General features: G+C 34.1%; 2 protein-coding genes and 1 non-coding gene across 3 annotated transcripts in view; 2 read left to right on the forward strand and 1 right to left on the reverse strand.

Moving 5' to 3' along the window:
* The window catches only part of LOC113771489 (cysteine-rich receptor-like protein kinase 10), a 2,498-nt gene extending 2,193 nt beyond the window's left edge, over positions 1–305 (forward strand). Inside the window, exon 6 of the mRNA XM_027316067.1 lies at positions 1–305. This exon is cut by the window's left edge and continues 141 nt beyond it. Coding sequence (XP_027171868.1) covers positions 1–192 — 192 coding nt within the window. The 3' untranslated portion in view covers positions 193–305.
* A 30,810-nt stretch (positions 306–31,115) lies between these two features.
* On the forward strand, positions 31,116–42,990 carry LOC113771490 (cysteine-rich receptor-like protein kinase 25). Its single transcript, XM_027316068.1, has 9 exons — positions 31,116–31,911; positions 38,332–38,546; positions 39,361–39,460; positions 40,489–40,548; positions 40,633–40,757; positions 40,845–41,055; positions 41,247–41,484; positions 41,610–41,760; positions 42,658–42,990. The coding sequence occupies exons 1-9, from the start codon at positions 31,116–31,118 to the stop codon at positions 42,988–42,990; spliced, it is 2,229 nt and encodes a 742-aa protein (XP_027171869.1).
* A 5,048-nt stretch (positions 42,991–48,038) lies between these two features.
* Positions 48,039–48,190, reverse strand: LOC113772720. The gene has a single exon (XR_003468677.1). It is a non-coding gene; the product is annotated as a U4 spliceosomal RNA (small nuclear RNA).
* Positions 48,191–72,089: the final 23,899 nt, after the last annotated feature.

Below are 72,089 nucleotides of genomic sequence, written 5' to 3' on the forward strand. Positions count from 1 at the left end.
ATGGCTTCCGTGGTCTGCATGCTCAATCCTGGTTCTGTTTCCCTCCCAACTCCACATCGTCCGGCAGTTTTCCGGAGCAATGGATCGGAGAGCAGGGTAGACGAGCTGGAAGTTGATCAATCCAACACTCAAAGAATTTCAGCTCCAAGCTCTGTCAATGATGCATCAATTACTGAACCCTATCCCAGATGAAGGAAGAAATAGGCCAATTCTGGAAGAAAATATCAAGTTCATCATCAGCATTATGTTGTAGATTTTGAAGCATGATTCATTAACCAGGAAGGTATCTAAATTTGCCCACTATTGTTGGAAATTAGGGGATCGCTTCAATGTTTGCTTCTTCACACTAATTGACTTCTTCCACCTTAGGGGTATAAGGATGTGCTTGAAAGAAAATGCAAGTTGTTGTCGCTCTTTAGATATTTTTTAAAAATAGAAGAGCAATTTTATTTATGAACATTAATCCCCAGCTGATCGAACAAACAGTATGTCTTGAACTTTTACCATTTGTACATAGCAAAGTTGGCTTCCAAACTGAGTCTATCAATTATATCATTGTATACGTTTGGTAACAAAACCAATATAAAGGCTGTCTTGGTTCACAATTCTTGGAGTGTGTTATTAGTTAAAAAGAGTTTAAATTATATCAGATTCATCCTGATTTGGAACTTTTTCAGCATTCAATGATTTATTATCACCTAAGCTTTCTTAAGTATTCTATTGTAATAACATTGTACTTGCATTCATACAATCTTCGTATTTGTTATTCCTTCTTTTTTTTTTTTGGTTCAAAGTATTTACCCAATTTTGTCATTTAATTTTCTCTTTTCTTTATTCTTTTCCTTATTCATTTAATGTAACTTAGCCAATCTTTTTCCCTTTTCTTCAAGCAAAGAAAAAACCATTCATATAATTGTGTAAATATGATGGCTATCCCAACTATCAATGATTACGCAAAAAAGAAAAGGATAGTTGATGCATTTATACAATCTTCACATTTAGCATATGAACATTTTCAAGTGAATAACTACATCTGTGAATTATTCTGCTACATAAATAATCACAAATAACCTAGAAATCTTGAGAATTTAAAGGTATATAAAATTCTATGAAATCCCCAAATGCATAGATGAAATTTAGAGTATGGAAATTGATATTAAAAATTACAAAATTATCAACCCAAAATTATACAAGTGAATATCTTAGCAAGTGTATGAGAGATAATGGCAGATCAACAAAATATTTCTTATTCTTCATCTTGGATTTTTCTTTCCTTCATTTCATTCTTTCTTTTTCCGGGTAAGGAAAAGCCAGGGAATTGTGATCTGTGATGCTGTGATTGACAGGAAAAACTATTGGCACTTTAAGGAGGACTCTGTATTTCATCATTTTTTTAAAACTTTTTAACTCAAATTGGTGTCCAGCTATCAAAGGTGATGGTGTATTAGTGTAACAGTAGAACACTTAAAAGGAAGTTTAGGTCGCAATACATAATTGGGTGCCTAAAAAGTCTCAAATCATGATGATCCTGATGTGCACCCCTAGTTAAGATATGTAAATGTTTTATCCGTATCAAATTAGACATCATCTAATAAAATTAGATTAGATTAGTTACTGACTTAAATGTTGTCTTATCTTTTGGGTTTATATTTTGTGCCCTTAAAGCACCATAAGGAGTGGGTCTCTCTTTTTTTTTTTCAAAAGGGTAATTTGTTTGCTAATGTGCTGTATTTCAGGGTGGTAATTTTAAAGGTTTAATGGTGGGCCAATTTCCTTTTTCTATATGCTTATTTGGTGCTTTAAGCATCAAATAAAAAAAATCTTGATGTAAAGATAAATGAAACAAAAATAATAAATATTTCCCCTGTTTTTTGTCTTCCTTGTCATAGAGCAAGTGTTCTAGGGTCTTTATTTTGGGCAAAAAATCGCGGTGGTCCTTAAACTTTTAACTTTGTGTGATAGGGTGTTAATTGTTAGCAATTTTATTGTTAATTTCCCCTGTTATCCTTGCCAAATATTGTTTTAATTATTAATATTTACTTATATTTGGTATTGGACCCAATTTCAGGGATTGAAGCAGAAAATTACCAAAAAGGAGGGACTTGTATGGAAAAATGCAGACTTCTAAGGGCTTCAACCTTTGGATCCTTGAATTGGTGGGGACCACAAGTTAGTGCAAGGCATTTAGTCATTTGGGCATTTCAAAGAAAGCAACGTAGAGAGACTTGGAACAACAAGTACTTTGGAAGCTTTGTCCACATGTGCGGGGACCACGGATAAGAAGCATGAGTCATTTGGACTCTAGGAAAAGAAACGTACAAGACTTTGAATTTGGTGTGGGGACCACTAGAGATAGCATTACACTTCCTTTTGGCTTTAAAAAAAGGGAAAAACGTACGAGAGGTTTATGAATCAGGAGTTGTAGTTTAGGTTTTTAGCATAGTTTTAGTTTTCTTTTCGGAGCTCTTCCGCATGGTTGTTCTCCATTAATGGAGGACTAACCTCGTAATTCTAGTCAAGGGGACAACTGAAGATTTGGTTCAACAATTACTGTGAGATCTAATTTATTTTAATTGCTTCCTTAATTTATTGGTATTTATATGTTACCTGCTTTTAATTGCTATAGCTCGTGTGAGTGATTGAATAGATGCGCAATATTTAATTATTCACATAGGCTATTTTGCTAAATAGGGATAATTGAATCCGTAATTGTTCGTTATCTTTATCTCAGTAGCAACTGGCGTAATTGGGTTTATGTCAGGGGAACATACGATCTAACTTAAACAAACCCTTGTAGCGTGTTTGTTAGTTAGGATTGGGCCTTTCTATTTATTAATGCAATTTAGAAATTAAATCCTACGGTCGTACCTAGGGTTGTTTTTTGGTTAGAGAAATAGTTAACGGTCATACCTTAACTATCAAAAAATTAAGGAAAGGTTGGTTGTTTATCGCGTGCATGACAACTATAACTGGTCTATTAATAAATATGGGATTATCTGTGAATCAATGATCAGTTGCATGAACCATTTCTGAAGTGTACCCTTGGCTAGAGTTTCCCCTTAATTATTTCTTTGAATTAATTATTTCCTGCAGTTAACTTATTTAGTTAGCATTTAATCCAAAACCCTCCATACTCTGGACTCTAGAAGGAACGAGTTATCCCCAGTCCCTGTGGATTCGACCCTACTCACCGCTATATACAAAATCTGTATTTTTCTCGAGTAGGTATTTATTATTGTACAGGTTCGGCACCTGTCAATTTTTGGCGCCGCTGCCGGGGACTGGTGCCAGATTAATTTGTTTCTTTTTTTAGTTTATCTTGTTTTCATTTCTTTTTTTTTATTTTTTTTATTTTTTTATTTTTTTATGGCTGCTAACATTCCATATTTTGATGATAGACTGGACTTTGTTCCTGAATGGGGTTATGAGACTCATGTTTTTCCTAATGATCAATGGGCTGTTGCAAATTGTGGAACTTATTTTGACTCAGGTTATTCAACTGACACATGCCCCGCATTTCAAGATAATCTAAGTGCTCCAATTGATACTTTTGGAGATTTTCCACCCCAATATCAAACGCAGTATGACCCTTATTCCAACGGGTATGATCAAGGATGGTGGGATAATTCCAATTTTGATTATGCGACCAGGCCAATGGATTTTCAACAGCAAGAGTCTCAACAACCATCGTCCCTGTCAGGTATGTCTTTTCAGGAATTGGGTGAATTATTTATTAATACATACGAATCCCAACAGGAGGCACAAATGAGGAATGAGATGCTAATTGATACTTTTGGAGATTTTTCACCCCAATATCAAATGCAGTATGACCCTTATTCAAACGGGTATGATCAAGGATGGTGGGATAATTCCAATTTTGATTATGCGACCGGGTCAATGGATTTTCAACAGCAAGAGTCTCAACAACCATCGTCCTTGTCAGGTATGTCTTTTCAGGAATTGGGTGAATTATTTATTAATACATACCGATTCCAACAGGAGACACAAATGAGGAATGAGATGATGAAGGATCCAATGAGTTATCTGGCAGATCAACTATGTCTATTGACATCCAGAATGAATCGATTGGCTTCTCAAATGGAAGAATTGTCCTCGGAAACCATTGTTGATCTAGAAGAAAATGAGGGTGCAATTGGCTTGACTAGTGATGAGGAGATGCAAGAGTGTCAAAATGAGAAATCTACAGATGCAGTTGAAAAAGAAGCTGAAAAGGAAGAAATGGAACCCCAATCGCAACCCGTTCAAGTGAATGAATCCAGTGAACAATCTCCAAATGCGGTGACATCCCCTCCACTCCTTCATCACTATTCTCCTAACTCTTACTCTTCAATTCCTGTTAATGAAATTGACTTTATTATACCAGACAATTTTGAATTTCATGACAGGAATAAATTAAGAGTGGCAATGGCAAGATATCTTGTGCCAATAAATGCAAGTGATGGAGGAGTGAATGGAGAATGCAAATTATCATCGACTCGTTTGGCGCCATTTACTAGTCCATGGAAGCCCGTAACTCGTATGCCCAAAGATTATTCTATCTACGAGGGCTATCAGGACTATGTAGAGGATGAAGCAATGAGACGAGCCACAAGATTTTATCCTCCATGAAAAAAACATAATAATGTCTAGCCAAAGACATTAAAGAAAGGCGCTCATTGGGAGGCAACCCAATTGTTTCTTTTAGTTGTTTGTTGGTTTTGTGTCATAGTTTAAATCTGTTTTCCTTGAATTTGACTGATTTTGGGTGTTAGTTTTCGTTTTTGCTGCTTTAGAGGTGCCATTCAGTCATGACGCGCCCGCGTGGTGACGAGCAGGAAGCTCACGATCAGAAACTTCAAACTTCTGGGAGCTCTCTCGCCCTCATGACGTGCCCGCGTGGCGATATGCAGGAATCTCACGACCTGAACTTCTGGGAGCTCTCTTGCCCTCATGACGTGCCCGCGTGGTGATGTGCAGGAAGCTCACGATCTGAACTTCTGGGAGCTCTCTCGCCCTCATGACGTGCCCACGTGGTGACGTGCAGAGAGCTCACGATCAGAAACTTCTGGGAGCTCTCTTGCTCTCTTGACGTGCCCGCGTCACGTTCGCGGGAAAGGTAAGGATTCAAAAAAAAAAGAGAAAAAAAAAAGAAGAAAAATTTTTATTTAAAAAAGTCGAAATCAATTTTTCGAAAAAAAAAGGGGAAATATTTCCGTGGCTCAAAGAGCCTCATAATTGGAAGAAAAGAAAAGAAACATTTTTGCCAAAAAAAAACAAAAACAAAAACAAAAACAAAAACAAAAAAAAAACTATTTTTTTTTCTTTTTCTTTCTTTCTTTCTTCTTTTTCTTTCTTCCTTTCTTTTCTTTCTTTTCTTTCCTTTTCTTCTTCTTCTCTGCCGTTCCCCTGTTTTTCCCTTTTCCTTCCTGTCCTTCATTCGTCCGCCGCCGTCGCTAGCTCCTCCTCCAAGCCCGCGAGCCGCGTCTCTGTCCCTCCACCAGACGCCGCCGCCACCTGCAGCCCACAGTGACGCGCGCCGTCCATCCCGCAGCTCCGCCTCTCGTCCAACCCAACCTCCCTGGTTCCAGAATGATGTCGAGAGTCCATGGTGAAGCCACGAATGGCACCAGCTCCAGATGTGAGTTGGCCCACAACTTCCACCTGAACCGCCCCTATTTTGATGACTTCAGGGAAGTACCGTTGCCCCTCTCATTCCTTCTGCTTTTACATTATCACATTGAGGGCAATGTGTCATTTAGGTGTGGGGGGGAGATCAGTTGGGGTGCTAGTATTTTTGTTTTTAGTTTCTAAAGGCTTTTCCTTTGTTTTAGTTTCTAAAGGCTTTTCCTTTGTTTTAGTTTGATATTTATCTCCTTTTTCGTTTATTTTCTTTTCTTTTTTCTTTCTAGTGGTCAGTCTTCATATGAATACCAAGTTTGATGCTGGATTGTTGTCTCTAATTCTGTTATTGCCAAGTTTATTAATAAAAAGGTATCAAGTTGATGTGGTTGAATTCAGGAACATCTCTTTGGTGAATATCAATAATTGCTTAACTTTTCCAATTTTTGGTTAATTTTTCTAGGCATAGGGAATGATTGTTGGCATTTTTCATGTGAATTGGTCCAGTTATTAATTTTAGTTCTCCATGTCTGGAAATTTGAGGCTGGCTGCTGTTATTCTTGTGTTGCTTTTAGATATCGTGTTATATGATGTAAATAAGAATTGACTGTACTCCACTAGTAGTTACTACTGAGTAACCGGGGATCTTCACCTAAAGTGTCGATTCTCGCGTCAAAAGGTAGTAGTTACTATGAGTGCGTGGTCCCGTAGCGATTGGAGCTGAGTAACCGGGCTCCTCCATCTGTCAAATGTTGGAGTTCGCGTCAAAAGGTTCTAAGGGCTATAGACTAAGTCTTTTGTTATTCAAAAAAAAAAAAAAGAGAAAAGGAAAAGAAACAAAAACAAAACAAAAAGAAAAAAATAAAATAACGATTGTGTTAGTATGTGTATAAGTCAGCTTGCCTATTTGTGATCTTAATGTCAAGATTTTGGTTAATAGATGGACCATTTACTGATAAATATGAGCAACCATTCCTTTTTCTTAGATTAGTTTGCTTTAAAATTGGAGGAGTTGGTAGTTTAGATGCTAACCGGGGTGATTTTTCTTGGATCTTGACCTGTGTCGCTTGATATATGATTTTCTTGGTGTCTTGGCAATACGGTAGTTGGAGTAACCGCCATGGTCAAATTTGGGTGTTCAATTGTTGTTCCCATGCTTGAGGGCAAGCATGATTTAGGTGTGGGGGGAATTGATAGGGTGTTAATTGTTAGCAATTTTATTGTTAATTTCCCATGTTATCCTTGCCAAATATTGTTTTAATTATTAATATTTACTTATATTTGGTATTGGACCCAATTTCAGGGATTGAAGCAGAAAATTACCAAAAAGGAGAGACTTGTATGGAAAAATGCAGACTTCTAAGGGCTTCAACCTTTGGATCCTTGAATTGGTGGGGACCACAAGTTAGTGCAAGGCATTTAGTCATTTGGGCATTTCAAAGAAAGCAACGTAGAGAGACTTGGAACAACAAGTACTTTGGAATCTTTGTCCACATGTGCGGGGACCACGGATAAGAAGCATGAGTCATTTGGACTCTAGGAAAAGAAACGTACAAGACTTTGAATTTGGTGTGGGGACCACTAGAGATAGCATTACACTTCCTTTTGGCTTTAAAAAAAGGGAAAAACGTACGAGAGGTTTAGGAATCAGTAGTTGTAGTTTAGGTTTTTAGCATAGTTTTAGTTTTCTTTTCGGAGCTCTTCCGCATGGTTGTTCTCCATTAATGGAGGACTAACCTCGTAATTCTAGTCAAGGGGACAACTGAAGATTTGGTTCAACAATTACTGTGAGATCTAATTTATTTTAATTGCTTCCTTAATTTATTGGTATTTATATGTTACCTGCTTTTAATTGCTATAGCTCGTGTGAGTGATTGAATAGATGCGCAATATTTAATTATTCACATAGGCTATTTTGCTAAATAGGGATAATTGAATCCGTAATTGTTCGTTATCTTTATCTCAGTAGCAACTGGCGTAATTGGGTTTATGTCAGGGGAACATACGATCTAACTTAAACAAACCCTTGTAGCGTGTTTGTTAGTTAGGATTGGGCCTTTCTATTTATTAATGCAATTTAGAAATTAAATCCTACGGTCGTACCTAGGGTTGTTTTTTGGTTAGAGAAATAGTTAACGGTCGTACCTTAACTATCAAAAAATTAAGGAAAGGTTGGTTGTTTATCGCGTGCATGACAACTATAACTGGTCTATTAATAAATATGGGATTATCTGTGAATCAATGATCAGTTGCATGAACCATTTCTGAAGTGTACCCTTGGCTAGAGTTTCCCCTTAATTATTTCTTTGAATTAATTATTTCCTGCAGTTAACTTATTTAGTTAGCATTTAATCCAAAACCCTCCATACTCTGGACTCTAGAAGGAACGAGTTATCCCCAGTCCCTGTGGATTCGACCCTACTCACCGCTATATACAAAATCTGTATTTTTCTCGAGTAGGTATTTATTATTGTACAGGTTCGGCACCTGTCAATTTTTGTTTTTCTATATGCTTATTTGGTGCTTTAAGCATCAAATAAAAAAAATCTTGATGTAAAGATAAATGAAACAAAAATAATAAATATTTCCCCTGTTTTTTGTCTTCCTTGTCATAGAGCAAGTGTTCTAGGGTCTTTATTTTGGGCAAAAAATCGCGGTGGTCCTTAAACTTTTAACTTTGTGTACTTTTAGTCCTCCAACTAATAAGTACGTAAATGTAGTCCTTCAATTAATAAAAATATGTAGTTGTAATCCTTCCGTCTAATTTAGCCGTTAAGATGGACGGGATGATACAAAAAATAAAGGGATAATTTCAGAAACCTCCCTTGAGGTTTTTAACAATTTCATTTAGCTCCCTTGAGATTTTAAAAATTATACATACCTCCTTATCATTTAAAATGACAATAGTACCCTTAAATATTTTAATGAAATTTCCTTGTTTGGTATGTTTATACTTAGAATGAATTTTAAAATTAGTTTTTCATTCTTTTCCGTCTTATTCCTTTTTTTAAAAAATTTTTTGCCAATAAAGTGGTAGAACTAGCACTATTACCTCTAGTTTCTATTGTAACCAAATGTCCGACAAGTAATTTTTTTTTTTATGAGTTAACTTTATATACAATACAATATTTTTGCTAATCTTTGTTTTCTATTTTTTGGTATTAAAATTAACAATAAATCAAAAGAAAATGGTCCAAAATCACTATTAAATTATGATAATCCAACTATTCAAAAAATTCATAAATTCTAAATAAATTATTTCAACATTTTCTTTTTTATCTTATAAATTTAAATCCATAATAAAATATGATAAGTGACTTATTTACGTAATAATTGTATGATATTTTATATTATTTTTAGTCACTTTAGTTATATTATTGGAAGAAAATGAATCATTTTGGCTATAATTGGTGAAAAATGCTTTTAAGTAATTAAATGAGGTTTTTATCACTTTTTAGTGGGATTTTGTGTATTTTGACAGTTTTGACACATTTTCGTATTTCGGGTATAACTTGAGTTACAGTGATCGGATTGAGATGATTCTTGAACCAATTTGAAGATAAGAGATAGATCTACAACTTTGGTGAAAACATCTAAATCCAGTTTGAAGGTTTTCAAAGTTAAAAAGCTGAATTACAGTAGCAAATTTCTACTGGTCAAAGCTGAAACAGGGCAATGAGCAGGCAAGGGTATTTTGGTCATTTCTCAGCCTACACAGATCCAAATAAGGTGATGCTTGATGCATTGGAAAGCTAACTCAAGGGGCTACAAGTTTCATGTTTTGGTCAAGAGCTAAATCACCTTTTATCATCAAGAAAAGTTCAGTGGAAGTTGATGCAAAATCGGAGCAGAGCTGGAAATTGAACTAGAAGTGACCAAATGGTCACTGTAGAAATTCGACTGGAATTTGGCTGGATTTCTGGCCGGATTGTGGTCAGAAAAGGCTACTTTGTACGCGTAAAACTCAATTTCACCTCCACCAACTCACATGTGATGCTAGACATGTGAGAAACATTCCCAGCTGTAAAAGGGAAGTGTAGACCTCAAGTTTTGACCAATCTTTCATCTTTATATAGTCAAATTCATTGCAAAACAAAAGGAGATGGAGAGACATACGGGAGAAGCTTGAAGTTGCAGAAATGTAGCTCTTTCATCTTCCTAGTGTTAGTTTAGCTTAGTATAGAGTAGGATAGTTCATCCATTCTTGTTATTAGCTAGATAAAGAAGAAGATAGAGGATAAAGAAGGCAAGGAAGAAAGCTCATGTGACAAGGGTTGTATTCCTTCCAAACTCTTTATCTTTTGTACTTGATTCAAAGTTTGGTTAATATACAAGTTCTGGATTTTTTGTTCATTATGTGTCTTTAAAGTTTATACCTTGGGTTTGGTTGAACTTTCTATGATTGTTAGTGTTTATTATTTGGTTATTTGATTGCTATGATTTGAGCAAATTATTTAACACTTTGGCTCTTTAAATCATGATTAATCTAGTACCATTGATTGTGATTCTCTAAGGTGTTGTTTCTGCAATGAAAATTGAGATTCAACACTAGTTCAAGAAGTGCTAAACATAGGGAGTACACTCACGAAAGTAGAGGTGCGCCTATGTGGTTTTTAGTGATTCATTTCATGTAATTTCATTGAAGAAATGAACTTGTAGCTAATTTCATAACCATGAAAATAGGTATGGATTAGTTATGAGTATAGTTGATTCACTACGAAAGTAGGTTTCACATGTTTAAGGAAATTACACCAGAATTAGCCCAGATATTAGTGCTCAATGATCCAAAAATGGCAATTGCATGAGTAGTTGGGGATACCACAACCTAAGGAGTTTTTATTTGTCATTTTGTATAATTTCAGTAGGTTAAATTTGTTATAATTCATTGATAGTCTAAATAATAGAGAAGTTTTAGTAATACAGGTAATTGTTCACTCTTCCCTGTGGAATCGACCCGATATATACCCTAAACTACTAGTTGACATGTATACTTGCAGTGAACGGGTGTAATTCGGTTTTTTAACTTGTGTGTATGTAAAATACCCGTCAAGTTTTTGGCGCCGTTGCCGGGGAATGATTTGCCAATATCGGTGTGAAGAGCAACTTTATTAGTTTAGACATATCATTAGTTATAGTGTGAATGTTATTTTCTGTTATTTTTGTGTTTTATGTGTGTATGTGTTTCATTATTTATTTTTCTTACTAATTTTGCTTTTGAGGTTGTTTAAAAACAATTTTAGGTGATGAAAAGGATAGGTCAATTTGGAGAACAATGCTTGAGAAATGGAAGTTTGGCAATGGATGGTTACCAAGTACAAAACTCCTTCAATAGAGGTAACCAAGAATTTACTGAATGTATGTCTTTTGAAGATGGTTTAAGGTGCTTAAAGGCTAAATTTGATGTTATAATGCTACAAGTTCAATTGGACACAATTATGCATAAAATTGAGCAAGGGAGGAATGTTAATGCTTTTAATTCTTATCATGTGATTTGCGACTTGTGTGAAGGTTATCATGCTACTAATACATGTATGCAAGTACAAAATGTGGATTATTATGATGAATTAGAGCATTACAATCCCTGTTTTGATCGATATAGTACTAATTGGAGCAATTCTCCTGCTTATGGTTGGAATAATCAATGTACTTATAGTGATAATTCATATTTTTATGATTACCAACCTGAAAGTGTCCAATATGAATCAAAACCATCTTGGGAGTTGGCAATAGAGAAGTTAGCTAATACACCTCTACCTTGGGAGTTAGAAAGTGAACCGTTAGCAATGATTCTAATGCATCTTGGGAGCTAGCTGTAGAAAATTTTTCTAATCAATTTGATTTAGCAATAGAAAAGCTAGCAAATGCAACTTCCGATCGTTTTGATAGGATTTAGGAAACAATAGATGAATTAGCTTCTCACTTTGGTCGAATACATGAGTAATTGAGTGCATTGTGTGAAGTTATTTCCTCTAATAATGTGCAAAATGATCCTAGCATGAATGGTGGGAATGTTATATGTGAAAATGGGTTGTATTTTGATCAAAATGATGATTCTAACTTGTGTTTCAATGAGGAAATGTCCATTTCACATAATAATATCTTTGGAACTAACTTTGAATCTCAAGAGATGAGTTTTAATGACTCATTTTTCACCCCTCTTGAGGAGTGCATTGAAAGTATAGGTTCTAAGGGTATTGCTGCCCAGTATACTCTCATGGCATTTCATTTGGTGAATTCTCAAGTGGTACATATTCAAGGTAATATCTATGAAACACTTAGGATAGGTAAGTCAATTCCATTTCTCACATCATTAGATTATGTGACTTTTGCTATAAAGTCAGCATTTAATGATCCACCACGACCAAAAATGGTGAATTATTCGCTAACAAAGCCTCGAAAAAAATGAGGTGAAATAGTCAAGCTATTGACTTTAAAGAAGCGCTTATTGGGAGGCAACCCAATGTTTTTTTAAGTTCATGTTACTTTGGAGTGATTTTATGTTTAAAGTATGAGTTTGAGTTATTTTGTTATTTTTCATTTGTAGGTTTTGGAAAAAGATGCAAAAGTGACCAAATGAGGTGAAAAAGGCGAAATTTGATCAAAGATCTCAACACCTCAAATTCAGTAATTGTGGTTTTTGATGTATTAAAGAGGTTTAGAATGCATGTTTATATCATTTTACATGTGCATGAACGATTTATTTTGACATAGAAATGATCTAGGGTGTATTTTGGAGAATTGGGGTCAAACTGAAAATTGCAAAAATTCTGCAATAAGTGCAAATTCAATGGATCCGAGACCTCAGATCCACTTCTGCAATCAGAATTTTATTTTTCAACTCACTGGCCAGAATCCGGCCGACAATCTGGCCAGATATCCGGCCAAAATGTGGCCGGATTCTGGCGATATTTCAGCTTCAAGAGTGAACGGATTCCTCACAATTCCCCTTCCTTTCTCCTTCAACCTACACACACTACTCACTAAAACACCACTTTTCACCATTTAATCTTCAAATAACCTTTTACCAAATCACTTCCTCCCATCCTCTAGAGTGAATTTCATAGTTCATATTTTTTCAAAAACAACTCTAAAGTTGTAAGGCCCAAAAACAATCTAAGAGGGGGGTGAATTAGGTTGATTAAAAATACGTTATTGAGTTTATGCACTTTTCTTTAATAAAAATTTACCTTCTTTTCTAGTAGTGATCAGCCAAGTAAATTTAAAGACGAGAGCAATGTTGATCAGAAATAAGAGTGTATATAAGCAATGAGAATTTTATTAAACAAAAGAAATAAGATAGAGTATCAAACCGATTGTCTACCAAACTTTCCTCAAACTTGAAAACCAATCACAAAGATGAGCACCTTCTCTTTGATGAACAATAATCAACTCAATGTACAATGGAGGGATCACTTCTTCCTTGCCCAAAGCCTCACTTAGTCAAGTTAGGAAGTTTTACTATCACTCAGATAACGCTCAACAAAGCTACACTATTGAAAATTTCAAACACAAGAGAAGTGCTTACAAGAATTTCACACTACTTGGAGAACAAATCTTGCTTAGGAGGCTATTTTCTAGCTAAAATATCTCTTGAGATCTTATAAACGAAGTGTGCAAAAGTTCCTCCCTGGTTCAGAATCGTTTGTATTTAAAGGAGATAAAAAATGGACTTCATTAATGCTTCCAACGGATAAAAGGCAGATACAGAGTCAGCTAACCGTTGGAGCTGTCAGACGTCCGATAGCTTAATCATCGTCCGATCCCATCGTCCGAAAATCAGCCAAGTTGTCGTTCGGACGTCCGATGGGATTTTATCGTCCGACAGCTTCTACGTCCGAACGTCATCAGAGAGTCATCAAAATTTTGCGAAATTTTTCGGACGTCCGACGCTATCGATGTGCTTCCGAAGCGTGCGTCCGATCCTCCCCGACGTCCGATGCTTCCTCACGAGCGTCCGACAGAGTTTCTTTCTTGATGTTATTCATCCTTTCGGACATCCGACAGCTTCCTTTCGGACGTCCGACATGAGTGCCCTGTTTTTGCTTCTTCTTTTGGTTGATTTTCTTTCCTTGACACCTTTGTACTTGATTCTCTAAAAAGTAAAACACTTATATTTGAAGAGAATTAGATAAACATTTCAAAGTGCTTTGTGATCATCAAAATCAAGAATAACATTCTCCCCCTTTTTGATGATGACAAAACAATGGTTTGAAATGAAATTTGATGATTACAAATAGGCTCCCCCTTTCTCATTTGACAAAAGCTCCCCCTTACTTAGTCAATCGTAGAACAAAAATTGAAAAACTCCCCCTCACTTGGCTACTCCACAGATTTATTTAAAATAGTTTATCCCCGACATTTTACCAACTGTCCAGTCAATTCAACTGTCCAACTGTCCAGACATTTTACCAACTGTCCAGCCATATCCATTCTCCCCTTTTTTGTCATCACAAAAGTCAAAAGACAGTAACATGAACAAGAACTGATCGTTCATAACAAAGTTTTTGAACTAAACATTCATAACAAGAACTAAACATTCATAACATTACATCCACATATCCAGTTTTGAACATTACAAGCACCAGAATTAAAGAAACAACAAAAAAAATTCGAGGCAGCCATATAATATCCAGCAAATAGAAAACAGTCAAACAGAATGCAAATGATCCTAATAGGACTAGTGATCCTAAATGGTAAACTAAGTGGACCCAGGCGTCCTTCGAGTGAGCAGATACTGAGAGAGATCCTCCTCCTCAGTGTCTTCATCATCTTCAGCATCTTCACCAACTGGTTTCTTGCCTTTGTCAGATGTGGAAGGATCATGAGGTGCCACGGGAGTAGAGGTGAGGTCGATGGGAGCAGGACTCATAGAGCGAATAGGAGCTGATGAACTGGGATCAGTAGAGCGTGGCTCTTTGCCATGAGGAACTTCCTCAACCACAGGTGGGGGAAAGAGAAGATTCTTTTTATCCAGGAAGTCTGCTTGTTGCTCGGATGACATGGTGAGCATGAGACCATGTTCAAGAAGTAGAACATGTTGTTTAAGATCTCGAAGGAGGTCAACCACTTCAGAATTTGAAGAAGAAGATGCCTTAGTGGCAGTCTTCCTAGGATGAATAGAAGTCAGTGCATGGAGTGTGAAGGGGATCATGTGCAGCCTTAGATCTAGGTTCATTAGACATAGCCCCCTTATAAGCCCACAAATTATCCCTAAAGACAAGATTCTTACGCTCAAAATAAGCCTTAGTAAAGGCAGAAGAAAATGTTTCTTTGGGACAAACACCAAGGATGGGTACTTTGAAAAAATCAAAAATCTTCTGAAGAAATTTTCCATAAGACAATTTTCTACTAGAATCAGTGGTAAAGCGAAGTAAAAACTTGTACATGACAAAGCCAAAGTCAATGCGAATTTTTTCTCGAAAACAATAAAAAAGATACAGCTCCATTTTATTGGCATCTGTCCTATAACCATCGGTAGGCACAAGCAAATTTGAAATGATTGAGAAAGCAATGAGATTCACAGGAGCAAGGTCATTTAGTTTTGCATCAGCAGGGGCAGAAAATTTATTTTGAAAATAGGACAACATCTTAGGACTGGCAAAGTGATTATCAACAGTGGGATGCTCTTCATAAGAAAAGAAATTGGCAATTTTACTTTTGCATCCTGGTTCAATCACAGTATTTAAAACAGTATTCACAATCTCAGGATCAAACACTAAATCTACCCCATTTACCCTGGACATAATTTCAGTGTGGTCAGTGCTTTTCCTAAAATTGGCAAAGAATTGATATAGCATTTCAGGGTAATAAACTTTAGGCATGGAAATGATATGTGACCATTTCTGGAATTCAAAGAGACGCAGAATGGACTCTAAACCTATCTTGCGAAATTCAGAGGGATTTATAGTGCGTTGAGGAATGAAACCTTTTTGGATTATTCAGGAGTGTTTTTCTTTGGCAGCTTCATCAAAGAATGGGGAGACAGTGGTTGATTGGGAGGGCGGTTGAGATGTAGTCCCTTGTCCGGATTCAGGCTGAGCAGAAGGCTGTGAAGTTTGAGCATTTATTGATCCCTTTTTGAAACGTTTGGAGGATCTTTTGGCCCTAGGAGAATCAGCATCCTCATCCCTGAGTGTGTGTTTGCGTCCGGCAGGCACTTTTCCTCCTCTTAGATTCACCATTGTATGAAATGTGTAAGATGTATGATGCTAATGATGCACACAATAGTATGGGAGCGAATCTCACAAGAATTTTGGAGTAAACGAGCCTTTAAGATGATTGATCAGAGTGGTTATGGGAAAATAGGGTTTTGTGGAAAATTTGGGAACTGTCGAAATGTGATGATTTTTGGTGGAAAAATCAGGAAGATGAACTCGCAATGATCAGGAAAATTTTTTGTTGAGTCAATTTTGGACTAGGTGCTTCAGAAAAGTATGAATTGATAGTGAAAGGTGAGTCAGTTTTCGTCTGAAAGAGAAGAGAAGAAGAAAGGTCTGAAGCAAATGAGGAGGGAAGTTACTTTAAAAAGTGTACCGTTGCACTGTCGGACGGCCGAACGAAGTCGTGCGTCCGACAGTTTCGTCCGAACAGGTGCTTTCTGGGAAAATAGCTGAAGAACATTATCGGACGTCCGCTCATATGCTTTCAGACGTCCGAAGGCTTTGAAAAATTTTTAAGATGATTTTTCGATTATTCCTAATTTTGATTTTAGATGAATGAATTGATCCAATGGCAAAGTTTTTGTAAAAATATCAGCAATCTGATCTTTAGAACAAACATAATTCACACAAACTTTACCTTTTTGAACAAGATCGCGAATAAAGTGGTGTTTTATATCTATATGTTTTGTCCTAGAATGCTGAATTGGATTTTTGGTCAAATTGATAGCACTAGTATTATCACAGAATATAGGCATGCAGTCATATAACAATCCAAGTCATATAACAATCCAAAATCATTCAAGGTATGCTTCATCCATAAAAGTTGAGCACAACATGCACTAGCGGCAATATATTCCGCTTCGGTTGTAGACAAAGAGATTGCATTTTATTTTTTGCTAAACCAAGAAACTAAGCAATTACCAAGAAAGTGACAAGTTCCACTAGTACTTTTTCTGTCCACACGACAACCACCAAAATCCGCATCCGAATATCCATATAGAGCAAATTCACAAGATCTAGCATACCAAAGACCATAGTCTAATGTACCTTTCAAATACCTAAAAATCCTTTTAACAGCGTTCAAATGTGATTCTTTTGGACAAGATTGAAATCTAGCACACAAGCAAACAGCAAACATAATATCGGGTCTACTTGCGGTTAAATAGAGTAGGCTTCCAATCATACCTCTATAGTGCTTTTCATCCACATGTTTACCTTCTTCATCTTTGTCAAGTTTTGTAGAAGTGCACATTGGAGTTCCAACTTGCTTTGAGTCCTCCATGCCAAATCTTTTCAGCAATTTCTTGGTGTATTTTGCTTGATTTATAAAAATTCCCTCTAGGGCTTGATGTATTTGAAGTCCAAGGAAGAAATTTAATTCTCCCATCATACTCATTTCAAATTCACTTTGCATAATGGTGGAAAAATCCTTGCATAGATACTCATTAGTAGCACCAAAAATAATATCATCTACATATATTTGCACAATAAGAAGATCATTTAACACTTGCTTAGTAAAAAGTGTGGTGTCCACAATACCTCTTTTGAAACCATTTTCAATCAAGAAACCACTCAATCTTTCATACCAAGCTCTTGGAGCTTGTTTTAGTCCATATAATGCTTTTGAGAGTTTAAACACATGACTTGAAAATTTTGTATTTTCAAAACCGGGGGGTTGATCCACATATACTTCTTGATCAATAAAACCATTTAAGAAGGCACTTTTAACATCCATTTGAAACAATTTGAAACCTTTGAAGCAAGCAAAAGCAAGAAGCATTCTAATCGATTCTAATCTAGCTACGGGAGCAAATGTTTCATCAAAATCAATTCCTTCTTCTTGTGCATATCCTTTAGCAACTAATCTAGCTTTATTTCTTACAATTACACCTTTATCATCCAACTTATTTCTAAATACCCACTTCGTGCCAATGATAGGTTGATTTTGAGGTCTATCAACTAGTGTCCAAACCTTATTTCTCTCAAATTGATTAGGTTTCTCTTGCATTGCCAAAATCCAGTTTTCATCCTTTAAGGCATCATTGATATTTTTAGATTCAAAAAGAGAGACTAAAGCAAAATTGTCTATCAATTTCTTAGATGAGGAACGAGTCTTTACCTTCTCGGATGGATCACCAATTATAAGCTCTCTTGGATGATTTTGGCTAAATTTTCAAGTTTTGGAAAGGTCTTTGAATGAATCATCATTCTTGTCTTCATCTTCCTTTTCTTGATCTTCATGAGATTCATCCTCCATTTCCTTTGCTTCCGGTTTAAAGTTTCCTTCATCTCCAATTGTTAGCTTTTTCATTCCTTCATGAACACCTACATCATCATCCTCACACGAACTTTTGGAATTATCATCATTAGTTTCATCAAATGTTATGTGTATAGTTTCTTCTATCACAAGAGTTCTTCTATTAAAGACTCTATATCCTCTTTTGTTCTCACAATACCCCAAAAATATTCTTTCATCAGATTTTTTTTCAAACTTACCAAGATGTTCCTTTAAATTCAAAATAAAATATTTACAACCAAAAACTTTGAAATATCCAACCGTAGGTTTCTTATCAAAAATCAGTTCATAAGATGTTTTATTCAAAATAGGTCTCAAGAGAATTCTATTTATCACATAACATGCGGTGTTTACCGCTTTAACCCAAAGATATTTTGGTAAACTATATTCACTCAACATAGTTCTAGCAGCCTCTTGGAGTGTCCTATTTTTCCTTTCTACAACACCATTTTGCTGTGGAGTCCTTGCAATAGAAAACTCATGTGTTATGCCATTATGATCACAAAATTCTGGAAAACCACAAAACTTGAATTTCGTCCCATTATCACTTCTAATCCTAACAATTTTTAAATCAAGCAGATTTTACACTTTAGCAAACAATGAAATAAAATTCTTGAAGGCATCATCTTTATGAGCAAGGAATATCATCCAAATATATCTAGAATAATCATCAACAATCACAAAATAATATCTCTTACCTCCCAAACTCGTAATTTGAGTAGGACCAAATAAATCAAGATGCAAGAGTTCCAAAGGTTTAGAAGTTGATACACACTTCTTTGGTTTAAAGAAATTTTTTGTTTGCTTCCCAAGTTGACATGCATCACAAATTTTGTTCTTTTCAAAACTGATTTTTGGCAAGTCTCTAACCAACTCTTTTTTTGAAATTTCCTTTAGTAATTCCATGTTAAAATGACAAAGTCTCCTATGCCACAACCAAGGATCTTCATTTGAAGTTTTAAGACATTGGAAGTTAGATGAATCAAGTTTATCAAGAACAACAATATAAATATCGTTAAATCTCTTACCTTTGAACACAACATTATATTTAGAGTCAAACACAATGCATTCATGCTTTTTGAACAACACATTCAAGTCTTTATCACATAATTGACTAACACTAAGCAAGTTATAACCTAAGTTATCAACTAAGAGCACATTATGAATAAAAGTTTCACCATCCTTACCAACATCACCTGTTCCAATTGTCTTAGCTTTCACATCATCACCAAATGTCACCTTTCCACTTGATTTTGATTTTAGTTTTATGAACAACGAAGGATCACCGGTCATATGCCTTGAACAGCCACTGTCAATGAACCATTTGGACTTGTTTGAGCCTTTTCCCTAAAGAGAGAGTGTTTGGTACCCTTTAACTTTTTGGTCCACAATAGTTAGCATTGTGTCTAACTAACCACATGCATCTCATTCCTTTGTTCAGATTTCTTTTCACATAACAATCTCCTTTCAAATGCCCTCATTGACAACAAAAACTACACATAATGGAAGAGTCTTTAACATGTAATTATTTGATAAATCTCAATCCACTCCTTCTATATGTTGTGAAATCATGTGCATTTTTTTGTGTGCTAATGTTCTTTCATGAGCAGTAAGAAAGGTGATTGACATGTTCTTTTTGAGATAATCTTGTTTTCTAGCTTTTAAGATCTCATCCAAATTGTTCATCCTTTTATTCAAATCACCATGTCTTTCCTTTAGTATTTCACAAACACTTGTCTTTTTATCAAGTTCATTTTGAACATCAAATTCGGCTCTTACAAGGCACTCATTGTCAGCCTTTAGTTGTTTATTTTGTTGAAGAAGACTTGCATTTTTTTGAATGAGAAAAATAATTTTCTGTTTTAGTTGCTTGTTTTTATCATAAGATTCCTTCAAGGCATTATGCAATTTTTTAACAAATGATTCAAGATCATCATCATCTTCGTCATCACTTTCAGATTGAGAGTGTATGGAAATTACCTCATTATCTCCAATAGCCATGAAGGCCATTTGAGCTGATTCTTCTTCTTCTTCAACTTCGCTTTCGGAGTTACATTTATTCCATGTAATCTGGAAGTTGTTGAACATTGGCTTTCGATCAGCTTTTCCATCTTTCTTTTTCTTTAGGGAGCATTCGTTTGCGTAGTGTCCAGGCTGTCCACATTCGTAGCATTTGTCCAATTGTTTCTTGTTGAATTCTTGTTTTCCTTTGTTCCTTGCGTTTGAAGACTGAATCTGGAATTGATTGCTAGGTCCTCCCCTTCTAAACTTTCTTTTATTCAAGATTCTCTTGAAACTTTTTGTGATGAGAGTAAGATCGTTGTCATCACCATCCGAGTCTTCATCATCCAATTGAGCTGGATCATCTTCACCTTGAGCTGCCTTTAGAGCTATGTTTCTCTTTGCTCTCGCGTCCTCTTCCTCCTGCACTTTAGTTTTCAACTTCAACTCATAGGAGGTTAGTGAGTTAATGAGAGATTCAATAGACACAGAATTCAAATTCTTAGCCTCCTTTATTGCAGTCACTTTACTTTCCTATTCTTTGCCCAACGCATTGAGAATTTTCCTGTTTTTCTCTCCCAAGGTGTACTCTTTGCCCAACACCTTGAGATCTTTGATCAAGTCATTGAACCTGCAATACATTTTGTCAATATTCTCAAGGGGTTCTATTTTAAATGATTCATACTTTGTGACCAAGATAGACTTTTTCTGTTCTCTCACGTTGTCACTACCCTCATGAATTTCTCTTAACTTATCACACATTTCTTTGACAGATTTACATCCTTTTACTCTAATTGATTCATTTGATTCTAAGGCACTATAAAGAACATTCATGGCTTTGGCATTTAATGTGAGATTGGCTCTATCTTGAGCATTCAACTCAGCTCTTATTTTTGGTTGAAACAAACTTGTATCTGCATCAAGAACATTAGCATCATGCGGTCCTTTATTTTACAATAAATCATAACTCAATATCAATGGATTGCAAAAAGATAATCATTCTTTCTTTCCAACTAACATAATTGGAACCAATAAACATGGGAGGCCTAGTGACAGATTGCCCCTCAACAAACATGGCATGATTGGTTGTCATCTTTACTCCAAATCGCTAGAGCTTAATCTCAAGGAGACTAAACTCTGATATCAATTGTAAGGCCCAAAGACAACCTAAGAGGGGGGTGAATTAGGTTGATTAAAAATACTTTATTGAGTTTATGCACTTTTTCTTTAATAAAAATTTACCTTCTTTTCTAGTAGTGATCAACCAAGTAAATTTAAAGACGAGAGCAATGTTGATCATAAATGAGAGTGTATATAAGCAATGAGAATTTTATTAAACAAAAGGAATAAGATAGAGTATCAAACCGATTGTCTACCAAGTTTTCCTCAAACTTGAAGACCAATCACAAAGATGAGCACCTTCTCTTTGATGAACAATAATCAACTCAATGTACAATGGAGGGATCACTTCCTCCTTGCCCCAAGCCTCACTTAGTCAAGTTAGGAAGTTTTACTATCACTCAGATAACGCTCAACAAAGCTACACTATTGAAATTTTCAAACACAAGAGAAGTGCTTACAAGAACTTCACACTACTTGGAGAACAAATCTTGCTTAGGAGACTATTTTCTAGCTAAAATATCTCTTGAGATCTTGTAAACGAAGTGTGCAAAAGTTCCTCCCTGGTTCAGAATCGTTTGTATTTAAAGGGGACAAAAAATGGATTTCATTAATGCTTCCAACGGATAGAAGGCAGATGAAGAGTCAGCTAGCCGTTGGGGCTGTCGGACGTCCGATAGCTTAATCATCGTCCGATTCCATCGTCCGAAAATCAGCCAAGTTGTCTTTCGGACTTCCGATGGGATTTTATCGTCTGACCGCTTCTGCGTCCGAACGTCGTCAGAGAGTCATCAAAACTTTGCGAAATTTTTCGGACGTCCAACGCGATCGATGTGCGTCTGAAGCGTGCGTCCGATCCTCCCGGACGTCCGATGCTTCCTCACGAGCGTCCGACAGAGTTTCCTTCTTGATGTTCTTCATTCTTTCGGACGTCCGACAACTTCCTTTCGGACGTCCGACATGAGTGCCCTGTTTTTGCTTCTTCTTTTGGTTGATTTTCTTTCCTTGACACCTTTGTACCTGATTCTCTGAAAAGCAAAACACTTATATTTGAAGAGAATTAGATAAACATTTCAAAGTGCTTTGTGATCATCAAAATCAAGAATAACAAAAGTGGTTTCAAGCTTACCAATAGTTAAGGTTGTACTTTCTTGAATCACTCAATTGAGGCCAAATTGGAGTAAGTTTCTTGAGGGTTTTCACATCATATTCATCACCTAACATCACCGAACCACGTTGAGGTAACAAATCTTCACCTAACTTTATTATTTGAATTTTGCCATGATTAAATATTTTCTATTTTTAGGCAATTTTTAATATGTGACGTTAGGTGCATTTATTTGAGCTTATTGATGCTATTGGTGATTGTTAGTGATGAATAAATTTTGTGATTTGCATTTATTATATTTATTTGGTGAATTCTTGCTAGTTTTATTCTTAATTTGGCTTGGTGACAAAGCTACATATTAGGTGGCCAATGTAGCATTTTAATTAGTTTAGTGGGAGTTTTTGATATTCATGTGAGTAATTTAGATTACCTAATGAATAAAAATGTGCTTGATTGAATGATTTCTTGAATTCTTAGGTAATTCTAAAAGAAGAGGTGAATTGAAGATGGCCTTAATTGATGAAATTCATAAATGCACTTACAATTTTTGTGGTTCAATAGTTTTTAGTATTTCATGAATTTTCACAATGGTCATTTATATTTTGGTTTGGTGTGTTTGCCTCCATTTTGAGATTACTTTTGTACTTAAGGGGATTTGATCATTGATGACAAAATGTATAAATAGAACCTACTTTGCTCGTGATGGTGCATTTATTGTGTGAAATTAGCTTCCCTTTGGTTTGGATACTAATGCATATATTTGATTAGCAAAGATTAGCTTATTTCATGTTTTTATCCCATGAACATCGTATGGTTCCACATGCTTGATCATTTTTCCTTTTTCCTTGTATTGCATGTTTTCTTCTTGTTGATTGCAACTTTTTATTTTTAAGAAATTTATTTGTTTTGATTTTGTCTTTTTCAGGGTGCAATAAGTGAACTCTCCATTCTTTCTCAAATACGGTTGGAAATTCATTACATTGCCATAAGGGGAGTATTTTCTTTTACTCTTTATTTATTTTCCTTTTCTCACATTGAGGACAATGTGAAGTTTAAGTGTGGGGGAGGAAAATATTGAACTTACATTTACTTGCTAGGTGATGATATTTTGTGGATTTAAATATTTAGAAATGTTGGAATTATGTTTGAATTATTTGTCATGTGGATAATTTGCTTGAAATTGGATTTGTTGGCAGGGAGTTTCGTCCATTTATAAGGGGAAACTCTGTCAAAATTTTTCTAAAATCTTTTTCAATATTTCACTATGGCCCAAAAAAAATCTTTGCATTTTTATTTTAAAAAAGGGCTAAATTGTTCAACCTTAAGTGTTTAATTCTTCTAATTGTTGAAACTTTATGTGTATTTTGAAAGGTTTAGTCCTCATTTAACTTGGAAATGGTTATTACGCAATTAGGATGTTTGCATTTGAGAAAATATATTTGGTAAAGTAAGGAAAATTATGCCTATAATTTTACATGTTTAATGAGATTTCTTCTCTTTACTTAATTTTGCAAGTAAGTGATTGATATAGTCGATAAAGGTTATATTCCTCCTTTGATTATTCTTATATATTTTCTAAGCGGGAATACCTATTTATTGTCCTTTATTTCTTAAAAAGAAAAAAAAAAGTAGAAAGAAAAGAAAAAAAAGAGAAAAGAAAAGAAAGTAAATAAAAATTGTTCTACTCCAATGATTCACATACCGAGTAATCGAGGGTTGGCATCTACAAATGTCGACACTCGCGTAAAAATGTACTTGAATTAAAAGTATGTATTAGCAACTTGAATAAGTGAAATGTTGAGTAACCGGAGATCTTCACCTAAAAGTGTCGATTTTCGTGTAAAAAGGCTATTTAAGTAAAATTTGTGTGAATAAATCCCTATTAATTATAGAATTTTGAGAAAAGATGATTATAAGGAGGAGGAAGGCTATAAATTGACTATGTAATTTGCTTATTTGTAAAATTAAATTAGGGTAAGAGATTCAGTTTAACTTGTTGAATTTAGGGTATAATTATCTTTCCTTTACTGAATATTATGAGTATTTAGTGTAATTTGAATAATGATTTAATGATTATTTTCCAAGTCTTGAGGAATTAAATTGGACAAAGTGCATATATTGTTTCACCTCTTGAATCATTGTAGTTGATTATGTGTGAATTGCTTGAGGACAAGCAATGATTCAAGTGTGGGGGAGTTTGATAAGTGACTAATTTACGTAATAATTGTATGATATTTTATATTATTTTTAGTCACTTTAGTTATATTATTGGAAGAAAATGAATCATTTTGGTTATAATTGGTGAAAAATGCTTTTAAGTAATTAAATGAGGTTTTTATCACTTTTTAGTGGGATTTTGTGTATTTTGACAGTTTTGACATATTTTCGTGTTTCGGCTATAACTTGAGTTACAGTGATCGGATTGAAATGATTCTTGAACCAATTTGAAAATAAGAGATAGATCTACAACTTTGGTGAAGACATCTAAATCCAGTTTGAAGGTTTTCAAAGTCAAAAAGCTGAATTACAGTAGCAAATTTCTACTGGTCGAAGCTGAAACAGGGCAATGAGCAGGCAAGAATATTTCAGTCATTTCTCTGCCTACACAGATCCAAATGAGGTGATTCTTGATGCATTGGAAAGCTAACTCAAGGGGCTACAAGTTTCATGTTTTGGTCAAGAGCTAAATCAGCTTTATCATCAAGAAATGTTCAGTGGAAGTTGATGCAAAATCGGAGCAGAGCTGGAAATTGAACCAGAAGTGACCAAATGGTCACCGTAGCAATCCGGCCGGAATTTGGCCGGATTTGTGGCCGGATTATGGTCAGAAAAGGCTGCTTTGTACGCGTAAGACTCAATTTCACCTCCACCAACTCACATGTGATGCTAGACATGTGAGAAACATTCCCAGCTGTAAAAGGGAAGTGTAGACCTCAAGTTTTGACCAATCTTTCATCTTTATATAGTCAAATTCATTGCAAAACAAAGGGAGATAGAGAGACATACGGGAGAAGCTTGAAGTTGCAGAAATGTAGCTCTTTCATCTTCCTAGTGTTAGTTTAGCTTAGTGTAGAGTATGATAGTTCATCCATTCTTGTTATTAGCTAGATAAAGAAGAAGATAGAGGATGAAGAAGGCAAGGAAGAAAGCTCATGTGACAAGGGTTGTATTCCTTCCAAACTCTTTATCTTTTGTACTTGATTCAAAGTTTGGTTAATATACAAGTTCTGGATTTTGTGTTCATTATGTGTCTTTAAAGTTTATACCTTGGGTTTGGTTGAACTTTCTATGATTGTTAGTGTTTATTATTCGGTTATTTGATTGCTATAATCTGAGCAAGTTATTTAGCAACTTTGGCTCTTTAAATCATGATTAATCTGGTACCATTGATTGTGATTATCTAAGGTGTTGTTTTTGCAATGAAAATTGAGATTTAACACTAGTTCAAAAAGTGCTAAACATAGGGAGTACACTCACGAAAGTAGAGTGCGCTATGTGGTTTTTAGTGATTCATTTCATGTAATTTCATTGAAGAAATGAACTTGTAACTAATTTCATAACCATGAAAATAGGTATGGATTAGTTATGAGTATAGTTGATTCACTACGAAAGTAGGTCTCACATGTTTAAGGAAATTACACCAGAATTAGCCCAGATATTAGTGCTCAATGATCCAAAAATGGCAATTGCATGAGTAGTTAGGGATACCACAACCTAAGGAGCTTTTATTTGTCATTTTGTATAATTTCAGTAGGTTAAATTTGTTATAATTCATTGATAGTCTAAATAATAGAGAAGTTTTAGTAATACCGGTAATTGTTCACTCTTCCCTGTGGGATCGACCCGATATATACCCTAAACTACTAGTTGACCTGTATACTTGCAGTGAACGGGTGTAATTCGGTTTTTTAACTTGCATGTATGTAAAATACCCGTCAAAATACCATCAAAAGTATCCTATCATAGTCATAAAAATATTATTATAGTTGTTTATCAAATAATAGGTATGGACATGAAAATTTTGGCACATTTTTCTTATAATTATACTAGATAATCTTATAATTGTATAGGGAAGTAAATTAAAACTCATTACACAAGGGTATTTTTGGTTATTCATTTAAAAATTTGACCAAGTCAATATTATTTTAAGGTTTTGTTACTAAAACTATCAAATCAAGGGAAGTAGGTGTAATTTTTCAAATCTCAAGGGAGCTCAATGAAATTGTTAGAAACCTCTAGGGAGGTTTTTGTAATTATTCCAAAAATAAATGTCATGTGAGCAATCCATTATATGTTTTCCATCCATCTTAACAGCCAAATTGGACGGAAGGACTATAACTGCACATTTTTATTAATTGGAGGATTATATTTATGTACTTATTAGTTGGAGGACTAAAAATGCGTAAAGTTAAAAATTTAAGGACCACCGCAGTTTTTTGCCCTTATTTAAAATTAGTCTATCTAACAAATAATGATTATTAGTGTATGTTTATATATGATAGATTGGATGAAATATAGGTTCATTAATAAGTGGCCTTTTGACATCAGTTGAAATAATACTTTGATCTAAATTTAAATTAGAAACCATGGCACAATCATCTGAAATAGAATGGCGTAGTAGAGGTCTTGACTCCAACAATCAATGCTTCCTTCTCGGTACTAACACTGTGAATTGAACCCTCCTCAGAACCACAAAGCATATGCCTTTTTTTTCAATTATAAATTATTCTTTTTTTTTTAATTTTACTCACAAATTATTCTTAAAGTTTTTTTTTAAAAAAAAAGAAGTCTCCACCCCTAACATTCATGCATATGTCTCGTACTAATAAATAAATAAAAAAAAGTCCAACTCTGATTCCCGTCCAAAACCAAATTCCGCCATGTCAACTACTTCCATAAAAAATAAGAATGCCCAAATACCAATTTAGTTATCCAATCCTATAACAGAAAGCCCAAGTCAAAACAATTGAAAAACCCACCATTCCACCGTTACCTATTGACCTTTTGTTTTAAATTAATTATGCTTTTTCCCTTAAAAGGATAACCAAGCAAATTCCATATCCTATCCTGTGTAACTTCTTGATTTTCGTCTAGTAAATTTCTATATAAAATTTTGTCCTAAGATAATTTTATTTGCAATGTTTCATTAATTCATCTACCCAAGCCTCCAGCATTCAGTTTAGCTATTGGGCAAATCTTTTGTTTTTCTATGTTTCGTTTTGATGGAAGACAAAAATTGACTTTTAGATTTTCTTGGTTACAACTTTCTTTATATATTCATTCAAAGATGAAATTTTTATTTTGTGCGTTTAATATATATAAATTAAATGAATTTGGATCTTGGGTGTCATTAGATTACATTTATAATAACAATAATTTTCTTGCCTCTGTTGGTTTAAAATTTAGTTATCCTTTCCTCATTAGTCCGATAAATTGTCATTTTAGATTAAATAAAATTGATAATTACTTCTTCTATTTTTCAATTAGATAAACTTCAATGTTTCTGTTTTGTGTTAATGAATATAGTGAATTTAACTAGTTCTGCTGCAATGATTAGGAGAACTAAAAGAATGGTTTTAGACAAGGTTATAGTTATTGATAATATAAAAAAAAAACTTGTCAATAGAATAAACTTTTGAAAATCATTATGAAACATTTGCGGTTGCTTTAGATGAAAAAGCAAAAGCTTTAGAACTTCTAAAACATAAAGCTTGCACTTAATTATACTAGTGATTTTTCAGGTTAATTAGTAACTTATTGAGATTTGAGTATTTTGTGACTATCGGGAGCAAGAAAATTGAATAAAAGGACACTTGAAACAAGTGTTGAACCTGGAAGCTTTGAAGCTTTTTATTTTATTTTTTAACTTTTTATGGATTTTTTAGTGTAAGTTCCGCTATACCACCTAATTCATCCCTTCCCCAACTTTAATGCTTCTACATCTAAGAATGTCCACATTTTTATGGGTACTTCAAATGGTCAACATTAATCAAATATTACGACTCTTCCGAAATTCAACTAAGAAAAAAATTCCTAGAGCTAAAAATCAATCAAAATATAACCACTAAAATTTATTTCAACGTTTTAATTTTTTTTGCTCATTTAATCTCGATTTATTCCTTTTTTTAAAATAAAGTTATACTCAACCTTAGCTTCCCCCGTCTCCCCCTATAACAAATTCCTGGCACCGCCACTGCTCCATCCCATCTTGATTTCAAATGCAATGTGCTACTTCATGAGTTTTTTAAAGAACTATTTACAATTAGTTAAGAGGGACCATTGATGCACATACAAAACAAAGTCCACTTAATTTCTCAGGACAAATACAGCAAAGGGTTTGAAGCCGTTCCCTATTGGTATCTATTGATAGTTTATTGTGACGCATGTCAAGAAAGGATAGGTTGCTGTTTAGAGCTCGAAGGAATTTCAAATATTGAGATTAGTGATGAGATTAGTGACGGTGACGGGGGTTGGTGTGGGCCGAAATGTAATCGAATCGGGCTGAGCCTTATTTTTAACGTGCTCAATGATGTTGCAAACTCGGGTTCGAAATGAACATTGAGCTATATATGAGTTTCAATTTTAAGCTTGATTTTCCACTCGATGCAATATTTTGACTTTCGTTATGCTCGAAAATTTGATTGACTATTTCTTAAAGGTTCGGTCCTTTTATTACGTGCACTTAGGAGATTGGATAAGTTACAAGATCTTATATGTTTAATAGGCTCTCCAATTTTCTAGTTTGATGACGATCTTGAAAGTGCAAAATCATGAAAATGTCAAACCTTCATCATTTAAACCGAATCTTCAGCCATGAATTCTTCTTGTTTTCATCATTAAATTTTCAGGATTATATGCTTTAGAACATCATCATAAGGTACCACAGAGTATTCTTAAAGATTCTAATGTAAAACAATAACAAAGATTTCCTTCTCTTTCTTTTCCTCCTCCAATTCTCTCTCTCTCACCCACAGCAAGAAAGCATATATTATGGCCTAGTACTTAGTAGTGTAGTGGGTGGGTCCCTCTTTAGATTACTTTCGGACCGATTTAACTGTTAACTCTCGTGCTTAGTCTAATTAAGTATGTGTGAGTTTATTTCAGTTTCTGAAGAAAACTTAGTGGTGTAGTGGGGATTTTTAGGTTGGTCATCACTTAAGTTCGAATATGGGGAAAGAGAATATTAGTTCCTTTTCATTCTTGATAAACCCTTTTTCTTTAAGTTCTTTTTTAATTTATAAAATCTATTCTTCTTTTCCCTTTTTTGGGCCTCATAATTGTAATTAATATATAAAAATAAAAATTATTTCCATTTGATAATTTGAGCATTTATGAAATTAAAACACTAATAGGCCCTAGAAGAACGCAGCATATTATAATTACTAAACAGAATAAATATCTAAACTAGATGCAAGAATTTTAAGAACAACATGAACGTGTATGCCGCAAATATACATATGTTGTAAATTTGGGTGATTTCGATAAGGAAAATACTGAATGAGATATGAATCCTATACCATAATTTCTTAACACGAATGAAAAATAATATAAATAAAAAAGCAATGCTAAAAATTAATTTTAACATTAAAATTGCAATGAAATGCTAACAAGCACATGGTTCACAAAAACTGATAGCATAAACGACGATTTACAGGAGTAGCTCTATTGTGACCGGTTTCTTGCAAAAACAAAGATCAACAACCATCATAATGGTCGCTTCTTACTGATGCTGCAGGCACCCTTGTAAATATGTTCAAAAAGTGGCCCTTAAACTTGATGAATTTTTTAAAACAAAGCAACGCGGAATTGGTCATTAATAAATGGGTAGACGTTGCTTTCCTTGAGGGTTCCTTTGAATTAATCAAAAGAAGATTAAGAAATGTATTGCAAACACAAGTAGTTGGACAGTTTATTGGCATTTTTTACAACGAAAATTATTGGAAAGTTCCAATCCAATTAAAATGTGACAGACTTTACGGGATTTTATGATAAATTACATCTAATCCCCCTGGATTTTTATATTACTATATGATCTCCTTTACATTTCAAAATATTCACATAAACCCCTATTGTTTAATGTAATATGAAAAATAGACGGAAAGAGCCAATGGTTACAGTGATTGAACCAGGTGTGCTCCAAGAAATGCGTGTGGTGAATTAATAATATCCACTTAATGCCCTTACAATTTATATGAATATCCACTTTAACCCTCTATAGATTTTGTATTTATCCACATAATTCTTCTATAAACTTTGTACAAGTTGGTCTAACCGTTGTTCGATTTAATATCTAAGTAAGGGCAATAATAGTAGTTCAACTAATAGTGTAACATAAGATTTTTTTTTTTGTAAAATTTCTATTTTATATGAAATCATAGAGGGTTTATATGAATATTGAAAACATTAGGGGTGTTATATGACAATCAATGAATCTATAGGGATTCAGTTTGGGTCCACTTTACTCAATAGAGCATTAGTCAAATTCCAATTTCCTCCACGATGACGTTGTCTGATATTTGTTAGCACCCTGAAATTTGCAACCCGGTCAAATTCCATTACTTTTTTTTTTTCAACGGTCAAAATCTATTACTGACGTTAGAATTTTGGTTGGAGACTTGGTTGACCGACTTGCTAAAGTAAAGTCATCCTATAGGCTAATCATTTTCGGGGCGTGTACAACTTTCATGATCCCTCAACCAAAATTTTGGCTCCTATTTTACAGCTGTAATTTGTGGATTTTTAGCCTTTTAGTCTTTTGGCGCCTGCCTTTGAAATGATCTCCAGAAATTCGTTGCTCCACTTCCATTATTACATGCTTTGTTTGCTTATTAGCTTCCATACCAAATTCACTAGCCCCGTTAATTTTATTGCGCCTTACTGTGAAAATACTACATACAACCCTAACAGTGCGACCGGCAGCATTTACAGAACCAATCTAAATTTCATGCTTGACACCCTTTCTTCAAATGCATCTCGGACGGACACCAATGGCTTCTATAATTTCAGTACTGGCAATGACCCTTCAAACACGGTCTATGGCCTCTTTCTCTGTCGAGGCGATCTCAGCGCTGATGTTTGCAAAGGATGTGTAGCAAGTGCCAGCACAAGAGTACTTCAAGAGTGCCCGAATCAAAAGGCTGCTATTGTTTGGTATGAGGAGTGCTTGTTACGTTTTTCTGACCAGACAATCTTCTCCAAGGTTGATTCCACAGCTGGTGCGTTAATGTTCGACGTACAAAATGTCACTGGTCCAGGATGGTATACCTTTACAAGGGTAGATTTGTATAACGCCGCGTATCAGGCTGTAGGTGATGCCTCGGGCAAAAAGTTTGCTGTTCGAGAAAACAACCTTACCACTTTTCAGAGATTGTATACCCTTACACAGTGCACACCAGATCTATCTGCAGATGACTGTGAAAGCTGTCTCTCAGAGGCTATAGGACGGCTGCCCACTTGTTGTACCATCAGAGTGGGAGGCAGAGTATTCCTTCCAAGCTGCAATATTAGGTATGAGCTCTACCGCTTCTACAATAGTGCATCCCCTGCACCACCGCCTTTGTCAAACTTACATTCCTTCACTGGTGTTCCTCCTCCTAGTTCCACTAAAGGTATGTTCTGGAGTCTTGCTCTGACCATTTTTTTTCCCCTAGTGTTAAAAACAGACTTAATTCTTACAAAAAAATTTTTTTTGCTTGCATTGAATTATGGATCGAAAATGAAAATGAAAGGGCTATATTCGCATAACTTTAGTTTAAATCCACACCTTTGATACATTTATAATTGGTGTGAATGATAGTAGAATTTGTACGAGGCGTAAATTTCACCATTGAGATAAGCACATCATACTGATCATAGCACTCATGATTTGTCATTTCTGGTGGAATTTTAAGTGAACTTATACTTCCTAAGACAGTAATTATCTACATATTTAGCCTTTTTGCAAACATTAGAATTGTAATTAACTATAGAATATATATTGAAATAATAGCGTGGTCGCCATCGTAGAATCCCTTAGGTATGATAGCTTGACTTGCGAAACTGGGTTGGGCTTCTCTCCAATACGTTTCCTTTAGTTTCCATTCAATATTTATCCAATTGACGAGGTCTCGCCTTACACCAAATTTAATAATCTAATTACCTTGAATTCTGCAAGTATATAGTTTGTTTAATGAGTATAGGAGGTATTACTATTTTCGATCCCACGAGGGGCAAATTTACAATTACGAAGACTTTTTCACTTGCTTTATTATCTAAATAGCCTCAAATATAGAAAATATAAATTGAACGTAAGAAAAATAAGTAAACTAAGGAAAATCACAAGAATGGAAGAATCAACTAAACACAAGTTATAGGGAATAGAATCCACTATTTGCTCTAAGCCCCGGTGAATCAGGTAAAATATCACTTTTAACTCTTGTCTTGTGAGTTCATTTTCTAATGCACTTGAAACTCACTCTCGCTAATGAATCAAGTTATTACCAAAACTAGACTCTCCAACTTTGTGGTGAAGTTATTAGATTTAGTTCATGAAGATCCATGGCAAAAGTTAAGAAAATCCACCTAGATGTACCACCGCCTATGCCAAACTTAAATTTTATTATTGGCCCTGCTCCTTGTCCCTCTAAAGGCGTGTTCTGGAACCTTGCTCTGGCCCTTTTTTTTTTCCTGGTGGATTAAAAACAGAGTTAATTCTTACAATTTTTTTTTGTTTGTATTGAATTTTGGATCGAAAATGAAAATGAAAGAGCTGTATTCACATAACTTTATTTTAGATCCACACCTTTAATGCATTTGTAATTGAGATTAACAATATTAGATCTATATATCATGAGTGTGGAATAATTGTCATGAGTGTGGATTTTGTAGAATTTTAAGTGGACTTATAATTCTTAGGACAGTAATTATGTACATATTTAGCTTTTTTGCAAGCATTAGGACATTAATTGACTATAGAGTATATATTGATTTAATAGTATGGTGGCCATCGTAGAATCCTTTAGGTATGATGGCTTGATTGGGCTGCTCTCCATTTCGTTTCCCTTTAGTTATTCATCCATTTATCTAATATACGGTTTTTAAAACTCATATTATTATGTTATTATTTTATTTTGATTGGTTCATCAGCATAAATAAAGATAAAGTCCATTTGACAACGTTTTTGCATTCAATTTGCAAGAAACAATTAAACCAGGACAAAAGAGTTTAAGATCATGGAAAATTTTGTAATGATTAATCGAACATCAATAATTTGTTAATTCAAATTTAACTTTTGTGTATAACTGAAATAGTTTATGAGGTATATTATGTATGGTGTTGATTTGCAAAATTAACTTCAAAATGAAATTATCATGGCGTAATGCTAAGAAGAACTCACTTTTGTTTCTCCAAATTTAGACAAGGACATTGAAGAAGATCAAGGATTTGTGCTATGCATGTAAAAGATTCTCCATTATAGTGGAATACATTTTTTCCACTAGTTTGAAAATATTAAAATAGGTAAATTAATTTTACTCCTTTGTGGTTTAATGTTTTGCCATGCAACCCCTTGTCGTTCCGAAATTGCAATATTACCTTGTGCTTTTGTGAGAGGAGCCATTGAGTTTTTCTTTGTTTTGTGACAAAACTAGTTGTCAAGATACAGAATAATTATTAAGTGCTAAAGCAGGATAAATTTCATACTTTAGGGAGTAAAGCATCCAAAATTAAAATTTAAGGATTAGAGTTGTAGAGAGTCCATAATTTAAGGGTCCAAATTGAAAATTAGCCAAGAAAAAAAGTACAAAATTTATATTAGCAATGAAATCAACCAAATACCATATTTACCCTCTTTAAATTTGATTTAACAAAAAAAATCAGTTATCTACAATGGCTTGGGTTAAGATGATAATTTCAAAAGCATAAGGAGATTATAAGGTGAAACATTAAATCATTATGGTAAAAGGTATTATTACAATTCACATTAATCAAACAATTAATTACATTTGTCTCACAATGGATCTGCTCTCTCTACTCCTTGTGCCACCTCTTGTCCTAACCTTCTATAGTATGTCTGCATGAACATCCTTTTTTAACCTTGTTTTTGTCCTTGAGTTTCTACTATGACTAACAGGGTTAAAAAAAAGATCAAAATACAACAAATAAAACCAATATATGATGAAGAAATGAAAAATATATATCTACTAAAAAACTCGTAAAAATTTGATTTTTTTAATTAAGATTTGGCATTTTAGTCTATTATCATTTTTTTTACATAGTTAGTGGTTCTTGGAATTCTAAAGAAGAAAAACAGGAGTTAAAATAGGTTGTTTATGAAGGAGATATTACAATATAATACAAGATGGGACCCAGAGTAAGTTAGGAAGTGATACGTAAAACTTAAGTGTATTCATCTCCCTTGAAATTTGGCCAAATTATAAGTCAGACCTATTGTGCATGTATTTCCATGAAATTTGACCAAATTACCAATCAGACTTTAAAGTTTGATCACAGTACTAAGTAATCCTAAGTATTGATAATGGGGTGAGAGACAGGATTGCAGGTTGATCGCGCCAAGCTTCTCATTGCCCAGACCAGGACAAGTAAGCTTGGCCTCATCTGAGCTTCAAAAAGGCCCTCTATGGTGGCACTTATAACCTATATATGTTTTCAAAACTCAAACCGGCAAGCTACTCAGCTGAGCTCAGGGGTCAATCGAATTGGATCGGTATTAAAAACCAAATGATGCCATAAATATATATTAATTTTTTAAAATAAAAAATATATAGAAAAATACTATTAATATATTAATTATGTTAATTTTTACCTCATAGTCCTTGCATCACATCAAATTCTTAAAACATAATTGAGTTACAAATTGAACAAAATGACAAATCACTATCAAATACTTAACACAAATTTTAAATAAAAATTCAACAATCATATTTTAAATTAACTTGTTAACGTTTATAAAGTTCAAATGCACATGCATGATAAGTCTTAAACAAAATTGAGACTAATTTGTACAAAGTGCAAAAGCTAAAGCTGCACACAGGAATTATAAAAGAAATTTGCAAGCATAATTGTAATTGTTCAAAGCATAAAGGGTCAAAACACAAACTTTAAAAAAATTTAGACTTGGAAGGCAGTTGCCACCTGGCCTTTATCTTTTGTCTTCCTGCTCTTCATTCGGTCCAAACACCTATCGCCTATACTTTGACCCCATTTCCGCCTCTTTCTTCTCCTCCTCCTCTTCAACCTTCAACCAGTGTTTTCCCTTTTTCTTTTTTTTTTTTCTCTTTTTCCGGTCAACTTCAACCAATGCTATTAGAAAACAGAAACTCACCAAATTAAAAAGGTAAAAGAAAAAAAACGACATCATCAAATCACTAGCATCATGCATCATCACCAAATTACCGGTGGGTTTCATTCTCTGCATTCTTTTTTTTTTCCTTTCATTTTGTGATTTCCTTTTTTGTTTCTTTTCTTCAAAAAGGCAAGATTCCTTCTCTCTTCCTTTATTTTCATTCTTTCGTTAAATTCTTTCTTTCTTCTTTTCATTTAGATCCAGACTTTAGAAGTTGATAATGAAGATATATTCATAGATCTATTTTCTCTTAGAACTTTTTGCTTGTGATTTCCAATACATATTACCAAATTGTTGGAGGGATCAATTAAGGCTTTAAAGATGAAGAAAATTTTGGGAAAAAGAAAAAGAAATCAGCAGCAGGAAAAAATACAGCAAAAATGGAAGTACAAAACCGGGTTTTACTGGTTTTGGTTTTACTAGTTTTTCAGTCAAATCCAATTTTTCACAAGCAATTTCTAAAGATGACTCGAACTGAATAACTGGTCGATTTTCGATTTGATCGGTCGGTCTGGTCCAAATTTAAAAACGGTGCTTATAACCATGGAGGTACCGGGTCCCTGATAATGCTACGACCAAAAGGGATATGAGCTCCTTTGCATTGGTTAACCTCGAGTCTTAAAAAAAAAACAAAAAAAAAAAAACCTCGAGTCTCGACTGACACCTTATACTTTGACTGGTCAACAAAAAGACAAGCTAAATGTTCCAAAATGCCCACCAACGTATGTCATTGTCCTAGACTCCCAGTTAATGTTTCAAACTAAGTGGGCAGCGGTAACCTCTTCTTTTCCTCATTCCTTTATAGCAAACATTTGCCTTTAACCTTTACCTCACTAGTCACAATAGGGCTCCTGCATCCAACCTCCATTAAGCAGCCAACTTTACTTTACACAACCAATCTGCGCATTGATTGGGCTCTAGTCGTTTAGAGCACAATTTTAGACTGTTAAACTCTGCCGTACATTAAGTTTTCAAAAATAGAGTCATTTAAAATGATTATTATATTTTATCAAATGAATTTTTTCATCATTTACGTTTAAAATCTTAATTTTGTGTAGTACAATTTGGTTTTAACCTCAATTTTTGAGCATTTTTTAGCTTGAAATCACTCCATGACTAACATGCAATAATTTTTTTATGCACAAAAGGGTCAAATTTTATTATTTTAATGGCAAAACAAATACAAATTGGGTCAAATCTCATTTTTTAGAAAAAAAATGAATATAGTTTGAATCAAATCCTATATTTTTAAAGACAAAAATGGATATATATCGAGTCGATTATTTAATTACAGATGGGTCTCACTTTTTTGCCCAAAAAAATGATCATGTGTGGATCATGTAATTGATTCAGAATAAGAAACTATCAAAAAATTTAAGTTGGGACCAAATTTTTACCGATTTGATTTTGTAAAGGATGTAAAGTTATAATTTTAAAAGTGAATAACAAAAAAATTCATTAAACAAAATGTGAAAAATATTTTGAACAATTTTCCTTTCAAAAGCTGCATTACCTTTCCTTCTAAGGAAACAAAAAAGCCCAAATCGCATCTACCAGCATTACCATTACATACGTTCAAATTCCACAACTGTAACACCATATATGTATGTATGTACGCGTGATGCGTGTATGTATGTATGTCTGCATGGCTTATGAAGCCAAGGAAAAAGTTAGAAAGGAGAAAATGACTGGTTATACCAGTCTCGAGGGAATTGAATAGGAGTAGGTACGTTAAAATGAGGAGGTGTTAGATGATTGCGGTGGCAGCTTGTAATGATCTGAAATGGAATAAATAAGGTTTGAGACGAAGAGGGTGCTTTCTTCTTCTTCTTCATTTTTTACGTCATTTTATTTAACCTTTCCACACTGTTGGTTTGGTTATCTTGTATTTCTTTCTTCTTAGTATTGGTGCATCTTCCTTTACCTTATCTTTATTGTTTCTTCTCCACTTCTTTGTCTTTTATCTCGTTCTATTCTGATACGTACTTTCTTGTGCTTCCCGGGGAAGCACCTATTTGCTCTCTTTTTTTTTTTTTACGGAAACATTAGGAATTGTATTGATATCAAAACAAGCTATACAACTTGAGCAACAGCCCATAAGGAGTTTTACAATAGTGTTGTTTGACACTGAGGATTTAGATATTCCTCATCTTGCAATAATGTAGTAGCATATTCGCTTAACCTTCTACCTATCTGATTACACTGGTTGCCTACCAAGCTAAAAGAGCAGTTCACAAACAAAGCTTTTAGCATGTGAATGTCTTCCAGCTGAGCAAAAAGTCTTATATCTTGTGTCTTGTTCGTCCTCAAAACTCGCAGCATCTGAGTAGATGAAATTAACAATTTAACAACTGGCCATGGCTTTTCTCTAATTTTGCACAGTGTTAATTTGATCGCTGCAACATAGTCCAGTAATCTATCCCCTGTGCTTCTATCCTTTATGGCCCATGCAGCATGCATGTTGTTGCCTTGTTTAGCCACTATGCCAATGCCTAAAGGTTTCCCTTCCTTTTGCTGGCTGACCTCCACTACAATGATCATCATGTTGCTGTCTTCATTGTCATATTGTTCCTCTTCAGCCTTTGATGTTGTTTCCTGACTGCTCTCTCGCTTATTTCTACTGTGTACTTCAGTGTACTCTAGCCATTCTAGATGAGCTTTCTATACAATGTCAAAAGGATGACAGTATCTGTTGTTGAAAACCTTCTCATTCCTGGCTTTCCAAACTTGCCAGAGAATGTTAACAGTAAAAGCTTGGTGCTGATGTCCTTCAGTTCTGCTTGTTGCTTCCATCAGTCCACTCCACCATTTGTTGAAGTTCCCTCTATTGTCAGCAATTCCATCCCACTGCACTGGAGCCAGTCTCCATACTTCCTTTGCTTGATTGCAGAAAAAAAACAGGTATTCTATTGTCTCCTCTCCTTCGCCACATACTTGGCATATTGGCTCACCCATTCTAGTTCTGCAATATATTAGCTCATTCACTGGTAGAGCCTTGTTCAGACATTTCCACATAAAATTCTTCAGTTTGCCTTTGATGTCCATTTTCCACATCTTCTTCTAGTCCTTTTCTTTTTGTCCATTGATACTTGTTTCCCCTTGCCCTCTCATTTCTTGCTGCTAACTATTCTCCCCCTTGCTCAACAACTTGTAGGCTGACTTGATAGAGTAGTAGCCATTATTGCTTGCTATCCAATAGCTGCAATCAGCCCTTCCTGCTAAACTAATTGGAATTTTGAGGATTTTTCCATTGAAAGTTTTGAAGATCAGGTGTCTATTCCACCTGAAGTTTGTTATCAGCTCTTCCACTTTATGTAAGTTGCAGTTTTGGGGCTTAACAGTAGTTGGTTTCCCTTCTTTGTTGTTTGGGATCCAACTGTCTTCCCAAATGTTGGTACTCTTGCCATCCCCAATTTTCTTCCAGATGCTCCTGCCCACTTCTTCTCTAACACTGGTCATACTTTTCCAAATCCATGAAGCTGTTTGGCTCACCTTGCATTGGAATATTGACCTGTCTGGATAATACTTAGCCTTCATGATCTTGCTTATCAGTAGATTTGGGCATGTCACAAGTCTCCAAATTTGCTTCCCAAGTAGAGCTTTATTGAAATCCTGCAAGTCCCTGAACCCCAGTCCCCCTCTACTTTTGTCCTTTGTAAGTTTAGTCCAGGTGCACCAATGCATCTTCCTTCTTCCACATTCTTCTCCCCACCAGAATCTAGCCATCATAGCACTAATATCTTTACAAAGTCTTCCTGGTAGTTTGAAGCAGGACATGGCATATGCAGGTAGAGCCATTGTGATGGCTTTCAGAAGTATTTCCTTCCCTGCAGTGCTTAGTAGTTTGTTCTTCCAGCTTTCCATTCTTCTCTAGTAGTTATTTCTGATGAAACCAAATAGTTGTTCCTTTGACCTTGTGATGACTATGGGTAAGCCAAGATATTTTCCTTGGCTTACCATTTGAATGCTTCCCAACTTCCTGCACACTTCTACTTTCTCCACCTCAGGTACATTCTTACTGAAGAAAACAGAAGATTTGTCATAGTTTACCATCTGACCTGAGCTTTTTTCATATTTTGCCAAAATCTTCATAAGCTCCTCAGCTTGAGCTGGAATTGCTTTACAGAAAACTAATGTATCATCAGCAAAAAACAGATGGGATATTGAGGGACCCCTTCTACTGATACTAATTCCTGAAAGCAGCTTCATCTCCTCAGCTCCCTATTTGCTTATTTGCCACCCCGCTTTTCTAAATTTAGTAATTAATTATCTTCGGCTTTTTTTGCTAGCAATTCTTGTGCCTAAAAATGCTATCCCATTTGTTTTGGTTTACATTTTCCAAGTCTTTTTAAAGTAGGGCATTGTTGTCATTTGATTATATCCAACGGTTGGGTCTGGACAGCCTCATTTGCAAGCGTAGTTGTAATTTGGTACAAACACAGAGCTAAGTTTGTAAATTACTGAAGCCACAGGGGAGTTTAATTCTATTAATCCACAACTAGAACAATTAGTATGCTAGGATTGAGAATTGATTGTCAATTTTTTTTATTTACCGTCAACATGGAGTATGTGAGATGAAAAGGTGGTGAAAAACTTTTAAAGGATACTGAAAGAATAGTTTTTCAAATAATAATGTGTTCTTGCATAGCTATCCGTCTATGTAATGGGCTGTCTCGGAGTTACACTAACCCAAAATTCAGCAAACTTGATCTCCTATGAGCTGACTTTTGAAGTAAATTAAACTTCCTTTAATCCAGGCAAAGGCCGAAGACCCCTACGAGTAGCTTTTCCAATTGCTGTCCCACTAATGGGGGTTGCTTTTGTGCTATTTATCATGACTTAGTCTTCCTGAAAAGAAGATCAGGGAAGAGATATGCTGCTATGGCACAGCAGGGGGCAACTGGTAAAGTTTATTGATTGCAATTACAGGAACCTTCAGAGATTTTTGAACATATAAATCAAGTGCATTTGCTTATCCCTGGTGTAGATGGAGTTGCTGAAATCTTAACAGCCGAATCCTTACAGTATAGCTTAACTGAAATTCAAATTGCCACAAATAACTTCTCTGTGGATAACAAAATTGGCGAAGGTGGATTTGGTCGTGTATACAAGGTCCCTATATGAAATATAAGTGATTCTGAATTTTAATATCTAAACTTTCAAATTTTCAATCACATCTTACTATGCATATATCTTCAGGGTGTACTTGCTAATGGACAAGAGGTAGCAGTAAAGAGGCTGTCAAGAAGCTCAGGGCAAGGTGCAGAAGAATTTAAAAATGAAATTGTAGTAGTCGCAAAGCTTCAACACAGAAATCTAGTTCGACTATTGGGATTTTGCTTGGAAGGAGAAGAAAAGATACTCATATATGAATTTGTTCCCAATAGAAGCCTTGACTACTTCCTCTTTGGTGAGTTTTAGTCTAGAATTGCTCGTTCTAGCGTTTGGTTTTTTGTTTGACCTTCTTCTATGTTACTTAAGTCCGCCATCTTAGCAAATGACAGGTAACAAATTGGCTCTTGACAGGTGTTTGATTGTGAGAAACCATTGATTTAGTATTTTTCAGTTCTAACAAAGAATATTGTGTTTAAGATAGTAAAGATTCAGAAAAGAAACGATCACTGAACTGGTCAAAACGTTACAAGATCATTGGAGGTATAGCAAGAGGACTCCTCTATCTGCATGAGGATTCTCGTCTTAGAATTATTCATCGCGATCTCAAAGCAAGCAATATATTGTTGGATGGAAATATGAGTCCAAAGATAGCAGATTTTGGCATGGCAAAGATTTGTGGAGTTGATCAATCTGTAGGAAACACAAATAGAATTGCCGGGACATTGTAAGTTTTGCTCCCATGCCATCGTTTCTCACATAATATGACTTTGTATCTTTCATGGAAAACACATTTCATTGCCTCATTAGTGATGCCTTAATACCAATTATAACAATCTTCGTGGCTTGTAGTGGTTACATGGCTCCCGAATACACAAGGTGTGGCCAGTTCTCGGTAAAGTCAGATGTATTCAGTTTCGGGGTTGTAATTTTGGAAATTATCACAGGCAAGAAGAACAGTAGCTTCTACGTATCTGAAGATTCTGAAGGCCTTCTAAGCTATGTAAGTACAGATTACAAAATCTCTGCTGAGTTTTACTTGTTTTCTGTGGTTTTGCACAATTGGGGGATTTGACCTTGGCACGCCTAAATTTCAACTTCTTTGTTTGTTTGTTACTCTAAAGATTACCTAAAGCTGCAACTGCTTTTCTGCATGCACGAGACCAAATTGGAACAGTAGTTCATGAGCTACCTGCCCTAAGTAAATACATATATATCTGTTTGTGTTCCATGTAGATCTCTAGATCTCCATTGGGACTTGTCATATTTGCCACTCGTTGTGTCATTTGTATGTTGCACTCGCGATGTATCTCTCTAACGTATACCTAATTCTTAGGTTATCTCCTAACCTGAATATCAGTTAACCTCCCTATCAAACAAAACTATACTCTTATTATGTTGATTTTTTTCTTCTCTTTTGTTTTTTCTGTTAACTTCACTTTCTTTTTTCAAATTCTTATTTTTGAGAAAAGTCAAGAATTCCTCCGTAAAAAAAATTTTGTATTTGTCAAAAAGTAGAATCGTAATTGAATATATGTTTTATTATGACTTTAATTGAGAAAAGAAAAAAAAATTAAACCTAAATGCAATAGAGTGACACAAAAATTACATTAGGAGGTAACGTAAGAATTGGTTTGTATCTTAGGGGGATTAATTCTAATTAACCCTTCAAATAAAGACCATTTATTTCTTTAATAAGGTACACTAGACGAAAAATGAGAGTCCATAGAAAAGGATGGGAACTAAATTTAGAGTATTGACTAATGCCTATTGGAAAGGTGACATTATTCATATGACAAACTAATATGTAAAGTTGGATATCACTTGTAAAACTAGCTATGCTCGAGCAAATTGCAGTTTTTAAGTCTGAACTCCTTATGCGTGGGATTATTTTAAAAAGGCTTGGAAGCATTGGAGAAGCGGCGATCCTTTAGCTCTTTTGGATTCAAGTATTGGAGATTCTTATATCAAAAATGAAGTCATTCAATGTGTCCAAGTAGGTTTAGTATGTGTTGAAGAAGATGTCAGCAAAAGACCTACAATGGCTTCCGTGGTCCAAATGCTCAATAATAGTTCTGTTACCCTACCTACCCCACATCGTCCGGCAGTTTTCCGGAGCCATGGGTCGGAGAGCAGGGTGGACGAGCTGAACGTTGATCGATCTAATTCCGAAAGAATTTCAGCTCCAAGCTCTGTAAATGGGGCATCAATTACTGAACCATATCCCAGATGAAGGAAGAAATAGGGCTAATTCTGGAAGGAAATATCAAGGAATTGTGTTTCGCATTTCCAAATCTTCCTAAGAATGAAAAATCTGCTTGTGCCGCAGTGTGTCCTAGTTGACAAGATAGCCCCCATGTACAAGTGGACATTCTTGTTAATCGCTAGCGATTTTGAATTGAGCTGCACAAATATTTTTTTTTTTGAAAGTTGAACATATGCATAAACTCATTCATTACATAACCTTTGCAAGATATATTCAGTCAGGACAAGACATCTTTGCTTGGTTTACCACTATCTATTATCTCTATGACACCTTTTGCGTGATTAAACTACAACAATTCCACAATCATACTTCTTCTATTACATTTGGAGATTTATTCATGGAATTTCTTATTAGTATAGTTTATTCACTCTTCCTCACCATAAACACCTAATTGTCTCCAATTATACATTTGGCAACTCAATTTGGATCAGACATGGCATGAACGGTTATGCAATGTTATAAGCCTCAAAACACCGCAGAATCCGTCTGGCCAAATTTGAGCCAACAACTTGAGTAGCCAAGTTGGATACCATGGCTTGCTTCGGGTGATGTAGTGAAGAGTCATATTTTGGAGGGTTTTGAAAAGTCAGAAGGTTTCAACCTTGTAATACTAATATGAAATTGGTAAGTTATTCTTCTTGAAAGTTGCGAAAATTATCCATTTCATCAAGGTACTTTTTTTTTTTTTTAATTTTGTTTGTAGTTTCTAACTTAATATATATTATCATTCTTATTCATTGTCCCTTTTCCACGGATAAATAATACTTAAAAGGTACTATGTCTCATTTCTCAGAATTGTAGTGTCCAAGATCATGAACCATTAACCATTGAGATTTATTCATGATGTTTCTGATCTTTAAACTTGGAGTCTTGTCTTGTTACAGTAAGTACATAAATGTATATAGAATCCATGTTAAACACTGATTCTTAATCAGCATTGAAACCAATTATAAACTGAAGCATGTAGCCTGGCCCCTATACATATAATCGCAGTTCGTTCCAATTCTGCTTCTTGATTGTCACAACATGGATTTTATTAGGCCAGATAAAAGGTATCGAATTCACAACCTGGAGATGATCAACACTTTAAATTATATACCTACAGATGTATTAACAAAGATTCTGCTAAGATTTTCTCTGAAAATATTGATGCAATTCAGAAGTGTTAACGAATCCTGGTGTGCCCCGAATTCAACACCTTCACTGGGTATAGCCCCACGATCTGGAGGTACCGAATCTAAGTGATCCACTGATTCAAGTAACTGGTCCTATCAACGGCATCCTTTGCATCATGGATGGTTCTGATATTCATGTTTGTAATCCTGTGTCTCACAAATCAGGAGGCTTCCAGCTTCCCCCTTCTGGTTCCTCAAGAATATAGGACAAGAATATAGCGCTCACGGGAATTTGCATCATTCCTCATGGGGGTATGAATTTAGCATTATTGCCTACAATGTTTTTAGGCTTGTGAGGAGTCTGCCATAGGATAGATAAAGCTTTGTTTGTGGTTTAATAAGAGCTGACAAATAATGACATTCGAGTTTGTCTAAAGTTCTTAAATTAATATGAAATTTTCATATTGTTATATGCCTTGGTAAAGTTGATCTTTATGGTTGATTTTGACAGGTTTAGTTTTCCTTTGGTCTTTGCCAGTATAGATAAGATGCCTTCCTTACAATGGTCTGTTGAAACCTATACCAATGAACCCAAATTTGTAGTGATATGCTCCTCTTACAATTTAAAGTAACATTCGTTCTTCAATTCAGAAAAAACCTGAAGTAGTTGCCGAACAACAGAAGTAAAATGTATCACTTCGAATATTTCTTGTTTAAAGCACATCTTAATTTGTTTCGTGTTAGAATTTTTTTTCCTATCAAATGGATATAGTTGGATTACATGGATTATCCACGTAAAACCGCCATTTTAACGAGTTAAACTGGATAATCATTTAATACTGATGATTAAATTTTTCTCATTCAAATCCATCTAAAGTGTTGGCTTTGATTCATAGCGTCGAATGGAAATCAATAGTTTAACTTAATCTTTTTATTTTCCATTTTATTTCTTTCTCATAACTATTGTAGATCTCCAACATATATGCTAATCAGTAAATGATTATTCTCTGCATTTCATATTAATCTTTGTAGAAAGCGGGAAGTATACATTATATTAGCTACAAAGATCATTGTTGTGGGTAGTAGTAGAGCCAAGATAATTTTTCAGCAGAAGCACAAATAAAAAAAAAATTAGGTTTTGCAAGTAGAAGGGGGCAATAATAATATTCAAATAACAAGTAATTGTATCATATAATATCAGTCAAAAGTCAAACTTATTGTTGAATATTGCATACTAACCTTAAGAGAATGAGGCCAAGGGTTCTCATACTCAGCCCGCTATTTTAATACATATCATTATTACGGTGCAAACCTGTGAAGCTGAATATGCACGCGTTTTAAATGAGCCCATTAAGGCCCACCTTTAATTCCTAACATGAACCAAGTGATTGATGCACATTAAAAAATGTTTCTAAAGAAATTTGTATACAAAACTTAATTTTATTTTTTGCAATAAATAAAAATTCAAGAAATATTTATGTCGAATTAGTTCTAGTTTTTTTGATGGATAATGCAATTGTGGAAAACTGATAGAAGGTCCAAAAAGTTTAGATAATGAAAGGTAATGAGCTGAGTGGTATTGTGCTTAGTATCTAGCTGTTTAGATAATGGCGTGGGATTAGTTTCTTTTTTATTATTTTTTATTTGTTCTAACAGATTAGATAATTTACCTTTACAATTAAAGTAATATGATAGAAATTTTGAAATTTAACCATTACACACTAAACGTACAGTAGAAAATTTAAACAATTATCCTACTTTTTATAATGTATGGGGGTTATTATCACTTTACCCCCTTAAACTATATCGCTACTATCAGTTTACCCCCTAACGTTAATTTTCAGTCACTTCACCCCCATAAATAATTCAACTCAACATGTTAAAAAATTTTAGACAAAAATACCCTTTTATTCTATAGTATTACTACATTGTTATTATTACTTTATTCCTTTAAATTATAGTGATATAATTGATTTAGTTCCTAACATTATTTTCTTGAATTTTTATTTCACCGTTAATCAAACTAGTATGGTCAAAAAATTTTAAATATATTTACCCTTATATAAATAATTAAAAATAAAAAATTTAGAATGATTATTCTTCTTTTTTTCACTTTAAGAGATCCAAAAATATAAAAAAAAAAGGGTTTTCTCAAATTTCTTTTTTCAAACTTATTAATATTAGGAAAAGAAAAAAGAGATAGGAAAGAAAGAGACAGAAAATTAGATTTTACAAAGAAAAAAAAAGTCTAACATTGTCATATTAATTTAAAGTTGTTGGGATTAGGATTAAAATCTGGTGGTAAACAGTAAAGTGAAATAATTTTAAAATAATAAAAGTATTTAATTCTTTCTTATTTGTATTTTCTAAAAAAAGAATTGAACTCTCTCTATCTATCTCTCTTTCCCCCTCTCCCTCCCCCTCACTAGCTTTCTATTTTTTAATATTAATAAGATTGTCAAAAAGAAAGAAATTAATATTTTGATTTTTTTCTTGATACTAAAAAGGAGAAGAGCCACTCTAAATTTTTTATTATTTTCATTATACAAAGATGAGGGTACTTTCTTCTTAAATTTTTTAACTTGCTAAGTTGGTTTAATGGTTGGATAAATTGTCTAAAAAATAACTTTATGGGGTAATTGATAATGAGACTATAGTTTATGGGGGTAAAATGATAATAACTTTAAGGGCTAAACTTGTCTTTTTACTTTAATTACCAAACTCCGTTAAGTTTGACCGTTAGTCGTAGGGGTAAAGTGACTAAAAAATAACGTTAAGGAAGAAATTGATAATGGCACCAAACGTTAAAAGGGTAAAGTGATAATAACCCTAATGTATGGATATCATTATACATTACAATTTCAATGTTTAAAACTCTCTCTAAAATACCCCGATCAGGGGCATCATATGTTCCATTTGAGTACATTTGAGGGTAAAATTATTATTTTAAATTTCCATACCATATTCCAACTTGTTTACACCCTACCTAATTTTATTTATACTATACTCCTACTTGTTTACACCTAGGGACAAACAGGTTTGAATTGAAACTTGTGAGGCCCCATCTGTAAAATAACCAACTTTCCTAACTCGTCACCCTTTCAACAATGATGCAAGATGTGTGGACCAAATTGGATTATTCTCTAGCACAACCTATTTGAATCAGTCCTAAATTAATTTAGGATTTTGTGTCGTTGTTTAATTGATAAAGTAAGTTTTTGGAGAGAAGTAGGAGGGAAAGGAGGAGAGGAAAAAAGCATAATGAATAAGTGTAGAAGACACTAATAGCATAAGTTTATCAATATTGTTTTCCAATAGATCTGGGGGCTGGGGTGTAGGGTGTAGGGTGTGAAGAGAGAAAAAGAGAGGCAAAGTGCGCCATCAATGTCCTTCCTAGATCAGAAAAGTATATAAGAAATAAGAAAGTTGAGGAAATTAATAGGGGACATTTTAGTGACAAATCGCGGTGGAGTACAAATATAAAAAAAATGTAAATATAGTATTGAATATTTTAATGTGAAAATAGTAAAGGATTAAACTTTTTTATATACTGATAGTGTATATATTATTAGATTTGAATTCATTCCATGCGTGCAAAATTTTTATTTTAAATTCAAACTAAAATTAGTTATCATGCATCGATATATATATATATATAGCATATAAAATATTAATCTATTATTAAATTAGTTTAACCTGGTAAAGATAGAAAGAACTCAATAACGATGAACTAAGAGGCACCATAGAGAGAGGTGTATTGGTTCATGAGAGGAACATAATGACTCACCAAGGGAGAGAGCAGGTTTTAATGTGATTGGATAAAGGAAAATTTCTGAATTAATAGATTCTCTAGAATTGAAAGGAAAATGAAAACAATCCCTTTTTTTTTTGTGTTTTTTAGGGCTTTTCCCAGAAGGGACCCCTTCCAAATATTCTCGATGGCTTAGGCCGAATCTAGGCCCAAGAGGGGACTTGGAAATTGCTTTCAACCAACAGTGGATGCGCCTCGATTAAGACCTCATCAGTTGCGTCATTGTCCCAAGCACAAATATTTTTTTTTAAAAAAATCAAATCAATTATGATACCGTCACGTACTTTAGATATAGCACTAGTTTCTTTCCCGTGCATTTGCATGGATCATTTTACATTCAGCAACCCAATTAAATATTGCAATACAAATTTTTTAAAATTTAATATTTATTTATATAGATAAACTACTGTTTTGATTAACTATTCAAAAGTAGTTTGAAAATGGAAGAATTGATATACTATATGTTAAACTTAAAATGAGCCAAATTTTGTAAAAGATGTGTAATATAAATAGTAAATAAAATGAGAATTAGATTGGAGCACTAAACAAAATTTTATAAACATTTAATATAAAGTTAAGGTAATTAACCAAATTAACGGCAGCCAAGGAGGTTTTTTGCTCTAGTGGCTAAAATTGAGACTCTAGAACTTAGGGGTTCTACGTTTTAATCCTCTTTCCCTTCCCTACTTCTTAAATTTCATCATTTCTTGCTAGAAAAATATTAAAAAATTAATGGTGACCAAAAAGTAACAAAAATTCAATCTAAAATTAATTTTGGAACCAGTATATAGTCTATTAAACCTGTGCATATACTGGAGCAAGAGCAATATTTTCCTCAAGAAAGGAATAAGTGTCATAAGGCATTCAATAATGACATGTCCAAAATTTATTTAAAAAATTAGAAAAACAATATGTTGAAAGAAATTTGCTATAAATAAAGAAGTAATGAATCATTAAAAAAATAAAAATCATCCAAATTTTAGTAATAGTAATTTTTAACATATAATCAAACAAAATTATCAGAATATAAAACATGATTGGAAAGAAACATACATAAGAAAAAGAAAAATATAGGTTGATTGCTAAAAAGATTTAGTAAGAATAATTAGTATGAATGTATAGAAGGCATAAACTCATGAATCGATTAAAAGTTTCTGTAAATAAGAAAGTGAAAAAGGAAGGGAATCAACTATTACAAAGAAAAGGAAAAAAAAAAAACACAAACATTAAAGTAGCCAACTTAATATGTATATATATGTGTATGTATGTGTGTGTGTGTATATACATATACATATACATAGATACATAGATACATATATACATACATACATACATACATCTAAATTGTTATCCAAACCAATTGTTATCCAAGCATCTAAGACCTTGGTTAACTATGCTCCAAAACCAAACAAAAAGCATTTACTTCAAAGGCTTTATTCTGCCAAAATATTCTCAAAATTTGATATGAAGTCAGGATTTTTGGCAAATTCAGATTCATATCTCAAACAGATATAAAACAACATTCATAGTACCATTTGGACATTACGAATGGAATGTAATGCCATTTGGACTCAAAAATGCTGCTTTTAAATTCCAAAGGATTATGAATGAAATATTCAGTCCTTATTCCTCATTCATCATCGTCTATATTGATGATGTTCTGGTATTCTCAGAAAACATTGAACAACATTTCAAACATCTAAATACCTTTCTTCATATTACCCAGAAAAATGGTCTGGTTGTCTCTCAAAAGAAAATCAGTCTTTTCCAAACCAAAATTAGGTTTCTTGGACATCATATTCACCAAGGAACCATCACCCCTATAAATAGGTCAATCCAGTTTGCTGATAAATTTCCTGACCAAATTCTTGACAAACAACAACTTCAAAGATTTTTAGGATGTCTAAACTATGTCTCAGATTTCATACCAAACCTCAGTAATCTAGCCAAACCATTATATGACAGATTAAAAACCATTCCACCCTTATGGATAGATATTCATACAGAAACAGTCAGAAAAATCAAAACTGAAGTCAAAGCCATTCCTTGTCTTGCTCTTCCAGATCCAACAGCTCAAAAAGTTGTGGAAACAGATGCTTCTGATTTAGGATATAGTGGCATTCTTAAACAAACAAAAAATAATAAAGAACAAATAATTGCCTTTGCTTCCAAACACTAGAATAATTCTCAACAAAACTATTCTACTATCAAAAAAGAGATTTTAGCAATAGTTTTATGTATTACAAAATTCCAAGCTGAATTACTAAACCCGAAATTTCTACTTCGGGTTGATTGTAAGTCGGCCAAAGATGTTTTACAAAAAGATGTTAAAAATCTTGCCTCTAAACAAATATTTGCAAGATGGCAAGCAATTTTATCAATCTTTGACTTTGACATTGAATACATTAAAGGGTCTTTAAATTCTATTCCTGATCATCTAACTCGTGAATTCTTGCAGGGAAGATAAGATGCCCAAGAAAAAGAAACAACAGGAGAAATCCCCTGACAAACCAAATCCTTCCTCTCAAACAACTAAACAAAACTCTTCGAGTTCTTCTAATTCATCCCAAACAGAAAAGAAGTTATCTTCTTCAAGCTTAACACCAAACAAATTTCAAATTCTTTCATCACGTATAGTTAATCTTTTTCAAAAGGTTAGATCTTTTCTTGTAAATTCTCACACTATCCTTTATAATCTGTTTAAGAAAAATAGGTTATCCTCTATGGATCCCAAAGGATTCTATGCCAAAGGGAAGAGGATTATAAGGTTGATTATTTTCAGGATAATTGTTTATTTTTATTTGTTTTCTTTTGATCATGTCTTAACCAGTTAAAGCATACTTCATAAATTCTGGTTCTCCTTCAAACAACAAACCATTAGATAACATTCAAACCAGAATTGCTCGAATTAAGCAGTCAATCTTTATTCAAAAAAAAACTAGAAAACAAATATTCTGAATTCCAGATTAATGAACAATACATTAGATCTGAAATTTTTGCAAACCACAATCATTTTAAAAGAAAACAGTTTTTTTGGCAATTATCAGGGAAAAGCCCAAAAAAATATTCAAGAAAACTTTTATGACTTTTTGACAAAAACAAAACAAAATATTCATTTCTTTGACTGGTTTGAATCTCAAACATCTAAGGTGTCCACACCAAAACTCAAAAATTCAGTCCAAAATACTTCAAAACCTGCATCCTCTATGTCAAAACCCATAGAAACTCAAGATTAGGTCCAAGCTAAGCCAAACTTCGTAGGTCTATCCATAGATCTATCCCAAACAACTTATACATTAGAATTCTCTCATAAACCCTCAGCAGAATCAATTGATCCATCAAACCCTTCAGATTCACAGTAATCTTTAGATCTATTAACAGATCTTTCAAACCCAATAGATTTATCAAACCAAGAGTCTATTGGAATTCCAAAATATTTGATAACCAGTCAACCAATGAACAATTCTGATAATACCACTAGTCTTGATATTAGAAAAGACATAGGCAATTCCTTAGATATAGGATATTTCTCAATAAATATCTTAACTAAAGCTCAACCTAGTGTCAAACCTATAATTATCAAAAATCCTCAAGAAAAATTTATTGAGGAAAAAGTCCAAACAACTATTAAAGAAAGTATTATTAAAAATCTTTCTCAACCTCTTACCAAGACACTTGAATATTACAAACTCATTCTCACAGATTCAAATCTTTGATTCTTAAACCCCACAAAACAGAGTTGAAAGACAAAGATGGAAACCGTACCGGAAAATACATTAATTCTCATTCCAGTGCTCAAATTCTAAAAGTTATCAAACCATTAGAATGGGGAACAAACCTAAACAAATCCAAACCTTTTAGTACTTCCTTTAATCCCCCAAGATATACTTATTGGGATTATAAGGCAGCTTGGTTCTATACATTTACTTTCCAAAATGAATAAAGCCAACATTCTTATCTTTTCTATTTTTTGAAAACAAACAAATATAGTTTTCCAGCATGGTTTGTAGCATGGTGGAAAGCACTTGAACCAAATTTGGAAATCCTTCCTCCAGGTATCCAACAAAGCTACAAACAATTCAAAGAAAGATTTGAACCCCCAAACAATTACATACCAATCAGTCTACACTTCTTTTCCATATTTTCGGTAGCATGGGTCTACCAGTGGAAATATGAATACCTACAACAAACACAGCTCCCACCATTATTAGTCCAACAAGGATATTTAAAATGGTGGCCAACATTCAATAAAAATTTCATTCAACCAGCAAATATCCGGGCATGGTTCTAGAAGAATCCACGCTCAATCAAACCTGGAGACAATCAAACAAGTCAGTTTTTACAACAAAAGTTTATTTTGGCAGCAAAGCTGGCATCAATCACTGACAAACAAGAGTATGTCAAACAACTCAAAGATATACTTCTACAACTGGATCAATCAAAAGAGACTCCAAACAAAGAGAAAGCCTCCAGCTCTAGAACAAAACTTGATGAGTATGAAGGCCCAGAAAATGAAAATGATTGTTATGGAATTTTCTCACAAATTCCATAAAAATCATAAAACAAAGCATTTTCACTATAACACCGGAAGTACTAATCTGCTAGATTACTATGCAAACACAGTTACAAAAGACAAATAATGCACTATAGCACACATTATAGCGGTACTGTAGCAAAAATACTGTAGATGGTACTATAGCATTACGAAAATTTTGCTATAAATACCCCTCAAACCAACACCATTCACACACCATTTCTTCAAGACTACTTCTGTCTCTAGTTTGAAGAAACTCTCCTCTCTCTCTCTCTACAAACAAGTTCTTAGTTTTTAATTTTAGTTTTTAGATCAAAAAAAGGAGCTTGTCCAAACTTCATATCCTTGTAAGTTTTCTTTTATTTTTGTAATTCTTATATTCAATCAAATGGTCGGCTGAGCCGCCTCATATCCATTTAGTTCTTGCTTTTACATTCTGTTTTTATGTTCTGTTATACATGGCTGGTTCAACCGGCTATACTAACTAGTGGCAGTCTGACTGTGACCCACTTCCTAATTTATGCATCATATTCCCTCTGCTTTCTTATCTTTTCTGGTTTAAGGCGCTAACCCCTCGTCCCGTCTGGTATCAGAGGGAATATGATGCATAAATTAGGAAGTGGGTCGCAGTCGGACTGCCACTAGTTAGTATAGGCAGTTGAACCAACCATGTTTAACAGAATGTAAAAATAAAAAAGTAAAAACAAGAATTAAATGGATATGAGGCGGCCCAGCCGAGAGGTTAGCCCTTAAACCAGGAAAGATAAGAGAATAAAGAGGAGGAAAGCATAAGAATTAGGAAGTGGGTCGCAGCCGAACTGCCACTAGTTAGTATAGGTGGTTGAACCAGCCATGTATAACAGAATGTAAAACAGAATGTAAAAATAAGAACTAAATGGATATGAGGCGTCTCAGCCGACCATTTCATTGAATATAAATGAATATGGGAATAAGGAAGAACTTACAGATATGAAGCTCGTAGGCTCCTTTGTTTGATCTAAAAACCTAAGAACTTGTTTGTAGAGAGAGAGAGGAGAGTTTCTTCAAATTAGAGAGAGAAGTAGTCATGAAGAAATGGTGTGTGTATGGTGTTGGGTTTAAGGGGTATTTATAGCAAAATTTCCGTAGTGCTACAGTACCCTACAGTGATTTTGCTACAGTACCGTTACAGTGCATTATTTGTCTTTTATTGTCGTGTTTGCATAGTAACTTGCCGGACTGTTATACAGTAAAATTGACTTTTCTAAATTTTTTGTCCGATTGAGTCAGCTTGAATATCTGCTTGTTTTTAGCAGATTGTTATAGATAGCTCTTGTTTTGTTTCCTGAATCATTTTGTCAAATTCAGGTGCTTGTGTTCCCCATTGATGCTTGATCCAATGTTTGTGAAGAGTTAGTCTCTGAATTTTTCTTCGCCTTATGAAGCTTTGGTCCTTCAAGGTGCGAACTGTATAGCTTGCTGTTTTGCAACAATGTTGTTATATTGGTACCGAAGATATGGAAGAATGCTCTGTCCAATTTCAGTGTTGTAAAATACAACATTGAAGTATCTGATCCTTTCTTCCCTGCATTGTTGTTTGTAGGAATAATATTCTTTTGCAATTGAATTATTAGTAAGATAGTGAGGTATCCATTCGTTGACTGGTGTTGAGTTTGTCATTTTTCCTGTAAAATAGAATCTGTTAGTTTATTAGAAAAAGGCAGGAGGGCATTTGAATCAAGAAGTTGGGGTATTATGCCATCATTTGTAGTGAGGTAAGGAATAAGTTTGTGAATAAAGGGTATTTCAAGGATAATATTGTTGGTTAATTTTTTGGCTAGAAAAAATGTATCTGGAATGGATAAGGGGAAGAACTGGATTTGAACATCTGTCAGTTTGAAGCTAACTTCAAGTTTAGATCCATTAGCTCCCCTTAGAACTTCTTTGTTTTGTTCAAAGAATTGAGGTGGGATAAGGCTTTCAAGAATATAACTTTGGTCTGCCCCAATATCAAATAGGGTTTCAGTTTTGATTACATAATTATTGTTAATTAGTAATTGGATCTGGACCAAATGATCTTTGTCTTCTTTGGATTTTTTGGATAATTGTTTTAAAAACTCAGTATCTTCTTGGTTGATAGGTTCCTCAATTGGTATTAGGTTTTGAAGAACAAGGCTGTTAAGGTCCTGTTTAATTGTCTTAATTTCTTCTCTAAGAAGATCAATTTCTATCTGGAGGTGTTGAAGAGTCAATGATTTAATAGGTTTAGAAGGAAACCTATCAGGAATGTCTGTGAGGTTGTAGGTTTTGAGAATTCTAGGGTCTTTGGGTAAAGGATTTGAAGAATTTGTGGCTTGGTTTAAGGATTTTTTGAATTTGTTTAAATACAGTTGTCTCTTCTCTATTTCCGGAATATCTTCAATGATGTCAAGAAGAAGGTTTTGATCTTTTGTCAAAACATTGATAGTAGGACCATCTTTTGTTAAGACATTGATAGTAGGATCTCTTTCTTCTTTATCACTAGTGGGTTGTGAGGAAGAAGATGTTGAAATATCATCTTCCAATTGATTGAGATAATCTTTTTCTTCTGTTTCTGAATCATCAGTTTCTGAATCAATCAGAAGGTTTGATATTTGGATTTTGACTTGGTCATCCAATCCCAAGGTACTAATCCTTTGGTTGAGTTTACAGTAACGAGCTATATGCCCGGGTTTATGGCATTTGTAGCAAACTGGAGAGGAGTTTGTTATTTGAGGAGACTGTATGGGTAAAGGTTGTTTGGGCTGATAATTCTTTTTGTAAATAGGTGGTTTTTCAAGATATTTTGTGGGCTTGGGCCGTTTGTGAGGTTTTTTGTAACAATTGGGTAACCCAAACTGTTCACAAAAGGATCCAAGATCTTTTCTCCTTTGGGCTCGATCCTTTGCTAGTTGTCCAAGCATCTTGTCTTGTCTACACACTTTGAGTGCAACTTGTTGAATCTGACTGATTAACTGTCCATAGGTTATTTCTTCCCATGGTACAGTTTCATTGTATTGAGTCCTTAATTCTTCTCGAACAAGGTCTCGTAATGATTTTGGAAGTCCATCAAGAAATTTTTCTTTCCAATAGGCCTTGTTGCCATTTGTCCTGGAGTATATCCTAGTTAAGAATGTATCCTTATACCATCGAAAGTCTGAAAGACTCTTGCATTTGAGATTGTTTAGTAGCTCCGATGATTTTTTCCTGAATATCCCTAGATCACTACCAATGTTTTTGCAATAGTGAATATTAATGTTGCCATCGCATCTGAGATAGTGTCTTCATCTCGAAAAATAGGTTCGCCATTCGTATCCACTTTAATTGCATTAAGAATGGTATTTTTGTCTTCTGTGGTAAGATGTTCATCCCACCACCCCTTAAGTTGCCCTGTAAATCCTGTAATTAGGATATGAGCAGCTAATTGGTCAGTACAGTCATGTGATGTTCGATAGGTTGTTGCTACCATTGTCATTTGTTGAATAATTATAAGAATATTATATTCAGAAATCCCATCTATACTCCATTCATATATGTTATTAGCATTATATGAATTTTGCAAGATATTGGATTTTTTTTCAGGAAGGATATCTGGATATGTGGCTTTGGAATAGTATAGTTTTTGTCGATGTTTTCAATTAGAAATTTGGTTTTGTGAAGAAAAGGGTTGACGTAGTTTGTTTAGGGTCAAAGGCTTTTGAGCTTCTTCTTTGGTTATTGTGCAAGCTGTTTGATTAACACTTGCAGAACCTTGGTTATTTGACCCTTGTTTGGATATTGGGGTAGAGAAGGTTTGTTCTATTTTGGCTATTCATTTTTTTAATTGGGTTAAATGTTTGATTTAAAGTTCTTTCTGAAATTTGGTTGATATTTCATGGAGTTTAAAAATTGGGTTTGATGAAGAAGTGGTTGTAGAAGAAATTTTGGTAATAGGTTAGGTTAAGAGATATTCTCCAAGTGTTTGGAGATACTTGTTGGTGTAGTTGTTTTGCTCATAGATTCCCTGAATGTCCTTACTATTGATTGCTCCTTCATCCTAGATATTCTTGAGCTTGAATGGCTTGGCATTAATCTCCGTTGATTTGTATGTGAAGGTGATTGACTTTGGTGGTAGAAGTTGTGCTTGGATTTCTCCTTCAGCTGTCTGCTAACTTGTTACCACATTTGTTTTTTGCGAAAAAGGATAGTCAATCTTTTTTCTTTGTGAATACAATTCAAACCAATCGAAGAACTGAATATGTTGTTTTGTTCTTCTAAGAAACCTATAGAAATCTTCTTGTATTTTTTTGTCTATGTTGTCCCGTGTACTTGTCGAAGAACCACAGTTTTTTTGAATAACTATTGTCAGCATAAAATTCGATTTTGATAGTTTGTTTATCAAAAGAAATTACCCTTAGCTCATCAAGTTGAGGACGACTTTCTGTTATTGAAGAATACGTAGGAGATCTAGGAAGTCCTTCTTACTCCACATCATCAAAGGATTCATCTTGGACCTCTGAAAGAGTAGGTTTGCTGGCTGCATACCTCGCCTATAGAATTTTAGAAGAAAGATCTAGATCTTGTAGTCTGGTTGACATGGAAGGAGTCAGTGGTCTTTCTGAAACTGATTTTCTTCCTGTTAAGTATCTAGGCATATCTATATCAGTTGTTGATGAAGATGATATCCTAAAACTCATAGATCTGTCAAATTTGATTTGAACAGCTCCAGAAGCAAATTGTTGGATGCTTGAAACTGTTCTGTTTTATATTGGATCTGCTGGAGCTACTTCGGGAAGAACCCAGCTTTCTGGCAGTGAGATCTAGTTCCAGGTGATAGATCTTGGAATTGTAATTCTAGATCTGGCTAGATCTGTTTGGAATAAGACTGTTTCTCCTTATTGTAATGCTTGTAGGGCTCCTATCCTGAATGCTGAATTCATAACTTTGTATTGAATTTTATAAATAATGGCTACAGGAAGAGTTCCAGTTTTGACTCTATAGTTAGCTGTTTTTATGTTTAATGTTAAAGCATCTAGAATATTTGTCTTTTAAAAAAACTGTAAAGTTTGGAAAATAATCAAAATATACTGGTCCTCCACAAAGGCTAGTTTCTGTCATTCCTAAGAGGAAATCATTGAATTCTAAGAATCTGCTATCTCTAAGACAAAGGAGTATGGATGTGTCTAGTCCTTCTCTTGTCAAAGGTTTAGCCTCGATTTGTACTAATCCAAAATGAATATAATTGTATTTCTTTTTATGTTTTTCTATTATTTTTTTGGATAACAGTTTGATTTTTTCATGATCAACATCTAATGCTATAGTTTGTTCTACTGTTTTAATTATATAATCTGAAGTGAAAAACATCCACTTTCTGTCTCTTTCATAAAAATTAGTTTGAGTATATTTTGAAATTTTCCAATTGTCTATGTCTTGATTAACATCTTATATATGAATTTCTTCTTTTAGTTTGTTGTTTGAAGAAGAACTAGAAGATGCAGAATTAGTTCTAAAAAAGGATGCCATGAGACAAGAAAGAAAAAAATAAGAATAAGCTTAAATAAATGGATGAACTTTATATTTCTCTTCCCTTTGGCACAGAATCCTTCGGGATCCATGGAGGATAATCATTTTTATTAATCAAATTATAAAGGATAGTGTAAAAATCTACAATAAAAGATCTAACCTTTTGAAAAAGATTAACTATACATGATGACCATATTTCCATCATAATAAAGATAGTAGTAAACCTAAGAGAATAGATCTACATCTTTTGAGAAAGATCAACCATGCATGACAACTATATTTCCAAACAAAATCATAAGATTGATAGTAAAAATCCATTTTCCCTAGATCTAATCTTTTGACACTTCCCTGTCTTGGAGCATACCACCCCAAGAACCTTAATACCCCTACAGAGCCAAATCCTCATGGTCTTACTTGGACCGGATGTTAGCACTTATTGGTTCCATGCCCTTTAACCAGATCCAAAATCATGAAATCAATAGTATCAAAATTATAATGTACTTGAATATATTAGATAGTAATCACGAAGTTAACCCGTCTCATCCAATCAGATCTAAACTATCAGTAGTATAAATAAAGAAAGAAGGTAATCACGAAGTTAATAAATCTCATTAGAAAGATATAATCTTGTAGATCTATACTAACAACATCATAATAAGTAAAGAAAGATAGCCATCTCCCCACTTCCCTCTCTGGCTTTGATACCAGATGGGACGAGGGATTAGCCCCTTAGACTAGGAAAGATAAGAGAATTAAGAGGAGGAAAGCATAAGAATTAGGAAGTGGGTCGCAGTCGGACTGTCACTAGTTAGTATAGGCGGTTGAACCAGCCATGTATAAATAGAATATAAATAACAGAATGTAAAACAAGAACTAAATGGATATGATGCGACTCAACCAACCATTTGATTGAATATTAATGAATATGGGAATAAGGAAGAACTTATAGATGTGAAGCTCGCAGGCTCCTTTGTTTGATCTTAAAAACTAAAATATAAAAACTAAGAACTTGTTTGTAGAGAGAGGGAGGAGAGTGTTTCTTCAAGTTAGAGAGAGAAGTAGTCTTGAAGAAATGGTGTAAAAATGGTGTGTGGAATGTGTTGGGTTTGAGGGGTATTTATAGCAAAATTTTCATAATGCTACAGTACTCGCTACAGTGACTTGCTATAGTACCGCTACAGTGCGTGCTACAGTGCATTGTTTGTCTTTTGTTGCCGTGCTTGCACAGTAACCTACCGGACTACTACAGTGCTTGCGGTGCTACAGTAAAAATATTTTTTCTGAATTTTTTGTCCTAGGTTGAGCTAGCTTGAATGTTTCTAGAAGCATTCGTTTAGCAAATCATTGCTGATAATTCTTTTAATGCTTCTTTGATCCATTATTTGTAATGTCGTGCATTGATTCCTCGTTTTTCAAGCAGATATTTGTTGAGAACCATTCTCTGAATGTTTCTCTTCTGCATGAAGCATTGTTCTTTCAATGTTTGTACCGAATAGTTTGAGTTTTCTACCCCGATGTAATTATATCTGTGGGTGTTGTAGCAAGGAATTCTTTCACCAGTATCTATGTTGAAGTATGTGATGTCAAAGTTTCTGATTTTGGATTCTTTTCTCTCATTTTTGAGATAATGATATTCCGTCCAGAGTTGGGAGAAAGTATCATCTCTGAATTTGATTTGGAAGGATTGAGTTGTAGGATCTCTGGGGATTAGAAATGGATTTTCAACTTCTTCAGTTTCCTGGATCCAGTCTATTGTTGAAGTCTCATCAATTGCTTGGAATTGATTTGAGATTGTTTCATTAGATACCCAATTTGAAGTAGATTCTGCAGGTACCCAGTTTGAGGATGATTCCTCAGGGATCCACTCCCAATTAGCTTGATTCTGATTTGATGATGTTTGATACTCATTAGTTTGATTGTTAGATATTTCTCCGTAGGAGGTTTGTTCCCCAGTAGAGTATTCATCGAAGAGACAGTTTTTCTCATCTGAATTGTATGCTAATGTACTTCCTTCACCTGCCATGTTTCTGCACAAAGAAGTAGTTAGTTTAAAAAGTTGGGATGTTATCCCTTTATAGATGATAAGTGATTAATTTACGTAATTATTGTATGATATTTTATATTATTTTTAGTCACTTTGGTTATATTATTGGAAGAATATGAATCATTTTGGCTATAATTGGTAAAAAAATGCTTTTAAGTGGTTAAATGAGGTTTTTATCACTTTTTACTTGGATTTTGTGTATTTTGACAGTTTTGACATATTTTCGTATTTCGGCTATAACTTGAGCTACAATGATCGGATTGGGATGATTCTTGAACCCATTTGAAGATAAGAGATAGATCTACAACTCTGGTGAAGACATCTGAATCCAGTTTGAAGGTTTTCCAGGTCAAAAAGCCGAAGTAAAGAGTCAATTGCTATTGGTCGAAACTGGAACAAGGCATGGAGCAGGCAAGGGTATTTCAGTCATATCTCAGCCTACACAGATCCAAATGAGGTGATTCTTGATGCATTGGAAAGATAACTCAAAAGGCTACAACTTTCGTGTTTTAGACATGAGCTGGTTCAGCCTCTAACATCAAGTAAAGATCGGTTGAAGTTGAGCCAAAAACAGAGCAAGTGATCCACACTCGGATCCACTATTCATCCGAACCCTCGGCTGTTTCTGGGTTAGTGGATCCGAGGTACTGTAGCAGCTCGGATCCGAGCTCGGATCCATACGGATCCGAGGCACTGTAGCAGCTCGGATCACTGGTCAGAAAAGGCTACTTTATACGCGTAAAACTCAATTTCACCTCCACCAACTCACATGTGAAGCTAGACATGTGAGAAACATTACCAGCTGTAAGGAGAAAGTGTAAAGCTTCATTTCTTGACCACCTTTCATCATTAAATAGCCAAATTCATTGCAAGAGAGAGGATCCAAGAAGAGATAGCAGAGATTGGAGTTCATAGCAGAAAAAGAGAGACATACGGGAGAAAGCTTGAAGCTGCAGAAATGTAGCTCTTTCATCTTCCTAGTATTAGTTTAGTTTAGTATAGAGTAGTATAGTTCATCCATTCTTGTTTATTATCTAGATTAGGATGAAAATGGAGGATGAAGAAGGCAAGGAAGAAAGCTCATGTGACAAGGGTTGTATTCCTTCCAAACTCTTTATCTTTTGTATTTGATTCCAAGTTTAGTTAATATACAAGTTCTGGATTTTGTGTTTAATATGTGTATCTAAAGTTTAAGCCTTGGGTTTGGTTGAACTTTCTATGATTGTTAGTGTTTATTATTTGGTTATTTGATTGCTATGATTTGAGCAAGTTATTTAGCACTTTGACTCTTTAAATCATGATTAATCTGGTACCATTAATTATGATTATCTAAGGTGTTGTTTCTGCAATGGAAATTGAGATTTAACACTAGTTCAAGAAGTGCTAAACATAAGGAGTACACTCACGAAAGTAGAGGTGCACTTATGTGGTTTTTAGTGATTCATATCATGTAATTTCATTGAAGAAATGAACTTGTAGCTAATTTCATAACCATGAAAATAGGTATGGATTAGTTATAGGTATAATTGATTCACTACGAAAGTAGGATTCAAATGCATAAGAAAATTACACCATAATTAACCTAAATGTAGTAATTAATGATCCAAATATAGCACTTGCATGAGTAGTTAGGGATACCACAACCTAAGGAGCTTTTATTTGTTATTTTGTATAATTTGAGTAGGTAAAATTTGTTATAATTCATTGATAGTCTAAATAATAGAGAAGCTTTAGTAGTACCGGTAATTGCAATCTTCCTTGTGGGATCGACCCTTAATACCCTATACTCGCTCACGATTCATATACTTGCGATAAATCGCGTGTGGGGTGTTTAGGAGTTTATAAATGTAAAACTTGATTAGAATGAGGTTAAATTGATATGTATACCCTGCGCACGTCAAGTTTTTGGCGCCGTTGCCGGGGAGGATTTGGCAATATCGGTGTGAAGAGTAACTTTATTAGTTTAGACATAATATTAGTTATAATGTGAATGTTATTTTCTGTTATTTTTGTATTTTATGTGTGTATGTGTTTCATTACCTATTTTTCTTACTAATTTTGCTTTTGAGGTTGTTTAAAAGCAATTTTAGATAATGAGAAGGGTAGGTCAATTTGGAGGACAATGCTTGAGAAGTGGAAGATTGGAAATGGATGGTTACCAAGTGCAAAGCTCCTTCAACAGAGGTAACCAAGAATTTACTGAATGTATGTCGTTTGAAGATGGTTTAAGGTGCTTAAAGGCAAAATTTGATGTAATTAAGTTACAAGTTCAAATGGACACCATGATGCATGAAATTGAGCAGAGGAGGAATGTTAATGTTTTTAATTCTTATCATGTGATTTGTGACTTGTGTGGAGGTTATCATGCTACTAATACATGTATGCAAGCACAAAATGTGGATTATTATGATGAATTAGAGCATTACAATCCTTGTTTTAATCAATATAGTGCTAATTGGAGCAATTCTCCTGCTTATGGTTGGGATGATCAATGTACTTATAGTGATTATTCATGTTTTTATGATTACCAACCTGAAAGTGTCCAATATGAATCAAAACCATCTTGGGAGTTGGCAATAGAGAAGTTAGCTAATGCACCTCTGCCTTGGGAGTTAGAAAGTGAACCATTAGCTAATGATTCTAATGCATTTTGGGAGCTAGCTGCAAAAAATTATTCTAATCAATTTGATTTAGCAATAGAAAAGCTAGCAAATGCAACTTCCGACCGTTTTGATAGGATTGAGGAAATGTTAGATGAATTAGCTTCTCACTTTGGTAATATACATGAGCAATTGAGTGCATTGTGTGAAGTTATTTCCTCTAATGATGTGCAAAATGATCCTAGCATGAATGGTGGGAATGTTGTATGTGAAAATGGGTTGCATTTTGATGAAAATGATGAATCTCAAGAGTGTTTTAATGAGCAAATATCCATTTCACATGATAATATCTTTGGAACTAACTTTGAACCTCAAGAGGTGAGTTCTAATGACTCAATTTTCACCCCTCTTGAGGAGTGCATTGAAAGTATAGGTTCTAAAGGTATTCCTGCTCAAGATACTCTCATGGCATTCCCTTTGGTAAATTCTCAAGTGGTGCATATTCAAGGTAATATCTATGAATCACTTGGGATAGGTAAGTCACTTCCATTTCTCACATCATTAGATCATGTGGCTTTTGCTATAAAGTCACCATTTAATGATCCACCAAGGCCTAAAATGGTGGATTATTCGTTAACTAAACCTCCTTGAAAAATGAGGTGATATAGTCAAGCTAATGACTATAAAGAAGCGCTTGTTGGGAGGCAACCCAACGATTTCTTGTTTTTAGTAAGTTTTGGTTGTTTGATTAATGTTTTTGTGTGTTTTGTAGGTAGCAATGACAAGGAATCATGCGAATTATTTCAAGTGCAAAGGAGTTTATAAGGAGTGGAGACTAATGCGAAAAAGGGAAGCTTAACCTTTATTTTTTGAGTTTTACAATGCTTAATTTTATGTTATGAGGTTAAGTTAGTCATTTGAATGAAGTTGAAGTGCATTCAAGTGTTTAAATGTGTTCATGACCTATTTGCACTCTTTTGAACCATTTGAGCACCATCATGTGCTTTGGAAGTGTCGAGGGGACTATTTGATCCAAGAACTTCAACCCTCAATTTGGATTCTACATGTTTTTGATTTGATTTGAGGTGTTGAGATTCATGTTTAAGTCACTTTCCATGTGTGTAAAGTGTTGAATTGTTCAAAATTTCATTGTAGAGCACGAATTAGAGAGTGTGTTTCAAGTTGGGGCCAAACTAAAAATTGCAGAAATTTCTGCAATAAATGCAGAATCCACGGATCCGAGCTCGGATCCATATGGATCCAAGGCCTCGGATCCACTTCTGCAATCAGGGAAAACTTCGTGCCACGGATCCGAGCTCGGATCCATATGGATCCGAGGCCTCGGATCCACTTCTGCAATCAGAAATTTTTTTTTTCTCTCTTCTTCAACTTACACACGCACTCACACCTAAAACACACACTACTCACTAAACTCACTCTTTTCACCATCCAATCTTCAAACCAAGTATACCAAAACACTCCTTTTTCACTTGAGAGATGATTTCATAGCTAAAAATTCTTCAAAAACAAGTCTAAATTCGGATTTGAGCTTAGCAAGAACAAGGGTTTCAAATTTTTAACTATCCATTTGAGGCCGAATTGAAGTGAAATTTTTGGGGGTTTCTTCACCATTTGCATCCATAATCATCAACCAACAAGTTTGAGGTAACAAATCTTCACCAAATGTTGTCATTTGAATTTTGCCAATTTTTATTTTTTTTTATTTTTGGGGCAATTTCGAATTTTTTTCATTTTGTGAAGTTTGGTGCTTTACATTGTGCTTATTGAACTTATTGATGATTATTGGTGATGTTTAACTCATGAGTTTGTAATTATTTGGTGAATTTTTGCTAAATTTATGCCCAATTTGGCTTGGTGACAAAGTTGCATATTAAGTGGCCAATGTAGCATTTTAATTAGCTTTGTGGGAGTTTATGATATTCATGTGAGTAATTTAGATTACCTAATGAATGAAAAGGGGCTTGGTTGAATAATTTCTTGAATTCTTAGGTAATCCTAAAAGAAAAGGTGAATTGAAGATGACCTTAATTGATGAAATTCATAAATGCGTTTATAATCCTTGTGGTTCAATGGTTTCTAGTATTTCAGGAATTCTCACGAAGGTCATTTATATTTTGGTTTGGTGTGTTTGCCTCCATTTTGAGATTGCTTTTGTACTTGCAGGGAATTGATCATTGATGACAAAATGTATAAATGGAACTTATTTTGTTCATGATTGTGGATTTTTTGTGTGAAATTAGCTTCCCTTTGCTTTGGATACTAATGCATATATTTGATTAGCAAAGATTAGCTCATTTCATGTTTTTATCCCTTGAACATTGTATGGTTCCACATGCTTGATCATTTTTCCTTTTTCCTTGAATTGCATGATTTTGTTGATTGCAACCTTTTATTTTTAAGAAATTTATTTGTTTTGATTTTGTCTTTTTCAGGGTGCAATAAGTGAACTCTCCATTCTTTCTCAAATACGGTTGGAAATTCATCACTTGGACATGGATTCGGATTGCGCAAGTTCAATTGAGCAGTATTTTCTTTTACTCTTTATTTATTTTCCTTTTCTCACATTGAGGACAATGTGAAGTTTAAGTGTGGGGGAGGAAAATATGGAACTTGCATTTAAGCCTATGTGATGATATTTTGTGGATTTAAATGCTTAGAAATGTTGGAATTGTGTTTGAAATTTGCCATGTGGATAATTTGCTTGAAATTGGGTTTGTTGGCAGGGAGTTTTCATCCATTTATAAGGAGAAACTCTGTAAAAATTTTTCTAAAATCTTTTCCAATATTTCACTATGGCCCAAAAGTTCTTCAAATTTTTGCATTTTCATTCAAAAAGGGCAAAGTATTCCAACCTTAAGTGTTTTATTCTTCCAATTGTTGAAATGTTATATGTATTTTGGAAGGTTTAGTCCTCATTTAACTTGGAAATAGTATTATGCAATTAGAATTTTTACATTTTAGAAAGTATATTTGGTAAAGTGAGGAAAATTATGCCTATAATTTTACATGTTTAATGAGATTTCTTCTCTTTACTTAATTTTGCAAGTAAGTGATTGATATAGTCGATAAAGGTTATATTCCTCCTTTGATTATTCTTATATATTTTCTAAGAGGGAAATTTATTGTCCTTTAAAAGAGAAAAAAAAAAGAAAAAAGAGAAAGTAAATAAAAATTGTTCTACTCCAATGATTCATGTACCGAGTAACCGGGGGTTGGCATCAACAAATGTCGACATTCGCGTAAAAAGGTACTTGAATTAAGAGTATGCATAGCAACTTGAATAAGTGAAATGTTGAGTAACCGGGGATCTTCACCTAAAAGTGTCGATTTTCGCGTAAAAAGGCATTCTCACTATTTAAGTAAAATTTGTGTGAATAAATCCCTCTTAGTTATAGAATTTTGAGAAAAAGATGATTATAGGAGGAGGAAAGCTATAAATTGACTATGTGATTCGCTTATTTGTAAAATTAAGTTAGGGTAAGAGATTAAGTTTAACTTGTTGAATTTAGGGTATAATTATCTTTCCTTTACTTGATATTATGAGTATTTAGTGTAAATTGAATAATTGTATAATGATTATTTTCAAAGTCTTGAGGAATTAAATTGGACAAAGTGCATATATTGTTTCACCTCTTGAATCATTGCATTTGATTATGTGTGGATTGCTTGAGGACAAGCAATGATTTAAGTGTGGGGGAGTTTGATAAGTGATTAATTTACGTAATTATTGTATGATATTTTATATTATTTTTAGTCACTTTGGTTATATTATTGGAAGAATATGAATCATTTTGGCTATAATTGGTAAAAAAATGCTTTTAAGTGGTTAAATGAGGTTTTTATCACTTTTTACTTGGATTTTGTGTATTTTGACAGTTTTGACATATTTTCGTATTTCGGCTATAACTTGAGCTACAATGATCGGATTGGGATGATTCTTGAACCCATTTGAAGATAAGAGATAGATCTACAACTCTGGTGAAGACATCTGAATCCAGTTTGAAGGTTTTCCAGGTCAAAAAGCCGAAGTAAAGAGTCAATTGCTATTGGTCGAAACTGGAACAAGGCATGGAGCAGGCAAGGGTATTTCAGTCATATCTCAGCCTACACAGATCCAAATGAGGTGATTCTTGATGCATTGGAAAGATAACTCAAAAGGCTACAACTTTCGTGTTTTAGACATGAGCTGGTTCAGCCTCTAACATCAAGTAAAGATCGGTTGAAGTTGAGCCAAAAACAGAGCAAGTGATCCACACTCGGATCCACTATTCATCCGAACCCTCGGCTGTTTCTGGGTTAGTGGATCCGAGGTACTGTAGCAGCTCGGATCCGAGCTCGGATCCATACGGATCCGAGGCACTGTAGCAGCTCGGATCACTGGTCAGAAAAGGCTACTTTATACGCGTAAAACTCAATTTCACCTCCACCAACTCACATGTGAAGCTAGACATGTGAGAAACATTACCAGCTGTAAGGAGAAAGTGTAAAGCTTCATTTCTTGACCACCTTTCATCATTAAATTGCCAAATTCATTGCAAGAGAGAGGATCCAAGAAGAGATAGCAGAGATTGGAGTTCATAGCAGAAAAAGAGAGACATACGGGAGAAAGCTTGAAGCTGCAGAAATGTAGCTCTTTCATCTTCCTAGTATTAGTTTAGTTTAGTATAGAGTAGTATAGTTCATCCATTCTTGTTTATTATCTAGATTAGGATGAAAATGGAGGATGAAGAAGGCAAGGAAGAAAGCTCATGTGACAAGGGTTGTATTCCTTCCAAACTCTTTATCTTTTGTATTTGATTCCAAGTTTAGTTAATATACAAGTTCTGGATTTTGTGTTTAATATGTGTATCTAAAGTTTAAGCCTTGGGTTTGGTTGAACTTTCTATGATTGTTAGTGTTTATTATTTGGTTATTTGATTGCTATGATTTGAGCAAGTTATTTAGCACTTTGACTCTTTAAATCATGATTAATCTGGTACCATTAATTATGATTATCTAAGGTGTTGTTTCTGCAATGGAAATTGAGATTTAACACTAGTTCAAGAAGTGCTAAACATAAGGAGTACACTCACGAAAGTAGAGGTGCACTTATGTAGTTTTTAGTGATTCATATCATGTAATTTCATTGAAGAAATGAACTTGTAGCTAATTTCATAACCATGAAAATAGGTATGGATTAGTTATAGGTATAATTGATTCACTATGAAAGTAGGATTCAAATGCATAAGGAAATTACACCATAATTAACCTAAATGTAGTAATTAATGATCCAAATATAGCACTTGCATGAGTAGTTAGGGATACCACAACCTAAGGAGCTTTTATTTGTTATTTTGTATAATTTGAGTAGGTAAAATTTGTTATAATTCATTGATAGTCTAAATAATAGAGAAGCTTTAGTAGTACCGGTAATTGCAATCTTCCTTGTGGGATCGACCCTTAATACCCTATACTCGCTCACGATTCGTATACTTGCGATAAATCGCGTGTGGGGTGTTTAGGAGTTTATAAATGTAAAACTTGATTAGAATGAGGTTAAATTGATATGTATACCCTGCGCACGTCAATAGATAATTTGAAAAGGAGCCAAATAAAATGATGCTTCCAAAATAATATGATTAGTCAGATACTTAGTCAAAAAGAAGGTATCTGAGAATTGGTTTGGGATATTCAAAAATTTGAATTTGATATCAAGTTTAGGATTATTGGTTATTCTAAAGAATCCTAAGGATTGGAATAAGTTTTTCAGGAATATAGTTTTGGTCTGACCCAATATCAACTAGAGTTTTGGCCAATAATTAGTAACCGTATTCGGATTGAATATTCCTGAAATACCTGAGAATTGGTAATCAAGTTTATAAGGCTATATTAAATTGTCCAAACTACATGCATATAGACATTCTCATATCACACCATATGAGCTATACATAAAATTTCTCAAAAACATAATATGAGATCTAAAACTCATGCCATATAACACAAGCAAAATGTAATAGTATATCATGCTTTCCAAATATCTAGATTAATATTTGACATGCACGGGGTATACATATATCAATTAGCTCATCCACAATCAAGTTTTACATTTATGATTTCTAAATACCCCACACGCGATTTATCGCAAGTATACGAATCGTGAGCGAGTATAGGGTATTAAGGGTCGATCCCACAGAGAAGATTGCAATTACCGATGTTTTTCGAACTCCTTTATTATCTAGACTACCATAAACATAATAGAAATCAAAATTAGCACAAAAAAGCTTCTAGAGATATGGAATTCCTTACTACTCTTGCAAATGAGATTACTGGTTAAGTGAATGCTATTATCTTGGCTAGTTATGGCGTAATTTCCTAATGTATGTGAAACCTACTCTCGTAGTAAATCAACTATACTTGTAGCTAAACCATACCTACTCTCGTGGTTATGAAATTAACTACAAGTTCATTTCTTCTATGAAATTACATGAACAAGTCACTAAAGCCACATAGGTGCACCTCTACTCTCGTGAGTGTACTCCCTAGATTTATCACTTCCTTGAACTAGTGTTAAATTCCAATTCTCATTGCAATCTTAACACCTTTAGATAATCACAATTAATGGCCGGTTAATCATGATTAGAAAAGCAAAAGTGATAAATAACTTGCTGAAAATAATACCATCAAATAACCAAGTAAACATCAAATACAAGATGTAGCAAGTTCAACCATAACTCTAGGCATAAACTTTAACTAAACATGTTAAAAACACAAATCCAAACTTGTATTATAGCTAAACATGAAATCTAATACAAGAGAGAAAGTAGTAGAAGAGATATCACCCTTGTCACATGAGATCAACCTCAATGATTCAAGAGGTGAAACATTATATGCATTGTTTTTCGAATTAAATTCCTCATAACTTGGTAAACAATCATTATGCACTTGCTCAATTTACACTAAATACTCATAATATCAAATAAAGGAAAGAGAATTAAGCCATAAATTCAACAAGTTAAACTTAATTTCTTACCCCAACCTAATTTTACAAATAAAAAAGTCACATAATCAATTTATAACATTCCTCCTCCTATAATCATCTTTTTCTCAAAATTTTACAATTAAGAGGGATTTATTTACACTAATTTTACTTAAATAGTGAGAATATTTTTTTACGCGAAAATCGACACTTTTAGGTGAAAATCTCCGGTTACTCAACATTTCACTTATTTAAATTGCTATGCATACTCGTAATTCAAGTACTTTTTTACGCGAAAGTTGACATTTGTAGATGCCAACACCCGGTTACTTGGTACAAGAATCATTAGAGTAGAAAAAAAAAACTCTTATTCTCTTTTTTTTTTCTTTTCTCTTTTTTTTCTCTCTCTTTTTTCTTTTTTTTTTAAACACAATAAATAAATTTTCCCTCATAGAAAATATATAAGAATGATCAAAGGAGGAGTATAACCTTTATTGACTATATCAATCACTTACTTGGAAAATTAAGTAATGAGAAGAAATCTCATTAAACATGTAAAATTATAGGCATAATTTTCCTCACTTTATCGGATATACTTTCTAAAATGCAAAAATCCTAATTGCATAATAACCATTTTCAAGTCAAATGAGAACTAAATCTTCCAATATACATATAAAGTTTTAACAAGTGGAAGAATTAGGCACTTAAAGTTGGAACAAATTGGCCATTTTTAAATAAACTTGCAAAAATTTGAAAACTTTTTTTTGAGCCATAGTGAAATATTGGAAAAGATTTTAGAAAAATTTTGACAACATATCCAATTTCAAGCAAATTATCCATATGGCAAGATTTCTATGCACAATTCCAACATTTCTAATCATTTAAAGTCACAAAATATCATCACATAGCATTAAAGTGCAAGTTCAAATATTTTCCTCCCCCACACTTAAACTTCACATTGTCCTCAATGTGAGAAAGGAAAAATAACGAAAATAAGAGAAAGTAATACTCCCCTAATGAACTTGCGCAATCCGAATCCATGGCAATGTGATGAATTTCCAACTTTACTTGAAAGAATGGAGAGTTCAATGAATGCACCGGTGTTTTTCGAACTCCTTTGCACTTGAAATGATTTCGCATGATTTCTTGTCATTGCTACCTATAAAACACACAAAAATACTAATCAAATTACTAAAACTTACTAAAAAACTAGAAATTGTTAGGTTGCCTCCCTACAAGCGCTTCTTTATAGTCATTAGTTTGACTATATCACCTCATTTCTCAAGGAGGTTTAGTTAATGAATAATCCACCATTAGAGGTTGGGGTGGATCATTATAAGTTGGCTTTATAGCGAAAGCCACATGTTCTAATGATAAGAGAGATGGAAGTGGCTTACCAATCTCAAGTGAGTCGTAGATATTACCTTGAATGCGCGTCACTTGAGTACTCACCAAAGGAACGTCCACGTGGCTTTCTTGGGGAATAATACCTTTAAAACCTATACTCTCAACACATTCCTTAAGAGGGGTGAAAAATGAGTCGCTAAGGCTCACCTCTTGAGGTTCAATGTTAGCTCCAAAGGTACTATCATGTGAAATGGATATTTTTTCATTAAAACACAATTGAGATTCAACATTTTCATCAAAATGCAATCCATTTTCACTTGCAACATGCTCACCATTCATGCTAGAGTCAACTTGCACATCATTAGAAGAAATAACTTCACACAACTCATGCACTTGGTCTTGTATTCTACCAAAGTGAGAAGCTAATTCATCTAACCTTTCCTCAATCCTATCAAAACGGTCAGAGGTTGCATTTGCTAGCTTTTCTATGGCTAAATCAAATCGATTATAAGAATTTTCTACAACTAGCTCCCAAGAGGTATAAGAACATTTAGCTAATGGTTCACTTTCTAAATCCCAAGGTAGAGGTGCATTAGCTAACTTCTCTATTGCCAACTCCCAAAATGGTTTTGATTCATATTGGACACTTTGAGGTTGGTAATCATAAAAATTTGAAGAATCACTATATGCACATTGATTATCCCAACCATACACATGAGAATTGCTCCAATTAGCACTGTATTGATTAAAACAAGGATTGCAATGCTCTAATTCATCATAATAATCCACATTTTGTGCTTGCATGCATGTACTAGTACCATGATAACCTCCACACAAGTCACAAATCACATGATAATAATTAAAAGCATTAACATTCCTCATTTGCTCAATTTTATGCATCTTGGTATCCATTTGAACTTGTAACATTATAACATCAAGTTTAACCTTTAAACTCCTTAAACCATCTTCAAACAATATACTTTCGGTAATTTCTTGGTTATCTCGATTCAAGGAGCCTTGCATATAGTAACCATCCATTATCGATCTTCCTTCTCTCATGCATTGATTCCTCATGTTTTCTACTCTCCTTGAACCCCTAAACATGTTTTCAAAATAACTTAAAAACAAATTTAGTCAAGA

This window comes from Coffea eugenioides, chromosome 5 (genome assembly GCF_003713205.1).
Source record: "Coffea eugenioides isolate CCC68of chromosome 5, Ceug_1.0, whole genome shotgun sequence".
NCBI classification, from domain to species: Eukaryota; Viridiplantae; Streptophyta; class Magnoliopsida; order Gentianales; family Rubiaceae; genus Coffea; species Coffea eugenioides.

What these genes read in the sequence shown, in the direction of transcription:
- LOC113771490 (XM_027316068.1), top strand. Translation starts at nt 31,116, where the DNA reads ATGCTTTGTTTGCTTATTAGCTTCCATACCAAATTCACTAGCCCCGTT. An exon ending in CATTGTGATGGCTTTCAGAA is followed by an intron (nt 39,461 to 40,488) that starts GTATTTCCTTCC and finishes ATCATGACTTAG; the next exon opens with TCTTCCTGAAAAGAAGATCA. An exon ending in GATTTGGTCGTGTATACAAG is followed by an intron (nt 40,758 to 40,844) that starts GTCCCTATATGA and finishes ATATATCTTCAG; the next exon opens with GGTGTACTTGCTAATGGACA.